The sequence below is a fragment of the Nicotiana tomentosiformis genome, chromosome 1 (assembly GCF_000390325.3).
Source record: "Nicotiana tomentosiformis chromosome 1, ASM39032v3, whole genome shotgun sequence".
In the NCBI taxonomy this organism is placed as follows: domain Eukaryota; kingdom Viridiplantae; phylum Streptophyta; class Magnoliopsida; order Solanales; family Solanaceae; genus Nicotiana; species Nicotiana tomentosiformis.
The window spans coordinates 17,660,996-17,733,084 of NC_090812.1; the positions used below are offsets into that span (position 1 = coordinate 17,660,996).

At 37.1% G+C, this 72,089-nt stretch overlaps 2 protein-coding genes across 4 annotated transcripts in view; both read left to right on the plus strand.

The window, feature by feature from the left end:
• Positions 1 to 21,039: 21,039 nt before the first annotated feature.
• LOC104111299 (UDP-glucose:glycoprotein glucosyltransferase) lies at positions 21,040 to 43,610 on the plus strand. 2 transcript variants are annotated; one of them, XM_009620974.4, is made up of 37 exons: positions 21,040 to 21,390; positions 22,228 to 22,677; positions 22,800 to 22,950; positions 23,124 to 23,295; positions 23,981 to 24,054; positions 24,290 to 24,386; positions 24,503 to 24,615; positions 24,728 to 24,843; positions 26,389 to 26,446; positions 27,114 to 27,266; positions 27,358 to 27,456; positions 27,584 to 27,748; positions 29,193 to 29,261; positions 30,343 to 30,425; positions 30,585 to 30,747; positions 31,343 to 31,477; positions 31,572 to 31,677; positions 31,764 to 31,858; positions 31,984 to 32,096; positions 32,211 to 32,421; positions 33,394 to 33,462; positions 33,669 to 33,814; positions 34,660 to 34,761; positions 38,159 to 38,306; positions 39,154 to 39,210; positions 39,297 to 39,427; positions 39,517 to 39,605; positions 39,730 to 40,082; positions 40,198 to 40,293; positions 40,396 to 40,460; positions 40,894 to 40,996; positions 41,096 to 41,254; positions 41,374 to 41,514; positions 41,625 to 41,668; positions 41,752 to 41,866; positions 42,582 to 42,734; positions 42,846 to 43,610. In XM_009620974.4, exons 1-37 carry the CDS (start codon positions 21,230 to 21,232, stop codon positions 43,020 to 43,022), a joined length of 4,932 nt encoding a protein of 1,643 aa, XP_009619269.1. In that variant the 5' UTR covers positions 21,040 to 21,229; the 3' UTR covers positions 43,023 to 43,610. The 2 variants fall into 2 exon arrangements, with proteins under 2 accessions (XP_009619269.1, XP_009619270.1); XM_009620975.4 differs by having other exon boundaries at positions 40,402 to 40,460.
• Positions 43,611 to 65,002: 21,392 nt separating this feature from the next.
• The window catches only part of LOC104107110 (potassium channel AKT2/3), a 7,642-nt gene continuing 555 nt past the window's right edge, over positions 65,003 to 72,089 (plus strand). Inside the window, exons 1-11 of one of the 2 annotated variants that reach the window (XM_009615835.4) lie at positions 65,007 to 65,377; positions 66,546 to 66,764; positions 68,917 to 69,075; positions 69,195 to 69,252; positions 69,626 to 69,943; positions 70,134 to 70,373; positions 70,444 to 70,761; positions 70,852 to 71,040; positions 71,173 to 71,248; positions 71,353 to 71,916; positions 72,044 to 72,089. The exon at positions 72,044 to 72,089 is cut by the window's right edge and continues 555 nt beyond it. In XM_009615835.4, coding sequence (XP_009614130.1) covers positions 65,172 to 65,377; positions 66,546 to 66,764; positions 68,917 to 69,075; positions 69,195 to 69,252; positions 69,626 to 69,943; positions 70,134 to 70,373; positions 70,444 to 70,761; positions 70,852 to 71,040; positions 71,173 to 71,248; positions 71,353 to 71,916; positions 72,044 to 72,089 — 2,393 coding nt within the window. In that variant the 5' untranslated portion in view covers positions 65,007 to 65,171. Of the gene's footprint in view, positions 65,378 to 66,545; positions 66,765 to 68,916; positions 69,076 to 69,194; positions 69,253 to 69,625; positions 69,944 to 70,133; positions 70,374 to 70,443; positions 70,762 to 70,851; positions 71,041 to 71,137; positions 71,249 to 71,352; positions 71,917 to 72,043 lie in introns of those variants that run through there. The other variant, XR_004509826.2, reaches the window with a different exon arrangement.

Genomic DNA, 72,089 nt, shown 5'->3' on the forward strand with positions numbered 1-72,089 from the left:
CCGGGGCTACCCCGCTTTCTTTGGTTTATGGCGCCGAAGCTTTAATACCGGTCGAGGTCGGAGAACCGAGTATCAAATTCCAATATGTGACAAAGGAATCGAATGACGAACCTATGAATACGAACTTGGAGCTATTAGATGAAAGGCGTGGGCCTGCCCTTGTCTGGTTGGCCGCCCAAGAACAGCAGATCGAAAGATATTATAATCGAAGGGCCAACCTTCGACACTTCAATACCGGGGACTTGGTATTAAGAAAGGTCACGCTAAGCACACGAAACCCGAATGAAGGGAAATTAGGGCCGAATTGGGAAGAACCGTACCAAATTATCCAGATCACCGGAAAAGGATCCTACAAGCTCGGAACAATGAACGGCAAGCAACTACCGAACAACTCGAATGTAGCTCACCTGAAACGATATTACTGCTAAGGTACGACCCCATCCATTTCCTTTTACTTATATTTCAGACTAACTCTTGCAGGTGATCGACAAGGAAAAGTACGAGATTTAAGGTTTGAAAGCACGCGTTGCACTCTTTTTTCCTTGAACCGGTTTTGTCCCAAATGGGTTTTTCGGCAAGGTTTTTAACTAGGCAACAAGTAAATCGTTCTAACTTAGAATCGAAGGTCGGAAGCAAACCAGTGACGGTGATCAAAACAGTATTCGAGGTCTCTCTTCGATCAACCTCGAACACTAGGGGGCATTACCCTCAAATATCGACTTTAGCGTGGAAAGAGACTTTAAGATTGAAGGGTCTTGATCGATAGGATTCAATGTAAAGGCCAAACGATCAAATGAACCATGCCCGCATAGACTGCTCGAACCTGACACAAAGCACATACACATACGTTACTATTATGCACAAGAATAAAGAGAAGTCTCTTCCTTGCAAACATCTTGTCTTTTAAAAAATGTTGCTTTATATTTCTTAAGGAATTCCCTGCTTTCGACCCCCTAAAGGAAACTAGCCCAAGGGCCACCTTAACCTGAGTTCAAATAATCACTCTCTTACTTGGGTACTGACATCCGGAAACAAACTCGGACGGTCCAAGCTATTAGACCTCGGGGGTATAGGGCCTATTAGGCAACCCACGAATTTTATAGGCTAAGGCCACCCCTACTCGGGGACTGCCATCTTAGGCAAACCCGGATAACTCGGGATAATGATATTAACGCGGGACAACACCCGAGCTATAAAGGCTATGACCATATAAACTCGGCTAGGAGATGTCCGAAACTTGTCATAAAAACAACAAGGCCTTAAAATTTCCTTAACCGATTCCAAAGGCTATCCTCGACAGATTGTGACTAAAAGTCTAAGTACTTTGGGGAAAGAAAACTTTCGGTCACACTGAACCCCCACGATGCCTTAAAACGAAATAGTTGAAGGCAAGGTTTCTTCGAGTCTCTAAACAAAAACCAATTGTTTTATGCCAAGGCATGTAGATCTTTGCAAGTAAAAATAAACAAGGCAAAGAGAATATTTGAAAGTTGTTGAAGGGAAAAGCCTTATATTCATAATCAAATTTTTTTTTACAAGGGCCGAACTGCCCAATGAAACTTTTAACAAGGGCCAAAAATGACCTTAACACACAAAAAAAAAACAAAGACATCTAAAAAAGCCTAAGTACCCTAGTCTTCGTCGGGGGCCGTGTCATCACCTTCGGGGTCTCTGCTATCTTTGAGCTCACCCGAATCTTCAGACTCCTCGGAATCCTCCTTATCGGGGTAAGCCAACTTCTTGGCCCGGGCTTCGGATACCTTGGCTTTCTCGATCTCAACGAGCAGGTCAAAACCCTCAGCTCGAACTCCCTTGAGGGCCTCCCTTCAGGATTGTCACTTCATATGCTCTACCAAGTTTCTCACTTGGTCATGAGTCGCCTCGGCATCGTCCTTATGCTGGTCCACCCGCTCATCAGCCTCATCCTTAACCACAACAACCTCCGACTTGGCCACCTCAAGTTCCTTGGCTAGATTTTCTTGGCCGAAGACCGCCGAGCTCAATTGAGACTGGAGCTCCTCGATCTTTTTGGCATGTACCAAGGCCTTTTCTTTTACAACCCGGAGCTGGACCTCAGTCGAAGCCAGTTGTTCTTAGGTAGTCTCCTTTTCCGAGGCCAGGCGGTCCATATTTTTCTTCCATTCTTCGGCCTCAGCTTTCACCGTGTCCACTTCCGCCTGGAGCTGCTCGATCTGGTCAAGTCTCTTTTAAACCTGCAGGTTCGGGTCGTTAGCCACTGTGTCTGAATCTTCATCACTAAGTTCAAATACTTGTCTTACCTGCTCGACCAGGTCGGCATGCTCCTTCCGAGCTGCTTCTAACTCGTCCTAAAGCTTCTCACTGAGGAGCTTGTAAACATCCCTTTTCCCAGTGAGCCCCTGAGCCTCGGCCTCATGTTGGTTTAACTCCTCCCGATATCGGAGAAAAGTTTCATGATGAAGAACCGAGGCCTGCAAATACAAAGAAGAATGTTATGATTGTTCGCAACTTAATTTAAATACATAATAGAAAGGCTTTTGAAGTTATCCGATTCTATGCACGTTTGTCACGCCCCAAACCTGGGGAGGCGTGGCTGGCACCCGGTGCCATGTTGGCCCGAGGGAACCATTCTCTAACTCATTTGTTTTTTTCTTCTTCTGTAACTATCAAGGGCCAACATGGCCACAACTCATAATGTATAACTATAAGTGGGAAAACGTTGTATCAATAAACCATCTTTCATAAAATATGAATACATATGGGTCGTCAAGGCCTCTGACATACTGTACAAAATGAACCTCTGTCTACAAAGCCTCTAAGATTATTTGACATCAAATGTGACAGGGTACCAGCCTACCCATAAGTCTGTAGAAAAACTCTAACACGATGACTCATAGACTCGGCTGCACTCCGAATGAGGTGGAGTCTTACCGACCCTTTGCTGAATACCAATCTCGTCTACTATGAGGGCTCGTCAAACTGATTATATATACCTGCATGCATGAATGCAGCGTCCCCAATAAAAGGACATCAGTACGAATAATGTACTTAGTATGTAAGGCAGAACTGAAACATAACAGTAAGTCAACATTAATTAAAGACATATAAGAATTAACCTGAATCTATGAAGTGCCACCATATATGCATACTTATTATACTTACATATATACAATGCTTCTCTTTGAGACTATTATCCATATCGTATGATAAATGACTGCCCAACTGATCAGTGGTAACTGCCCGACCGACCGTAACACGGTGGTAAATGCATGACTGCCCGACCGACCGTAGCTCGGTGGTAAATGTGTAACTGCCCAACCGGCCGTAGCTCTGTGGTAATGCATGACTGCCCGACCGGCCGTAGCTCTGTGGTAAATATGTAACTGCCCGACCGGTCATAGCTCGGTGGTAAATAAAAATGCATATCTGCCCAACTAGTGGTAAATAATGATACATAACTGCCCAACCAGTGGTAACTGCTCGACCGGCCTTAGCACGGTGGCAAGTGCATGAAGATGCATGTATCACTATATTAAAAATATTAACATCTTTATCAATTACCTTAATAGGGAACTAGATACATATTTAGACATGCTTGAATATCACTTTACGGGAATGAATAACATAGACATCTTTAACTGCTAAGAGTAGAACCACTTATGGAATATCATTACGTTTACGTATCGTTTCTTGGATCATGCCAAAAAGGAAAGGAGTGATAGCCTTAACATACCTGGAGTAGGGAAAAATCCATATGATATTCTTGGAAAAGGTTGCACCGTACTCCTTTATAATCGCAAAATCTCACGTTGCTAATGTGCTAATAATTCTCGTTGGAATTATTTGGTTGCAAGGAGTTTTGTTGAAAATTTGTAGGAAGTGATAAATTGCTAACGTTCTGATCTAATCACAAATGACCTATAAGACTTATAAGAATCACAAATCACGTTCTCACCTAATCACAAACTTATGAGAATTGCTAACTTCTCGCTTCTGATTGTAGGGTGTATAAGAAATTGTAGGAGTTTTGGTTATAGTGTCTTGTATTCAAGATATATAGAAAATGAAGTGTTTTGTAGTCATTTTGCCACCTAACCAAAATGACTAAGAGTCGTTGTCTAAGAATTTACTTGCTGCCACGTGGGGGTGGTGGTGGGAAATGTAGCAACCCCTTTGGGAGGGTGCTACTTACGAAACAAATCTAATTTACTACTTACAACATTAAGAAGATATTAATTAAAAAAATATTCAGAATAATTTAGTAGCGGAAATAGGCCCATGCGATGAGGTCCAAAGTGCAATATTTTTATTTTCGAAAATACTCTTCATAATTTTTATTTTATTTTTTTAAAAATGGAATACAATATCAAAATTTCAACATAAGGTGATATAACCCTTCTTGAATAATCAAAACGTTAAAGCAACTTCCTAACAAAATTATACTTTCATTCGACATTACTTCGAGTTTGTATTGTACATAAATTTCAAACTATCATAGATAAAAAGGAAAACTAGTTTTCTCCTTTGTACATATATATAAGACAAAGTGTAAAATTTAACATATTACAAGACTTGAGTTATTAACACACCTTAAAACAGCAAAATAAGTTACCAAATTCAAGTTACAAGATTTTGGTCTTAATATCCAAGCCTCCTAATAACATACATAAGTGTGACATATATATCATGTACAAGTCCCAAAATTATACAAAACCATGACGCATATGCAAATGTGATCTCCATAAGTGCTCCCAAAAAGACTACTTCATAAGGCCGTCTTCAAATTCCATCCCGTACATTACCTACGATAGAAAACAACTATCGCTAAGCATAAAGCTTAGTGGCGTATAAACTTTGGGGGCTTGGAGCCATTAAATTCTCCAATTCTCATTTTTAGTCATAGGTAGCTCAAATGAAATATAATTTAAAACAAGTGCACAAATATATCAAAAGTATCAAATATCATCCCTTGAAGTATTTCCAATTATCAATAACTATGTTCAAGATTCAAGAGTTGAGAAAGCGTATACTATCAATCCAAGAAAGCTTGTCAAATATCTATTTTTCGCCCAATATGTACGTCATGCCATCACACTAAGCAAAATCAGATATCAAGATGGACCGAAGCCCAAAATCAAGTAGGGTCAAAACTCAATAGTCAAGAGAATCAAGAACCATATTAAAAATGGCTTCCTAGTTCGTACTTAACACGGACAAGTTCTATAATTTAAGACGAACTATAAATCCAAAGTCAATATGGCAAAAGATCCAAATCAAGAGGCATGCCAAGATAAGTGACAAAGTCACTGCCACAAGAAGGACAAAGTCCCAACAAGAATGCAAAATGATCAAACAATCCGTACTAGTGGGAGATTTAGCAAATATCTTGCAATACTTGATATAACACGAATACAATGCTATTAATTAAAGAGAAGAAAAACAAAATATCAGGTTATTTGAAAATATTCCAACAAGTAAAAAGGGTACAAAGTTTATACACAAATCTTGGTGTTTTACCACAAAATAGTTCAACCACAACTTGAGGACGTTCGAATCGTCTACGCCCTAGACAAACAAAATCCGTCCACTTCCTCAAACACTCCCCCTTAGCTTTTATAAGGATATATATACCTTAAATACATAATAAAATATCTATATAAGTTCAGTGATTTAACATGTCAAACTAAACATGATATTGGTGAAAATTACCCAAAATATTTGAAACAGAAATTCTGGACAATATCACTGCCTCGTGTTGTGACTCAGATTTGAAGATGAAAAAGGACAAACTAGACTGTGTGGTCTTCTTTACAGTTGTAGATATGTGTCTTAGCGTTGCAAAACATTTTGAATCACCCCAGATCAATTTTATACAAAAGGTTATGCTAAACTTACTAACAGTAGTACATGGAGGGTTTGTAAAACAGAAAATCTGGACAGCACCTGCCCTGTACTTCATCACCTATTTTCGGGTAAATAAAAGACAAATCAGGTTTTGGTTCCTTCATAAGAGTTATAGATATATGAAATAAATTTCCAGAAAGCCTTAGATCACTTAAAACAGAGCTTTATACAAGAACCATACGAAGAAAACACTAATAGTTGTCTAGCGTAAAAACGGGTGTAGTAACTTACCACAAAAGAGAGGAGCAACTTGAGTTTCACCAAGAACGAATTTTGTTGGTTGGTTTAGTAAATATTTATGGTGGTTTTCATGAAGTTTTCAGGTGATAAGAAGGAGAGAGGGTAGGGGTGTTTTTTTCTTTTGCTTGAAAGAATGGAAATGGGGAGTTTATGGAAGACTAAGTCAATCAAAGTTGTCTTTAAGAATTTTGGATAAATATGAAATACAAATGGCTGCCCAACTATTAAATATCCTTAGATAAATACAAAAGAGTGACAGCCCAAAAACTTAATTATAATGTATTTAACAACAATTCATCAAAATAATATTAAGTGTTACGCATAGCAACACCATGGAACTTCTTTGTCAGTGTTAACACAACCTAGAGTAAGAAATTTTCATGTATTGTAAATTTCACGTTTAGGAAGTGCAAAGTAAAAATATTTTCTCATTATAAAGATGCTCAATCGAAAATGCAAATATTAGTAAAATTTTGGAGTGTTACAACTCTCTCCCCCTTAAATAAATTTCGTCCCGAAATTTACCTGGTACTAGTCTCTAAACAAATGTGGCTATTGAATTCGCATATCCTCTTCTCTCTCCCGGGTAGCTTCTTCGCCAGAATGATTTTTCCAAAGAACTTTCACTAAGGGGATGCTCTTGTTTCTAAGCTCCTTTAACTCACGCGCTAAGATTTGGATTGGTTCTTCTCCATATGTCAAATCAGGATTGACCTCTATAGATTCAATAGGAAGAACATGAGATGGATTTGAGAGGTATCTTCTAAGCATATTAACATGGAAGACGTTGTGGATCTTGTCTAACTCTGGTGGAAGAGCTAGTTTATAAGCAACTGGGCCAACTCTCTCAAGCACTTCATAAGGTCCAATAAATCGTGGACTAAGTTTACCTTTTTGGCCAAATCTCATAATCTTCTTCCATGGAGAAACCTTTAAAAATACCTTATCACCCGCTTTATACTCAATTTCATGCCTCTTAAGATCAGCATAAGACTTTTGTCTGTCTGAGGCAATTTTTAAGCGATCCTTGATGATTTTTACCTTATCTTCAGTTTGTTGAACAATCTCAGGACCCACCAATTTTCTTTCTCCAACCTCGTTCTAACAAAGAGGCGTTCTGCATTTTCTCCCATACAAAGCTTCATAAGGAGGCATGCCTATACTTGATTGGTAGCTATTATTGTAAGCAAATTCTATCAGGGCTAAGTATTTGTCCCAACTACTCTCAAACTCAATAATGTAGGCTCGAAGCATATCCTCCAAGATTTGTATTACCCTCTCAGACTGGCCGTCTGTTTGTGGATGGAAAGCGGTACTAAAATTCAACCTAGAACCCAAGGTTTCTTGCAAGCTAGTCCAAAATCTGGATGTAAACCTTGGATCTCTATCAGACACAATAGAAATAGGGATTTCATGCAGCCTCACATAATTAATGTATAATTCTGCCAAACGTTCCAGTGAGTAGTCCATTCTGATTTCCAAGAAATGAGCACTCTTAGTTAGTCTATCTACAATGACCCAAATTGCATCATGATTCCTTTGAGTGCGTGGAAGTCCAGAAACAAAGTCCATCGTTATCCTTTCCTATTTCCACTCAGGTATTGATAAGGGTTGCAGTAGACCAGCTAGGACTTGATGTTCAGCTTTTATTTGTTGATATACCAAGCATTTAGAAATGAAATCTGCAATGTCTTTCTTCATACCACTCCACTAGTAGTGCTCCTCGATAGTCTGATACATTTTAGTACCTTCGGGATGCATTGCATAAGGCAAACTATGTGCTTCAATCAAGATATGCTTTCTCAATTCATCATCATTAGGAACACATAACCTATTTTTATAAAATAAGGTATCATCTTTCTTCAGTGTAAAATCTGATTCGCTTCCATTTTGGACTTCTTCAACCCGTTTCACAAGCTTCTCATCTAACTTCTGCACTTCTTGGACCTGTTCAAGTAAGACTGGCTTGACTTGAAAATTAGCAATGATAGAACCATTAGAAATAAATGAAAGACAAACATTCATGGCTCTTAATTCAAGAAGCAAGGGCAAAGGACTTAGAGTTAAACTTGCAAGGGAATTGTGACTCAACGCATCTGCAACCACATTAGCTTTACCAGGATGATAACCAATCGTGCAATCATAATCTTTGATGAGTTCAAGCCATCTACGTTGTCTCGAGTTTAACTCTTTTTGTGTACCCAAGTACTTCAAACTCCGGTGATCAGTAAATATGTGACATTTCTCCCCGTACAAGTAATGCCTCCAAATTTTTAAGGCAAAAACAATGGCAGCAAGTTCGAGATCGTGAGTGGGATAATTCAACTCATGCGATTTCAACTTTCGAGAGGCATAAGCAATTACTTTCTCTTCTTACATCAAAACACAACCAAGCCACGGTGAGATACATCATTGTATTCCACATAATCTTTCCCTTCAGCTGGCAAAGAAAGTATTGGAGCTTGTGTCAACAAGAATTTGAGCTTTTCAAAGCTCTCTTGACACTTATCATCCCACACAAACTTGGCGTCTTTCCCCAAAAGTTTGGTCAAATGAGAAGCTATAATAGAGAAGCCCTTCACGAACCTCCTATAATATCACACTAAACCCAACAAACTTCCGATCTCAATTGGAGTTTTAAGAGGTTTCCAATCAACAATAGCTTGAATCTTACTAGGATCAACCTTCACACCTTCATCTAATACAATATGCCCCAAAAATGCCACTTCACTCAGCCAAAATTCACATTTGGAAAGCTTCGCGTAGAGTTGCCTCTCTTTCAGAATTTGCATGACAATCCGGAGATGCTTATCATAATCTTCTCTATTCCTGGAATAGACTAAAATTTCATCAATAAACACCACCACAATTTGATCAAGATAAGGCTTGAATACACGGTTCATTAGATCCATAAATGCAGCAGGAGCATTTGTCAAACCAAATGGCATTACCAAAAATTCATAATGTCCATACCTGGTCCTAAAAGCAGTTTTAGGAACATCTTGCTCCCTCACACGCAATTGATAATATCCATACCTCAAGTCAATTTTTGAGAACAAGCTGGCACCCTTAAGTTGGTCAAACAAGTCATCGATTCTAGGCAGCGGATATTTGTTCTTGATTGTTACTTTGTTCAGTTGCCGGTAATCAATGCAAAGCCTAAGAGTGCCATGTTTCTTTTTCACAAATAAAACAGGAGCTCCCCAAGGCAAAATACTGGGACGGATAAAACCTTTCTCAAGAAGCTCTTGCAATTGATCCTTCAACTCTTTTAATTCAGTTGGAACCATTCTATAAGGAGCGATAGAAATAGGAGTAGTTCCAGGGACAAGCTCTATAGGAAATTCAATCTCCCTTCCTGGAGGCAACCGAGGAAGATCATCAGAAAATACAACAGGAAAGTCGCACATGGTTGGTATGTCCTTAAGACTTGGACTCCCCAATCGTGTATCGACTATATGAGCAAGATAGGCATCACAACCTTGACAAATCATCTTCCTTGCCAAGACCGCAGAAATAATATTAGTTGTCAATGATCTTTCTCCTTGAACTACTATGTGTGAGTATGCAGGAGTTCTAAAAGTCACTTGATTCAACCTACAGTCAACCAATGCATGGTGCCTATGGAGCCAATCCATACCAACAATAACATCATAGTCTTGGAAGGGCATTTTAAGCAAGTATGCAGGGAAGACCAGATTTTGAATCATGAATGGACAATCTCGGTAAATCCTGTTAACAACAGCCTGATAACCTAATGGACTCGTGACCAGCACATCAAAGTCAAGTCTTACAAATTTAACAGTATCAGGAAATGCAAGTGATGAGCAAACATAAGAGTGCGAAGATCCAGGATCAAATAATGTAACAACAGATATGCCAAATAAGTGAAATTTACCAACAACCACGTCCGAGCCATCTTGGTCATTCTTCTGTCTCATAGCATAGACTCGTGCAGTAGATCTCGACCCACTAGCCTGATTAGCTCCACCCGAACCCCCCGCTTGTATATTTCTAGGTCTTGCACCGCTATTAGCTTGAGAGTGAGTAGTGATAGGCTTTTGAACTGAGCCCTCTGTATGCGTATAAGAAAGAGGATTAGGATTAGGACAATCCTTCACTTTATGATCCATACTTCCACAATTAAAACAAGCACCAGAAGCTCTTTTGCAGTCACCATAGTGATTCTTTCCGCACTGTGCACAAGTAGGTGTATAAGTTTTGCCTTGGCCATAACATGAAGTACTAGCAGTAGAGAAATTTGGCTTATTTTGCTTATGATATGATGACTTATGTGCACTTTCAGTCTTGGAATAGTCAAACTTTCCCTTCTTGGATGGACCGTCATAATCTGAATTACCCTTCCTAAACTTGTTTTCTCTCTTACTAGCTTCTTCCTTGTCAATTTTTTCCCAAGTAAGAGTAGCTGAAATTAGCTTGGAAAAATCCTCAAGTTGCAAGATTGCCACAGATTTTCGAATGTAACCATTCAAACCTTCTGCACTTGTCTCTTTCACCATCAATAATACCTCCAGCATAGCGAGAAAGCCTAAAAATTTTTTGTTGATACTCTGCAATAGACATACTCCCTTGTCTTAAATTCAGAAACTCTTTTTTCTTTGCATCACAGTAGACAAGAGGGACATATTTCGCACGAAATTCTTTCACAAAGTCATCCCAAGTCAGCACCGGAGGTTTTTCTTTTGCATTTGGCACACTTACCCACCAATCATAGGCATCTTTTTGTAAAAGAGAGATATCATATTAAATTTGGCAGCATTAGTACACTCTAGTTGTTCAAAGATTCTCTCTATGCGCTTGAGCCATTGTTCAGCTACCGTGGGATCAATATTGCCTTCAAATTCAACTCCACCAATTTTTCTCATCTTCTCAAAATTCATTTCACTAGGTTCTGACATTGTCCCAGCCAAGTGACGAAAGAACTCGCCCATCTGCTGAAATGGAAGAGTCATAATAGGAGTACTATGACCCATTGCTCTTGGATTATTATCCACTTCATTTTCACTAATACGATGATGATTTAGGTTAGGCAGGGGTAACTCATCTCCTTCTTGGAGGTGAGGTGGAGCAGTATAATGGGCCTGACTTTCATCAACGGATTCAATAGCTCTATTCGAATAAGAGGCCATATTAAATTTCTATAAAAGATAAGATCACACTGCATTAGGGACATGTACATGATGCATATGCACAAGTAATACATCAAATTACGTTAAACAAGTATGCAAAAATTTATAATCTCCAAGTCATTTTAAAAAAAGAAAAATAACAAAAATATTAGGTACGATCACAACAAAAATCCTAGAATCACAAACCTAGGCTCTGATACCAAAACTTGTAGCAACCCCTTTGGGAGGATGCTACTTACGAAACAAATCTAATTTACTACTTACAACATTAAGAAGATATTAATTAAAAAAATATTCAGAATAATTTAGTAACGAAAATAGGCCCATGCGATGAGGTCCAAAGTGCAATATTTTTATTTTCGGTAAAATGAAATACAATGTCAAAATTTCAACATAAGATGATATAACCCTTCTTGAATAATCAACACGTTAAAGCAACTTCCTAACAAAATTATACTTTCATTCGATATCACTTCAAGTTTGTATTGTACATAAATTTCAAACTATCAAGTATAAAAAGGAAAACTAGTTTTCTCCTTTGTACATATATATAAGACAAAGTGTAAAGTTAACATATTATAAAATTTGAGTTATTAACACACCTTAGAACAGCAAAATAAGTTATCAAATTCAAGTTACAAGATTTTGGTCTTAATATCCAAGCCTCCTAATAACATACATAAGTGTGACATATATATCATGTACAAGTCCCAAAATTATACAAAACCATGACGCATATGCAAATGTGATCTCCATAAGTGCTCCCAAAAAGACTACTTCATAAGGCCGTCTTCAAATTCCATCCCGTACATTACCTACGATAGAAAACAACTATCGCTAAGCATAAAGCTTAGTGGCGTATAAACTTTGGGGGCTTGGAGCCATTAAATTCTCCAATTCTTATTTTTAGTCATAGGTAGCTCAAATGAAATATAATTTAAAACAAGTGCACAAATATATCAAAAGTATCAAATATCATCCCTTGAAGTATTTCCAATTATCAATAACTATGTTCAAGATTCAAGAGTTGAGAAAGCGTATACTATCAATCCAAGAAAGCTTGTCAAATATCTATTTTTCGCCCAATATGTACATCATGCCATCACACTAAGCAAAATCAGATATCAAGATGGACCGAAGCCCAAAATCAAGTAGGGTCAAAACTCAATAGTCAAGAGAATCAAGAACCATATTAAAAATGGCTTCCTAGTTCGTACTTAACACGGACAAGTTCTATAATTTAAGACGAACTATAAATCCAAAGTCAATATGGCAAAAGATCCAAATCAAGAGGCATGCCAAGATAAGTGACAAAGTCACTGCCACAAGAAGGACAAAGTCCCAACAAGAATGCAAAATGATCAAACAATCCGTACTAGTGGGAGATTTAGCAAATATCTTGCAATACTTGATATAACACGAATACAATGCTATTAATTAAAGAGAAGAAAAACAAAATATCAGGTTATTTGAAAATATTCCAACAAGTAAAAAGGGTACAAAGTTTATACACAAATCTTGGTGTTTTACCACAAAATAGTTCAACCACAACTTGAGGACGTTCGAATCGTCTACGCCCTAGACAAACAAAATCCGTCCACTTCCTCAAACACTCCCCTTAGCTTTTACAAGGATATATATACCTTAAATACATAATAAAATATCTATATAAGTTCAGTGATTTAACATGTCAAACTAAACATGATATTGGTGAAAATTACCCAAAATATTTGAAACAGAAATTCTGGACAATATCACTGCCTCGTGTTGTGACTCAGATTTGAAGATGAAAAAGGACAAACTAGACTGTGTGGTCTTCTTTACAGTTGTAGATATGTGTCTTAGCGTTGCAAAACATTTTGAATCACCCCAGATCAATTTTGTATAAAAGGTTATGCTAAACTTACTAACAGTAGTACATGGAGGGTTTGTAAAATAGAAAATCTGGGCAGCACTCGCCCTGTACTTCATCACCTATTTTTGGATAAATAAAAGAAAAATCAGGTTTTGGTTCCTTCATAAGAGTTATAGATATATGAAATAGATTTCCAGAAATTCTTAGATCACTTAAAAAAGAGCTGTATACAAAAGGATATGAAGAAAACACTAATAGTTGTCTAGTGTAAAAATGGGTTTAGTAACTTACCACAAAAGAGAGGAGCAACTTGAGCTTCACCAAGAACAAATTTTGCTGGTTGGTTTAGTGAAGTTTTCAGGTGATAAGAAGGAGAGAGGGTAGGGGTATTTTTTCTTTTTCTTGAAAGAATGAAAATTGGGAGTTTATGGAAGACTAAGTCAATCAAAGTTGTTTTTAAGAATTTTGGATAAATATGAAATACAAATGGCTGCCCAACTACTAAATATCCTTAGATAAATACAAAGGAGTGACATCCCAAAAACTTAATTATAATGTATTTAATAACAATTCATCAAAATAATATTAAGTGTTACGCATAGCAACATCATGGAACTTCTTTGTCAGTATTAACACAACCTAGAGTAAGGAATTTTCATGTATTGTAAATTTCACGTTTAGGAAGTGCAAAATAAAAATATTTCCTCATTATAAAGATGCTCAATCGAAAATGCAAATATTAGTAAAAATTTGGGGTGTTACAGGAAATATTAATCTTTATCCACTTATTAGGTAATTAGGTAGTGTCATGTTACCCAATAATTAACCAATTACCCGCATAATTAAGAATTATCTCAAATTACTTAAAATTCTACTTATTTTTTATATACTTTATACATCATACTATCATGGTCATATGGTACCATATAAAATAAATACATACACTATTATTTTTATTAAAACATCCATGTAAATATATATATATTTTCTCAACTTATAATTTTCCTAATCTCATATAAAGAGTAAAAATTCTCGTACGCTTAATTCTTAAAATGGTAAAAAGATAATCTTCTTTTCTTGTGAGAAAATAATTTATATTTTTACAATAAAGAAAATCTCATAAACGTTCTTATATTATGAGTATAATAATTTACCATATTCGAAAACAGTAATAATGGTAACTATCCAAAATTATACTTATAAAACTTTTACTAAAATACTCCACTTAAAAGAAAATACCACATTAACATAATATCTAACGGTATCAATGTAGTTAAACTTACGGAGTCTTATAATAACATAGTCGCAAATCTTCTATAATCTCATGAATGGTCTTAATCCCTTCTAGCTCGTATGGATTACTATGACTAATTCTAATATTAAATTACGGGATGTAACATCCTTCCCCCTTTAAAACATTCGTCCTCGAATGTTAACTCTTAGAGATTTACAAAAAAAAAAAAATCTAGGGTCTCCTTTGTAAACTAAACTAAAATCCAACCTCTATCTGAAGTCTCGACTATTCACAATCTCTTGTACTTGAATATCTCTATCTTCTTCACCTTTACCTTACTTACCTTTCAATCTCGCATCGTATCTTCTGTTTCTTTCATAACCTCCCTTCCACATAAGTAGAAATTACATCTACGCATTAAAGCTCTATTGTTATAGCACCTCTGGTGCATGCCAAATTCAGTGAAATCTTTATACTGACTTCTTACGGCTTAGCTATATGGCACGATATGGAAACAAAAGAAGGGTAACATTTCCTAAATGCTCTATAGCCTCTCAATTATAAATGTGGCATGCAACACACCCATAAGTAAGATTCTACTAGGCACGACTTTGTAGACTCCCTAGGACATGACCTGCTCTGATACCACTTTGTCACACCCCAAACCTGGGGAGGCATGACTGGCACCCGGTGCCGTGCTGGCCCGAGCGAACCACTCTGTAACTCATTTATTTATTTTTTCTTCTGTAACTATCAAGGGCCAACATGGCCACAACTCATAATGTATAACTATAAGTGGGCAAACACTGTATCAATGAACCATCTTTCATAAAATATGAATACATATGGGCCGTCAAGGCCTCTGACATACTGTACAAAATGAACCTCTGTCTACAAAGCCTCTAAGATTATTTGACATCAAATGAGACAGGGTACCGGCCTACCCATAAGTCTGTAGAAAAACTCTAACACGATGACTCATAGACTCGGCTGCACTCCGAATGAGGTGGAGTCTTACCGATCCTTTGTTGAATGCCAATCTCGTCTACTATGAGGGCTCATCAAATTGATTATCTATATCTGCAGGCATGAATGCAGCGTCCCCAATGAAAGGATGTCAGTACGAATAATGTACTGAGTATGTAAGGCGGAACTGAAACATAACAGTAAGTCAACATTAATTAAAGACATATAAGAATCAACCTGAATCTCTGAAGTGCCACCGTATATGCATACTTATTATACTTACATATATACAATGCTTCTCTTTGAGACTATTATCCATATCGTATGATACATGACTGCCTAACTGATAAGTGGTAACTGTCCGACCGGTCGTAGCGCGGTGGTAAATGTATGACTGCCTGATCGGCCGTAGCTCGGTGGTAAATGTGTAACTGCCCAACCGGCCGTAGCTCGGTAGTAAATGCATGACTGCCCGACCGGCCATAGCTCGGTAGTAAATATGTAACTGCCCGATCGGCCGTAGCTCAGTGATAAATAAATATGCATGTCTGCCCAACCGGTGGTAAATAATGGTACATAACTGCCCAACCAGTGGTAACTGCCCGACCGACCTTAGCACGGTGGTAAGTGCATGAAGATGCATGTATCGCTATATTAAAAACATTAACATCTTTATCAAATACCTCAATAGGAAACTAGATACATATTTAGACATGCTTGAATATCACTTTACGGGAATGAATAACATAGACATCCTTAACTGCTAAGAGTAGAACCACTTATGAAATATCATTACGTTTACGTATCGTTTCTTGGATCATGCCAAAAAGAAAATGAGTGATAGACTTAACATATCTGGAGTAGGGAGAAATACGTATGATATTCTTGGAAAATGTTGCACCGTACTCCTTTAGAATCGCAAAATCTCACGTTGCTAATGTGCTAATAATTCTCGTTGGAATTATTTGGTTGTAAGGAGTTTTGTTGAAAATTTGTAGGAAGTGATAAATTGCTAACGTTCTGATCTAATCACAAATGACCTATAAGACTTATAAGAATCACAAATCACGTTCTCACCTAATCACAAACTTATGAGAATTGCTAACTTCTCGCTTCTGATTGTGGGGTGTGTAAGAAATTGTAGGAATTTTGGTTATAGTGTCTTGTATTCAAGATATATAGAAAATGAAGTGTTTTGTAGTCATTTTGCCACCTAACCAAAATGACTAAGAGTCATTGTCCAAGAATTTGCTTGCTGCCACGTGGGGGTGGGGTGGAAAATGTTTATCTTTATCCACTTATTAGGTAATTATGTAGTGTCCCGTTACCCGGTAATTAACCAATTACCCGCATAATTAAGAATTATTTCAAATTACTTAAAATTCTACTTATTTTTGATATACTTTATACATCATACTATCATGGTCATATGTTACCATATAAAATAAATACATACACTATTATTTTTATTAAAACATCCATGTAAAAATATATATATTTTCTCAACTTATAATTTTTCTAATCTCATATAAAGAGTAAAAAATTTCGTACGCTTAATTCTTAAAATGGTAAAAAGATAATCTTCTTTTCTTGTGAGAAAATAATTTATATTTTTACAATAAAGAAAATCTCATAAACTTTCTTATATTATGAGTATAATTTACCATATTCAAAAACAGTAACAATGGTAACTATCCAAAATTATACTTATAAAACTTTTACTAAAATATTCCACTTAAAAGAAAATACCACATTAACATAATATCTAACGGTATCAATGTTGTTAAACTTACGGAGTCTTACAATAACATAATCGCAAATCCTCTATAATCTCATGAATGGTCTTAATCTCTTCTAGCTCATATGGATTACTACGACTAATTCTAATATTAAATTACGGGATGTAACACTGTTAAGCTTCGTTGAAAAGACAGGGGGCGTCCATCCACCGCGTCTATTTTGGCCTGATACTCTTTGGTCACCAGGCATCGAAAATAGCTGGCAACCCCCACGGGGGCAAAGAGAAGTCGGGCATCCTCCGGTACGGATATGATGATTGATCGCTTCCGGCCAGGATCTGCACTCGGGGTTGGGAACTGGTCAATCAATCTCGGACTCAAAGAATATCCGTTGGTTCCCGAAGATGGCATCTTCTTTGGTACCGGTAAGTCACCTAACCCGGTAACATCTTCCGAATCGGTAGAATCCATACCGTCGAAGAAGTTGTTGAAGGAATCTGCCACCCCTTGAGGCCCCTCACTTAGTCGTCATTTCAGCGTCTGAGCCTCGTTTATCATAGAATCAGTAAACGAAGGCGATCCAGAGAGATCTATCACCCCAAGGACATCCTTCGGTACATTATCTTCTGCCCGAGAAGCACCGGCCACGGTCTTTCTGTTGACCTCCTTAGCTCGGGGCAAAATGGGCTCGACCCTCCCAAGTTAGGAGGCCTCGGCCACTGCCTCTCCATCGACCTCCCTAGTTTGAGGCACTTCGGTACCGCTCCTCACGTGGGTCATCAATTCAGAGTCTTCTTCTTCTTCTTCTTCGGACTCATCCCTCAACTGATGGAGCGAGTGCGATGGGAGTTCTCGGGCGCTGGTATTTTTTTTAGATTTTCGCACCAGTTGCCTCCTCGGTTTCTTCTTTTCGGGGTCCGAAAAACTCTGAGCTTTTCTTCTTTTCTTCTCTTTATCCTTCTTCGGAGCAGGGGGCTCGGTGAATGTGTCATCATCACCAGACGAAGGCCTCATCTCAACATCTTTTGATAAACCTACAAAGGGAAAGTAAAACAAGTTAGAAATCAACGGCGTAAAAATAAGGTCGAATGCAACTTAAAGAAAAAATATCACCATGAGAACGGGCCTCCCACTGGCCCTTCGAAAGTTCGCGCCACGCACGCTCGGAGTAGGGCTTTTGCGACACGATGCCCTCGACCTACTCCTTGAGTCAAGGTACTGCATCCGACATCTGAGCAATAGCTGCATCACAAGGAGGCGATAAGAAGAAGGGCAAAAGAAAAATAATGAACAAAACATTAAAGGCAAAGTTGTACTTACGCTTCATGTTCTATTTCTCGGGAAATGGCATGTCCTCGGCCGGGATTAAGTCCGAGGTCTTCACTCGAACGAATCGGCCCAACCAACCTCGGTCCCTATCCTCGTCGATGCTCAAGAATGGGGCCTTGTTGGCCTGACGGGCAAGTTTTATTAGCTCCCCTCGATAGAGTCGGGGACTATACAGGCGCATAAGGTGGTCGATGGTAAAGGGACACCCCTCGAATTTACTCACAAAGAAGCGAAGAAGAATTACAATCCTCCAAAACGAAGGATGAATCTGCCCGAGAGTTACCTCGTACCTTTTGCAAAAGGCTATAATAACTGGATCTAGAGGACCCATCGTAAAAGGGTAAGTGTAAATACTTAAAAAACCCTCCACGTGGGTGGTGATCGATTCCTCTGGGGTAGGGACCACTACGGGCTTATCGGCCCAGTTGCAGTCATCCTTGACCTTCTCGAGGATACCGTTGGAGATCGAACATATGTATCTCGAGACCGACTCGCACCGACCCGGTACCGAGGAGGTTTTCTCAACCTTGAAATCGGCTCCGGTTGGACACCCCGCAGGGACGAACACATTTAGAGGGGGTTCTGGTGTTGGCTCCTCAGTGGCAACATGCAAAACGTTCTCAGACGGTCCCGAGGAAGAATAGTTTTCTTTTTGAGGAATGGATTTTGAAGTCTGCTATTGCTTCTAAATAGAGGAAAAAAGAAGGCGCCGATGAAAGAGGAGGTGCAATTAGCGGATAACTTATGAAAGCTTTCAAAAAACCAGAAGGGAAGAGGTTTTAAACCTAAGCTAGAAAACCAGAAGATGAAAGTGATGAAGTTTTCTTAAAGCACAAGAGCAAAAGTTTGAATGTAAAAGTTCTAATGAATGGAAGGAGGAAGTATTTATAGTTTGCAAACGGCGGTTCAAAACCTGCAGTGGCCGACCAGCAATTGACGAACATTTAACGCCATTAAGATGTGACTGACGAGACGTTTTTCTCATTTTGTCATTTCTGGCGTAAGGTATCGGGACAAGGATCGAGGGCTCATATAGTTTCTCGTCGTTTACTCTTCGAAAAACTAGGGGACTATCTGTATATGGTAGAAACCGAGCTCATCTATTGCATGACAGATCGAGGATGAAACATAATGGATTGAAGATCGACCATGGGTTTCATCGAGCTTAGGTACGAGGTTAGAACATGCGCCTTCAAGATTATCGAGCCTGTGACCCCGGAACTAACTCTGGCTCTGAATTAGCTCGAGAGAACATCATCGAACCAAAATAACGAAAGGCCGAAATATCCGTAATCGGTCAGACATCACGGCGAAAATCTCGGCACGTATCAATAAAACCGATTAATTAGCGAATCATGAGATTTTTTACCTTATATAAAATTGTACCTAAAGTATGACTCCTCTACTATATAAAAGGGGTCTACTTATTTGTAAAGCACATGGTAACTGACATTCAAAGGCAATATACTGTTCTTTCTAGTTATTATTAACTTATTACTCTGTTCCGGCACCGATTGCAATATTTTTTGGCTTAAGGGCGATCAACCTTTAAGGCCAAAACTGCTTAACTTGTGTGGTTTGCATTTACCTTTTACCATTAATTTTAATTTTAATCGAATTTCTCATTTTTGTATCAAGTTAAACCACGTATTCTTAAAACCGCGTATAAATTCAATTGTTATCCTATTTTGAGGGTAAACAAACATCATAAGAACCATAAAATAGATGAAAAGCAATGACAATAACTAATAAGTAAGGTCCGAAAATAAAATACTATATATAACAACAACCCAATATAATCTCACTAGTGGGGTTTGAGGAGGATAGTGTGTACGCAGACCTTACCCCTACCTTGGGGTAGAGAGGTTGTTTCCGATAGACCCTTAGCTCCCTCCCTCTAATAACTCCCCACTTTGCTCTTGAGGTGACTCGAACTCACAACCTTTTGGTTGGAAGGAGAGGGTGCTCACCACTAGAGCAACCCACTCTTGTCAAATTATATTAAATTAAAAACGGAGAAGAACAAAAATTCAGTCAAATATGAGAACACACTATTGTAGGGAAACTTTTAGAAAACTAAATTTTCCTTCGAAAATCCGGCCAAATCTAAGATCCTTCATTGTAGCTAAATATTGGCCAGTAATGGCCGTTCGCTGAAGAGGAAGAAGCTTTGCTGGCAGAGTAGCGGTGACGACGGAGCAACAGTGACAGAGCAACGATGATGCAGGTAATAAAAAAAGTAGCGCTTGTGATTTGGTGTGGTGCAAAGAGGCGTTGTAATTGAGATAGAGTTTGAAAGTAGGTATTTCCTATAAAACTCAAAATGTAGCTATGTATTATAATTATTTTAAAGTGTATTTATTTATGATAAATATAGTGTATGAGTTACTTATGGGGTGTAAATTTTCCACGAAAAAATAGTACAGAAATTTTATGATCCAAATTTGAAAGAAACGAATCGGGTCAAAAGCGGTTATTACCCGACCCACGGGAAAGTAATTTATTTACTTAGCGCCTCACCAATGAACACCTGCCATATCAGAAAATGAACGTGGAAATATTATGAATTGACTAAACTACCCTTGTTTCGTTCGGTCAAGACCCGGAAAGTCCATGCACTATAAAGCTGTCCCTTTCCAATCGCAGGTACAGATTTGAGCAACGTAGGAGGACTTCACTGAGCCCTAACATACTCCTCTCACACTGTACTTAGCACAAAAGTCTTGATCTGCAGTCCAACTAATGTTTCAATCTTGATTGTTGGATTTTACTGAATGGCTTAATTCTTCTAAAGAATCCGAAAAAGCCTGATATTCTTCATCAAGATTCAGGAATGGAGACCCGTTTCAGATTTGGGTTTTCGGTTGTGATCGCAGTAGCTTTCTGTATTTGCCTTTCTGGGCATTCAATTTCTGCTGTAAATAATAAACCCAAGAACGTTCAAGTTGCTCTCAGGGCTAAGTGGTCTGGTACCCCCGTACTCTTGGAAGCTGGGTATGTTTTTCTTTACCATTATAACTGATTTTTACATAGCATCTTTGGATGTATATCATTCTAATTCTTTTTTAGACTTGATAAATTAAGACTAGTTTAATCATCACAAACTATGGTGACATAATATTTCTTGCTAGAGTTTAGGATTCTTAAATTTCAGTAGAAGACAGTGTTCTGCTTACTTCACTGCTTTTATGGGTACTCCTTGTCGTCTAGTTTGGTGTGTGGAAAAGTAGAGTTATGTAATATTCGTTTTTCTTATGGAGTGGTAGGCCACACGAGTGTGTGTAATGAGAGATATTTGATATTTACATTGTTCTGCCATTGGGAAACCTGAGTCATTATAGGGTTTAAGAACAAGGTCCCATGAAAGTAATGCCAAATCAACGTCATGTGTTTAAAGAAAAGTAGTAAACAAATTTGGGTGATAAAATTGCAGAAGGAAAGCTAAGCAGTTGTAGGTAAGTTTAAATAAGGATACTTGCAACAATTAACATATCGTAAAGAAGCATGTCTAGAAGATCAGGTAGTAATAAATAAAGGAGGAATTTGACAGCAAAATTAAGAGATGCAGAGAAGTCAAAATATCATGGTTACTTATATCATGCATGCTCAAGTGCTTTCAGTCACATGAAGGAAATTTATTTACACATTAAGGATATCCCTTTGGGGACATCTAATAAAATTGGAATGATATAACGAAGATATAAACCACACTGAAGATTCTTTCTAGTGCCAAAACGTCCTCAAAACAGTCTTCTAATAGGTTTCCTTGTAGTAGGAGCAAACCGTGCCTTATCCTTTTATATTTTGTGATGTTCTGCTCATGATGGACAGGGAATTGCTATCAAAGGAATCTAAGGACCTCTACTGGGATTTTACTGAGTTCTGGCTTCAATCTGCAGATGAAAATTCTGATTGCCGTACTGCCAAAGATTGCTTAAAGAGAATTGTAAAATATGGGAGGTCTCAATTAAGTGAATCTTTGGCATCAATTTTTGAATTTTCTCTCACTCTTCGATCAGCGTCTCCTAGAATAGTGCTGTATCGTCAATTGGCAGAGGAATCTCTTTCTTCTTTTCCACTTGCCGACGATAACAGCTCAAGCTCTCCTGAAGGAGAAGTATTTCAGCAAAATGATAATGCAAAGAACAAAAAGATTAATCCTCTGCTTGTTGGTGAGAATCCAAGAAGTCATGAAGGAAACTGTTGTTGGATAGACACTGGCGGAAGACTATTTTTTGATGTTGCCGAGTTGCTAGTGTGGCTGCAGAACGCCAAAGAAGTGTAAGTCTGTCTGGCTTTCTTTTCTCTCTATGGAACATAAGTAGATATTGTTGATTTATGCCCAAAAACGTTTGAGCTCTGCTGATCTTTAATAACTGACGTGTATATAATTTTGTATGCAGATCTCTCGACACATTTCACCCCGAGCTTTTTGAATTTGATCATATCCATCCAGATTCAAATGTAGGAAGTCCAGTAGCTATTTTATATGGTGCTCTGGGGACCTATTGCTTTGAACAATTTCATCGTACCTTGGCGAATGCTGCCAGAGAGGTCAGCTACCATGATTCTATGTCTATGCTCCTCTTTACTTTCTATTTATGTTGCTTCTTAACTAAACAGTGGAAATAACCCCTATCTCTATTTTTGTACTGTCTTTCCTATTACCAGAACCAAAAATAGTTTCAGAATTTATTCTATTACTGACTATCCAATAACTAGCACAGGGGAAAATCTATTATGTGGTTCGGCCTGTGTTACCTTCTGGGTGTGAATCAAAAAGTGGTCCCTGTGGAGCTCTTGGTACCAGAGACTCCTTGAATTTGGGTGGTTATGGTGTGGAACTAGCACTGAAAAACATGGAATACAAGGCCATGGATGACAGCACTGTGAAAAAAGGTAAGTCCTGTTATGCACTCATCTGCATTGTGCTACTTGATGCAAACAGTGGTATTGATGCGATAATTTCCGACAGTGTCTCAGTAATTTTGTCGGCTTAGGATGTTTTACTGCTTGATATGGGATAATATTGACTTTTCTAAGATGAGAAGCTTGACACTATCTTGTTTCAGGATTTTTTTCGCTTTTTCATTACCATTTTTCATGGTTAAGCTGAAATTGCTTGGATCAATGATAATAGTGATTGCATCTTCAGATCTCATGATTTTCTCAATAGAACTTCAACATAAAGAAACTTCCTTTATTTTTATGATGTTAAGGCTAAACTTGTATGAATTTCGGAGACTCAATTTTCTGTATACTTTTTTTTCCTGCTGATAGTGTATATACTTATGTTAAAAAGCTGTTTGTGTATTTGTTTTCCAAATCCTGTTAAAATGTTTTTTGAAAAGCTGAAATTTAGGAGTTCAAACATACTCTTTATCAGTTGAGCAAAACTTTAGGTTTAATAAGATCCACCCACTTTACTTCTTGAAGAAATCCAGATTTTACTTAATAGTGGTATTGATCTAACATTTAAAATTACTGCTTTATTTGCATCATATATCAAGTTTTTTAATGACCCAAGTCCTTAGTTCATTATCTTTTGTTTAGCAAAAAGTATCTAATTTTATCATTGTTGCAGGGGTCACTCTCGAAGATCCTCACACTGAAGACCTTAGCCAAGAAGTCAGAGGATTTATATTCTCTAGGATTCTGGTTTGTATTATCAACTTTTTATAGTCCCATGTACATGTTGATGAATTTTGGACACATGTTGATGAATTTTGGACGTACTGTTCGGCCAAAAAAAGAAAAAAAAAAGAAAGAGAAAAAGGATATTGCCAAGGATGGTGAAGATAACGATGTCGACAAACTTTACTGACAGTTGCATGCAATCCACCTTGCCAAAGCTGTAGATTGGAGAACTGATTCCGTCTTCCCATATCTGTAGGAGCGCAAACCGGAGTTGACATCTGAAATCATGGCTTTCAGGGATTATCTTCTATCGTCGGCAGTATCTGATACACTTGATGTCTGGGAATTAAAAGGTGATGATAACTTTACTGTTATGAGCCAGTACTTATCATTATTAGAAATGAGAGCTTCTTTTTGATTAAGCTAACCTTATGCCACTCCATTGGTGGTGCCAAATATTTATAAACAGATTTAGGGCATCAAACTGCGCAGAGGATTGTTCATGCTGCTGATCCTTTGCAGTTAATGCAAGATATTAATCAAAACTTCCCTAGTGTTGTCTCTTCTTTATCTCGGATGAAGGTAAAATATTTTGCGGTTACCATATTTGGTGTTCCACCTGTAAAACTTTTTTCCAAATAATGTGACATTTATTATGAATCTGATTGTTTGATATGTATTTAATTTTATGCAGCTCAATGAATCTATCAAAGAGGAAATTGTTGAAAATCAGCGAATGATCCCACCTGGAAAGTCGTTAATGGCCTTGAATGGTGCCTTAGTCAATATTGAAGATATTGACCTTTATCTGTAATACTTCCACTTGCTGCTAGGCTATCTTCCTCTAATTCCTCCGCCTCCCACCATTTATTTTCCATCTGTGTAATTCATTTATTATAATATCTGTTAATATGTGCTATTGTTAAACTGTCAAGATATGTGATGAAGAAAAATAGAAATGAATTTCAGAGAGATGATTCTATAGAAACAAGGAAGTGAATACTGGAACTAAAACTGTCAAAATTGCCCTTAGGAAGTGAGCAACAGATATTGTCTCATCCTTCCGATGGTTTTGTGTCTTTTGACTTCGTTTGTTATGTTGATCCCTCATGAGAGATAGGAAAATAAGCTCTAGAAAAAATGATTCCTGTAGGGACAATTTCAGATAGACCTGCGTTGTGCTTAGGAAGTCAATATAGCAATGCATTCTGATTAGAATCTAAAACACTGCAGCTGGCAATTTGATAGTGTTTTTGTGTAGAATGGTTATCATATATAATCCTTGCCTTGGTTACTTTGGACATCACTATTTAATACAACTTTGGTTGGCTAGATGAAGGATTGCATGGGTAGCATTGCCATATTGCACTGTTTACATCTCCTGTAAACTTATATCCACATTTCACCAGAATCCTATGTGATTGGAGGACTTATGCTCTAACTGTTCTTATCATACCTGAATATATTCTTGCAAAACTAACGAAGATGTGGGAGTTCTTGAACAAAACGCAAGCAAGTGCAGTTCAGCAATACTATCTCAAAATATTGCATTCTTTTTAGAATTGAGAACATTTAGAGATAGGGAATGGAAATTGCAATATTGAGTAATAAGAGATGGATCAGCCACCCCTTTACCGTTATTGTATTCCCTCTTTTTAATCCTAGAATTCTGAATTCGCACAAGCTTCAACTTCCCTAGATGCATAACCACAGCTGTTTTTCATAATTTGACCCTTGAGAGGCAAAATAAACTGACAACGGAAATGATGGCATTTTTTTTCCTTAATTCATCATTTTTATTTTTTCTTCTCCCTCAGGCTTACTGGATTTTTTGTTTTACTGTTTTCTTCAAGGCTAATGTATTCTTATTTCTTGGTGTATTGTGGTTCTCGTACTTGAATTCAACAGTAGTGGAATTTTGTGCTCTACAATGTCAATATACAGCCGTAGTTTGATTCGAGCTAGCTGGAAAGAAGTGATAATGGCATATCAGATTGCCTGACAATATAACTCACTCTGTGTACTGTTTTAAGACAATTTATGTCTCTGCTGTATTGCGCAGACCATCCCTACACTTTGCATGCCTTCAATGCAGCACTGTGAAACATCCGTCAACTCTTAATAATGGCCATCCTTTGTTACTAGTATATGTGCTTCGATGAAGGTCTCCGAGTGTTTGGTTATACCATTCCTAAGACTGATAACTTCAATAAAGAGTATTGCTTGTCGGTGGTTCAATATATTGGTTTCACCTGGTTTTACTTTTAGGATGTGTCTTATCATCACCAAGGTGTTTCACTGGGAGAACTGGAGATCGTCCTATTTACTGTTTTAATTCTGAACTTTGTTTTCCAGGCTGGTTGATATGGTCCATAAGGAGTTATCATTAGCTGATCAATACTCTAAAATGAAGGTGCGAAGCTCTAGAACCTTCTCAAGAAAGCTGACTAACTCTCTTTGGGCTAGCATGTGAGCATGTCTAATACAACTTCCCTGGGTTTTAACATCTTTTTTACTTATCTGAGATTTTCTTCTGATGCTTCCGGCGAACAATTACCTAATTTACTGGGGTGTTATCCAAGGATATGCTGCAGAAACATCTTGCTGCAGAGACTAAAAATGCTTCATGTATTTATACAGCATACAATATACTGTATTTTCCATCATTAAAAAATGAAGTCTATAGTGCTTGAACCTTAACTATGATTTAGCTCATTATTTTGATTACCAAAGCTAGCTACTAAGATGGCCATTATGACAGTTGCCTCAGCTTCTACTCATGGAGAGTAAGTTCAGGACTTAGAACGTCGATTGGAACTTTTTCATCAATTGTGCATAAAAAATACTATGATTGCAAGTTTTAGGAAATAGATCATTTAAACATGAGACTGAACATGGGAGATGAAGTTTCTTCATACCTCAAAATTTTACACTTCTCTTTTGTCTGTGCATTCATCCATATCGATATTATGTTTCTACCATTTTTATTTTTATCCCAAACGTCTTGGGTGTTAATTTTTTTCATGAGCATTCTGTTAAGCAATATGCTGATGCAGTAACCTGTTGCTTGAGAATTTCAGATTCCTGTTAGCACCGTGAGGAAGCTCCTTTCAGCACTGCCCCCTTCTGAGTCCAGTAATTTCCGTGTCGATTTTCGCTCAGATCATGTTCATTATCTCAATAACTTGGAGGTGGATGTGATGTATAAACGTTGGCGGAGCAATTTGAATGAGGTACCGTGTTCCTCTGATCTTTGGGCTGTGCTTTTTGGGATCATCTTCATTAGCTTTTCATTTTCTAACTGTTTGCATCTTTCTGCTTTAGATCTTGATGCCAGTCTTCCCTGGACAATTGCGTTACATCCGGAAGAACCTCTTCCATGCAGTTTATGTTTTGGACCCCGCTTCCATTTGTGGGCTTGAGGCAAGCTCTATCATCTTGTGAACTGAAACAGATTGTTTTTGTGCTCATTTGTGTTTGAATTGGTTTTGTGTTGTTTTCACCCAATCAAAGGCGATTTGTGGGTTAAAAGTTTTTCTAAAATTTGCAGACAATTGACTCAATTGTTTCATTGTTTGAGAATCATATTCCAATGAGATTTGGTGTGATATTGTACTCTGCAAAGTTAATTGAGGAGATCGAGTCGAGTGGTGGTGAACTTCCCCTTTCTTATAGGGAGAAGGATAGTCCAAGTCAGGAAGACCTCTCCAGTTTGGTAACTACCCGAATCTTTTCCTAATAAATAGTAAATGATTGCATAAGATGATTTGTACTTTGTAACACATTTTTTTGTTCTTGGTATAAGCTGGGTAACTCAATGTTTACAAGTAATTACTAGTTTCTTTTGCATGACGTATGGTAGAGTGGAAAGAAAATGCTTTCAGATTAACATGCGTATAGTCAGGTTACAATTACTAGATTTCTATGCCTAATTTTGCCCTACATATAGCGCAGAAGTACCAGGAGAATGTTTATTTTGATCAATTACTTATTAGTGTATATAGCCATGTAAAACAAACATGCTTTCTGTGCCTTTTCCATCACTCCTTTTTTTTACGTAAATTAGTTGATAAGCCGGTTATTGCAAATTTTTTTATCTTCAACATACTTCTATAAGGCGCTTGTCATATGCAACAACTACAACAAACCCAGTGAATTCTCACAAGTGGGGTTTGGGAAGGGTAGTGTATGCAGACCTTACCCCCTACCCCTACCCCTACCCTGGGAGGGTAGATAGGCCGTTTCTGATAGACCCTCGGCTAAAGAAAAAATGAAAAGAAGTAGTTGCAACAAGCAGTAACAACAACAAGATATTACGAAAACCGAAGCGAAAGATAGCAATCAAACAGTGAGTAGTAATAGCAATCTAAGAATAAAGAGATGTCATATGAACTTATTATATTCTACAACATGCTATGTTATTGGTATCATGCAATTAAAAGCACAACCGGCTAGCCACTTATAGAAGTATTTAATTGGACCCTATTTGGATCTTACACTTATAGCTTAGATAAAATTACATGCATGCATCTAGTTTTTCTTTTTTGGTAGGTAAATAGCAATGCATGCATCAAGATGTTGAAACTTCTTATTACAAGCAGGAGAAACACTTTTACACTCATTCACATATTTGAGGATTTCAGTCGGAATAGGAAATGTTTGATACCAAGTGATTCGGATCCATAACCATGTATTCAGATGTACCTGATCTTGTAGCACTTACCTATGAGGATTTGACCCTGTTTCTGAGATGGCAAATTCTTCCATTATTGAAAACTCAAATTGATTATCATGTTGCTTTTCCTTGAGCCATTGATGTGACGTAATAACTGTAAATGCAAATTATCTTACTTCTGCTTGTTCCAACTTTTATTTAAACATCTCTCTCTACTTTGATATAGATAACGAATCAAAATTTTTGCTGTTTCATATCCACAATCTGTTATTCTTGAGTATTCATGGTTGGTGTGTTGCTGTAGAGGCAACTACACCGTAACATTAGCCTTTGATGATATTGTTCTTTTAGAACATAATTTATTAAAAGAACTCTTGTAACCGACCCTATTTTGGTCATTAAGTTAACATTTTATTTCCAGTGAAGTTCCTATTTTTGTTCATGATGCACGTGAACTGTTGAAAACTGTAATGTTTCTTTGCAGATTATTCGTCTTTTCATCTACATCAAGGAAAACCAAGGAATTGCAACAGCTTTCCAGTTCTTGAGCAATGTATGATTTGAACACTTTCAGCTGTTTACAATGCCCGTTAAAGAATATGTTAGCTTGCAGGGATGCCAAATGTGTGATTACCATGTTAGTGTGTGGATAGCTGCGCCTGAAGGTTAAAAACTTGATGCATAAAGGAGTCCGTTTAAAAAGCCCCAAAAAGAAAAATTGTTTGCCCTCTGAGAGGAGCCATATTGTCTTGCCTAGAATTTCCAAGTACTCCCTCTGTTTCAAAATCCATGAGGCATAATTTGAATGGACACAGAGTTGAGAAACTTTTGGAACTTCTAATCTTAAACATGCCATGGGATTTCTGTGGTTATAAAAGGATACCATTAAGGGTGAAATGGGAAGTTTAAAGTCAAATTGTTATCAAGTATAGAAATCTGCCATTCTTTTTGGGAAGGACTAATAACAATATAGTGCCACATAAAATGAGACGGAGGGAGTACTATTTCTAATCTGCTATGTAATTCTGCATGTTCCTGATCTGTTTGTGTTTCCAGATCTAATATTTAGTGTTCTGTGAAATCTGTTGCTGGTGCCCTCGTTTTTAAAGGAAAAAAATGTATTTACTTATCAAAGTGATTAAATTTTACTTTAACATGACCTGCCATAGCTTCGGGTCCTGTTGAGCTGTGAACCTAATCAGTTCCACTGCTTCTCGCGCCTCATAGGTGTTTTATTCTAGTCAGTCATATTAATCTTTTTTTCTTTTCACCATTCGTTTGCGTGTAGATGATTGGTTGTCTTTTGTAGAGACCCATATTTTGTGCGTGTTCTCTACTTTCTGTTATACTTCTCGTATATGGAGCTTTCCCCACAACATCGCTCCCCTAGAAAACTGCCTTTGCTAGTGTAAATTTGAGGACAATTATGTCTAGGGTATCTCTGATGGGGTGTAAATTCGAAGAGTAATGGTGGCTAGCTCTTTTTATTTTTCCTGTTGATGCTTTGTTCTTCTGAAAAATGGTGGCGGGTCATTACAAATATACACAGTTAATAATTTTCCCTGTCACTGTGGTAGTGTTGTGGTTCATTACAAATATGCACAGTTAATAATAGTTTTTACCTTGAAATGTAGGTAAACAAATTGCGAGTCGAGTCAGCTACTGACGATCCTCTTGAAGTACACCATGTTGAAGCGGCATTTGTGGAAACACTGCTGTAAGTCTACTATTTTCCAAACATCCAGTTATATGTTTCTGCTTGTTCATGAGAGCTACATGCATTACAAGGGCTTTTCATTCTTCTTTGTTGGAGCTGATGGATTGTCTCTTTCTTGATTTGTGTTCCAAAACATTTACAGCTAGTGTCTTTTTGTAGACCTCAGGCCAAAACACCACCTCAAGATACTTTACTGAAACTGGAGAAAGAACATACTTTCAAAGAACTCTCCGAGGAAAGCTCTCTGTTTGTATTTAAGCTAGGGTTGGCTAAGAGGCGTTGTTGCCTCTTATTCAATGGGCTTGTCCATGACCCTACTGAGGTATTACCCTATTTATGATCACAGATTCAAAATATTGCAAAGAAAAGCTTGGCATCTGAGATTTTAACTTTAAGTTAGCATCTCTACTAGTAGTTGTGCAACCAATTTGCCAAGTACATAATTGGTCTCAATAATTGGCGCTTTTACTCTTTGCTGAAGTTTGGTTGATTGAGAAGGGGGAAGGAAAAATATCCTGCAGAAGTATGACATATAATTCTAGGAAATTGATTATGTTGGGTTGTTAAATTGTCCTATATTCAGATTTTCTGAGTAATGTCATTGTCTCACGAACTGGCCTCTTTTCCATCTGCTTTGGTTGCTCTAAGAAAGACATGTTTCCTATAATATGGAATTTGCTTTTGGAAAAAGGTTTAGGGAATGAGAGTTTTTTCTTTGGAGACCTGATATACGTAATTGGCAGCTCATGTAATTTTGTATCTAATTTTTCTTGTTACTGGACTTCAAAGCTATGTTAACTATATCAGGTAGAAATATTCATTCCTATGGCGTTTGTTATCTGTCATTGAAATTTATTTCTTGGAGGATGAAATCATCGTATAGCATGATATAATATGCCTGGAACTGCTACTGGCAGGACGCTCTTATGAATGCAATGAACGATGAGCTTCCTAGAATACAGGAACAAGTTTATTTTGGGCACATAAACTCTCACACAGACATCCTGGAAAAGTTCCTATCAGAGAGTGGCGTGCAGCGCTATAACCCACAGGTACAGTTCTTTATCTTCTCTAAATATGTTGTATTGACTTTAGTGCTTAGTGCTTGAAATAATTGATTACATTGCTGTCCCTTTGTCGACTTAGATTATAGCTGAAGGGAAAGTCAAACCAAGATTCATATCGCTTTCTGCTATAATTCTAGCAGAGGACTCATTTCTTAATGATGTCAGCTACTTGCATTCTACAGAAAGTAAGCTATACTCGGCCTAACACTATTATTTTTTATGGAACATGTTTGAGTATGTCTGTGATTTGTGTTTCCGTAATTTCTTCCAGCAATAGATGATTTGAAGCCAGTGACTCATCTTCTTGCTGTCAATATGGCTTCAAAGAAAGGGATGAGATTGCTTCGTGAAGGAATACATTATCTGGTAGTTCTCCTTCTCTTCTCTTTTTCTTAATAAAGATTTTGTGGCATTAGTATTTCATTCGTCATCATTTATCGCTTATAAATACTTTTCTGTTATGGGACTTAAGTGCTTGGTTTCTTCTGCAGATGGCAGGCACAACAACTGGACGCTTGGGAGTGCTGTTTAACTCCATTCTAGATCCTCATTCCCCGAGTTTTCTTTTCATGAAAGTTTTTCAAATCACAGCCTCATCATATAGGTCTCTACTGATTCTTTTGACATGATTTCTTTCGGCACTGTTTCTTTTCTAAATTGCTTCATTAAACTGCATTTCTTCTCTTTTTTTATCTTGCTTTATAATGATGACTTGCAGTCACAAGAAAGGCGTTCTGCAGTTCCTGGACCAAATTTGCTCGTTTTACGAACATAATCATATGCATGCATCTTCTGCTGGTACTGAAAGCAGCGAGGCATTTTTGGATAAGGTCTTTGAACTGGCTAATTCAAATGGATTGTCCTCAAAAGGACTCAAGTCTGCTCTTTCTGGACTTTCTGACGAGAAGTTGAGGATGCACTTGAATAAGGTACCTGACTGTTCCTGCCTTTAGCTAGTCTGTTCATCAATGCATCCAAGGCCTTGAGTTTTATATTTTAATCAGGTGTCCAATATGTGGGACTGTCCAAAATATATGGGAGCAAATTCCATGAGATAGAAGTTGCAAATGCTTAGGATGTCATTTGTATCTCCTATTTCTGATAGTACCTTAGCTATGCTTAGTGAAGTTCTTGGAACATTTGATAGTAATTTTGTAGACAACATAGCAGAGTTCTGCTTTGTCCCACTTCATGGCTTAGCTGTGTCAATAGCTAAACCCTTCTATCAATTAGAGTGCTTAAGTTTACCAGTGAAACGAACATTTATCATTAGAACCCAGTTTCTCAGATGAAAGAACAAAATTACAAAATTACCTACTGAATTGGTGAACTCTATGGTCAAAGTGTTCAGAGAGACTCCATTATTTTTCTTAGTATTTTTGGTCTACACTGGACTATGTCATTCTCTACCAGAGATGCATATGTGAGCTGGACCTCAAGGGAAGTTGACAGAACCATCAAAAAAGTCTGGAATATGGTACCTGCAAGCATTTTTTGGTGTATTTGGGTCGAAAGGAATAGTAGATATTTTGATGGATTATCAACTTCAATAGGTTGCTTAAAGGCTAGATGTTTGGTTAATTTGTTTCACTGGGCTAACCTTACTACTATAAAAACCTCTGATGTTTTCTTGGACTTTGTCAGCTCTCTAGTTTTGTAGCGCTTAATTGTAAATGAGCTGTCAAACTCACTTCTTTTGTAACTTTTGCATCTTCTTGATGCCTTTAATGATATATTCCACTTACTTCATCCAAAAAAAAAAAAAAAAGTGTTCAGAGAGACTCCAATTTGCCAATATGAACTCTTTGTTTTGGAAAGGTGCTATGAGGCTAAGGTATTGATGAGATGCATGCTTGCCGGGTAGGTTCTCCACTTATCTTTTATTTTGAATACGTTTGCAGGTGGGAACATTTTTGTTTGGACAAGTTGGCCTGGAATATGGTGCCAATGCAGTTATTACAAATGGGAGAGTAAGTTTGACTTCTGTCAATTGCATTTAATTTGAAATGCTGATTTCTTATTGAAATTATTGTCCTCCAATACTATTTTGATTTTGAGATCCCATCCTCATGTTTTTCTGAGTACTGGGGTGCTTTGAAGAGGCATTGTTTAATCCGTTTTTGATGAGCGTTATATTATTCTTTGGTTACATAATGTTCTTTGACCTATTTGATAGGTGATTGGCCTGGTTGACGGCACAACATTCTTGAGCCATGATTTGCAACTTTTGGAGTCTCTGGAATTTAAGCAAAGAATAAAGCATATAGTGGAAATCATAGAAGAAGTAAAGTGGGCGGAGATCGACCCTGATATGCTAACAAGGTTTGTGCTCTTTCGCTCTTCAATGTGTTCTCCTCTCGCTTCTCAAATGCTGCTGATTGTGAACACCTGCTTACTGCTTTTAGAAAGCATGAAAAGTGGTTTTTCGAGTTTGATACTCCTGTTTCCTTCCATGAAACAAGCTGCTCTTCCCTTCATAAATAAGCTACTTTTGTTACATATCTACACTATATATGATCCTATTCTATGGAGCTAACAGATATGAATATTATCTTCAACTTCTGCAAATATCTGCTTTAAAAGCAGGTTCCCCCTAAGTCAGATGATGGCATCACAATCAACCACTGTTATTGAATTATCACAGTCTGTTATCCCAGCATTGCTGTCTTTTAATGCTACCACATATTCCTGTTGCTGCTTTCTAGAAACTGGGCCATCTTTGTCGATTTATACATGACAGGATATTGCTGTTTTTATAGAGACCTACCCATGTATCTATTCTCCATTACCCTTCTTAATGACTTTGTCCTTTGGGTCATATTAGCACAATTGGTTTTTCCATCTAAAGATTTGTTCTCATCGACTGTTAGATTGGTATTATTCCACTGGGTGAGAATTTTCATGAACCATTGTGGTACTTCCGCTTAATTTACTTTTAAGTTTTGACGAAGTGCTTGACCAACTACCAGCATAAGAAGTAATACAAACCTTTGGTTTCTTGGAATAATTTCTGTTCTTTATTATATTTTCTGCTTCTGTTATGAACCCAGTTACTATCTTTCAACAATTTAAGCTAATGGGGTGCTTTAGTTATTTCTTCAATTTCAGGTTTTCCAAACTATTTTTCTTCATTTTGCTAAAAAAATTTGTGATTTTTCACATTGTAGTAAATTCATCAGTGACATTGTCATGTCCGTCTCATCTTCAATTTCTATGAGGGATCGGAGTTCTGAAGGTGCTCGCTTTGAACTTCTGTCTGCAAAATACAGGTAACACATTTCAAAACTCATAATTTTGTGAACGCACATTTGATTGAAGATGTGGATCAACTTTTTCACTTAAAGAGTTATAAATAAGGGATTGTTTATGTGTTTGACAATGCTGTCATAGATTAGGCTCTCACTTATTACTTACTTATAATTTTTGTAAATAAGGATATGTATATAAAGGAAACAGAACACACCAAAAGCGTGTATGGATAAATACATAGAAGAAAGCAAAAAGGTATCCTTGAAGAGACTACAGGTCAGATAAAAAGAGTTAATGCTAAGCTCTTTAATCCCATAGATTGGACTAATGTTCTAAAAGAACAAGGCCACTAGGTCAGTTTACTTGTCAGAGGATAGGCATGGCCTTAAGCCCCATGAGTTTTTTGTTTAGTTGTTGAAAGATTCTTGGTTGTCAAGACGATCATTATGAATGCTATTTAAAATATTTGTAGTTATAATGTCATAATAATAAAGAATTCCAAATCAATGTTATTAAAAGCCATTGGCTTTGTTGCTTAAAGCGAGGGTTTGTCTTTTTTGTTTTTTTTTGTGTGCGTGTGTGTGTGTGTGGGGGGGGGGGGGGGGGGGATTATTCTAGCTCTTTCAAGTGATTGAGTAATTCCTTTTCTATGTGCTGCATAGAGTACTTCTCGCTTTGTAATTATTTTCGAGGGCAGAATTATGACAGCACTTTTTTTGATAACGTAAATAATATTTTTAATGAGGGACATCCCGTATATAAACAAATATACAAAAAATAGAGAACCTACACATTTATGGCACCACTTCCTTTCGAAAAATTGTGCACTATTCCGGCTGATGTTTACTATTTCGATGATTTCCACAAATATTTTTTCAATTTAAGTATTAAGTATTCTTTTTTTTTTAAAGGGACCAGGCGTCTGCTTAGTATTTCTTATTTTTAGGATAAGAAAACCAAGATGTGTTCTCCCACCTTGAGTTGGGCCGGAGTGTAGAAAGTCAGAAAAAGTTATTAAGAATTTTTTAGAATAGTATCATAATAATTAGGAATATTGAGAATTGAGAAAGTTCCGGGGATTATTCTAGCTCTTTCAAGTGATTGAGTAATTCCTTTTCTATGTGCTGCATAGAGTACTTCTCGCTTTGTAATTATTTTCGAGGGCAGAATTATGACAGCACTTTTTTTGATAACGTAAATAATATTTTTAATGAGGGACATCCCGTATATAAACAAATATACAAAAAATAGAGAACCTACACATTTATGGCACCACTTCCTTTCGAAAAATTGTGCACTATTCCGGCTGATGTTTACTATTTCGATGATTTCCACAAATATTTTTTCAATTTAAGTATTAAGTATTCTTTTTTTTTTAAAGGGACCAGGCGTCTGCTTAGTATTTCTTATTTTTAGGATAAGAAAACCAAGATGTGTTCTCCCACCTTGAGTTGGGCCGGAGTGTAGAAAGTCAGAAAAAGTTATTAAGAATTTTTTAGAATAGTATCATAATAATTAGGAATATTGAGAATTGAGAAAGTTCCTCTGTTACACGTGACTCAAAACTCTTATATAAGGAGTCTTCTTATATGTACTTGACTCTCAATTCAATATGAGTTTTCTTTCTCACGTTTTCTCTTTTTACGTTGCTATTCTAAAATAACAATGATATGAAAAATTAAACAAAATGCATTAAACATCGTATATAATTCAAAAAATAGAAACTTAAAAATTAAAATAAACTATTTAAAACATAATAACATATGTGCATAAAAGTTCTGAGTCGCTAAAGGTTAAATACACGTAGACCAAAAAGAGATAATAACACAGCCAGTATATTAGAGGTTCAACTCGTGGGTATCATATATACTAGGATTGTCGAAGAAAGATGTTGTGATGGTTGTGGTTAAAACGAAAATAAAATTTTGGATAGAATCCCATAAAATATACTGAATTGAATGAGCCGAAAAATATATTTCTTCAACGTGGATAAGCAGATAGTATATTTGGCAAAGTTGTAAACTTACAAGATAGTCTATCCCATTTAAAAAAAAAAAGGATGAAAGGAAAACAAAATATTCAAAACAGCACTAACATTTCATTTTCTTCACATTGAATGGAACTAATTGCGTCCATTCTCATGAGATTTGAGTAATCCAAGTTAATCAGTTTTAACTTCCAAACCTCTCTACACAGACCCCTCCCTCCCCCAAAAGAAAAAAAAAGGAAAAAGAAACAAAGAAAAAAGAGAACACAGTATTTCCCTATTCGGCACCTTTGACGGCGTGAAAAGAATTGCACTACTAAATAGCAGAAACTTTGCAGGCAATTCACGATGAAATTAAAGCAATATGGTCGGTATTCTACCTTAAATTTAGGAGACTTTATTGGACTCAAGTTGCACTCTCCATGGCTATGATCATCTACTGGTTTACATTGTAATTTTAAATAAATTACTGCATTTTCGCCGACACTTTGACCTCTATTCGCATTGTAACTAACTACACGTAGGTGATATTGTTATATTGGTCAAGTACATTGACAGCCTCATAAATTTGACAACCAACATTATATATACAAAGAAAACATTTTATGAAAGTTATTTCCAAATGCTTAAAGAAAGTGTGTAAGAAATAAAATGTTCCAGGGCACATAGGGCGAACAACCAAAGCCAGAAAGCCATTGAGACTTTTGCTCTTCATGGTCACTCGAGAGCTTTTAGTCTTCCTCACACTGGGGCAAGCCGTGAGATGAGTCCCAGCTTTGCCTTTTAAAGCATTAGATTACAAGGACATATGAATTCGATAGCAGCCTTTCATTGTGGTGGTTTACGTTATATGTTTCTCGAAATTTGAAATCATAGGAAGCGAGAAGGTTGGTTAAAGATTTAAAGTAGGGACTGGAAGAAACGGAAACTCTAAGCAGAAAGATACTCTTCTGCTTGATTTTAAAAAAAAAGGATGTACTCCATATCTTTGGATATATTGATAAACTTCTGTGAAGAAATACCTAGCACTGCTCAAGTAGGTACGCCTTAGGCTATTCTATTGTCTCACTAACCAAAGATGCTGCACCAACTGTCATGTAACACCACTTTCTTTAGTTTTCTCTCGTTTTTTTGGGGTTTGAGAAGGAGATGACTGGGCTCTCATTGTTTTGTCTTGCATAAGGTTCTTGCTTAAGGGTTTTATAAGATATGAAGCTAGAGTCTACATAAAACATTCTTGATGTGCAATGTGCTCAAAGTTCAGTCATGTTGTAAACATACATCTATAAGTAGAAGATGCTTTATCAAACAACAATGTTCTGCATGTAAATCAGCCATCAACTTTATGCTGTGAACTAGATTTGCTGATTTGACTTTTCTTGATTTCGGAATTTCCATTGTACTGAAAGCAATTAATGTGTTTGTGGCAGTGCTGTTGTTTTAGAAAATGAAAGTTCCAGCATACATGTTGATGCTGTCATCGATCCCTTGAGCTCATCTGGTCAAAAGTTGTCTTCTCTTCTTCGGCTTTTGTCAAAGTCCATTCGGCCAAGCATGAGGCTTGTACTTAACCCAATGGTGAGTTGATCTCTTTAAGTAGTATATGACAACCATGAAAATGATCACTACTTTTTTTCCATGATTGGGGACTGGCAGGGGAACTGCCTCTGTATTGTGTTCTGCAGTGGTAAAGGTGATTTGCAGATACTCTTAGTGAGAGTCGTGGGCAGGCCTAATGGTTCTTTTAGGGTTTCAAGACAGGCTTGTCCTTGGGCTTTGTCACATGAAAGATGCATGGCCTCGGTGAAGAAGGAAAATTAGCCAACATCAGTGCGAGGTTTTATAGTCATGTGATTGGCGCAAGATAAGAACGAATGATAGGATTCAAAATGAACAAACAATTTAGGAACCATTTCAGCAATTTATTAATTGTAAGCTTTTGCCGTGTAAATATTTCAAGCAGAGGTTTGAAAGGAAAGGAAGTCAGATACATTCCCCTTGCTTGTGATAGGAGATGAAACCTAGTTTGAAACAACTGAAGCTTAAGCAGTTAAATTTTGAAGTGTCAGAAATGGCTGAACTTAGAAGATAGTGTTTCAAAAATTTTCATGTCCCTTTTGTTATTAGGATGCTCCAGATATGAAATGTTAATATTGACTATCTTGCTCTTGTTCATTTAGCAGACTAAACAAATTGTACAAATTTCTACTTACTTTAGCTTTTAACATACAATTTGCATTTTCTGTCTCCAAAATATCTGATGTCCTAAGGTATATTGCCTCAGTATTAATAATATGGAACATCCTCAATGTGTGCATGTCCTATAGTATATTGCCTCTTTATTAATCATATGAAACATCTCAAAATAAAGGCTTTGTCAGTAAACCCCAGGCTTAAGAAATTAGCATTATCTTTTTACTTGCAGAGTTCACTGGTTGATCTTCCGTTGAAGAACTACTACAGATATGTTATACCAACATTGGTATGCCAGTCATTCCTCTTTTTTTGTTGATAAATTAAGCCCTTTAGACATATCATGCTCCCTGTCTCATTTTGCTAATTTTGCAGGATGACTTTAGTAGTACAGATTACACCATTTATGGTCCCAAAGCATTTTTCGCTAATATGCCACCTTCTAAGACGCTGACTATGAATCTTGATGTTCCTGAGCCTTGGCTTGTTGAGCCTGTTGTTGCCATGTAAGTATTTAAAACAATTGTGGAGCTAATTACCAATGACATATATGGCAGGCTACCTAGTCATGTCTAATATTTGCATAAACTTGCAGCCATGACCTAGATAATATATTGCTTGAAAACCTAGGAGAGACTAGGACACTTCAAGCAGTGTATGAACTAGAAGCACTTGTCCTAACAGGTACTTGATTCTCCTCCATTTGATGTGATCGCTTTAGTAACCTGAAATATTGACTAGAGAAGAATAATGCCATGGTTCCGCTGCGAATGAGTTAATTTCTCTTGTTTCTAAACAATTTGACCAGGTCACTGCTCTGAGAAGGATCATGAGCCTCCTCGAGGCCTTCAGCTGATCCTTGGCACTAAGAGTACACCGCACTTGGTTGACACACTTGTCATGGCCAATTTGGGTTATTGGCAAATGAAAGCGTTTCCTGGAGTTTGGTACCTGCAGCTTGCTCCAGGGAGAAGCTCGGAGCTTTATGCTTTAAAGGAAGATGGTGATGGTGGTCAGGAGACAACTTTGTCAAAACGGATCACTATAGATGATTTGCGTGGTAAACTTGTTCACATGGAGGTGATGAAAAAAAAGGGCAAGGAACATGAGAAACTCTTGGTTTCTGCTGACGACAATAGCTATTCACAAGAGAAGAAAAAGGTGATAAGTTCCCTTTCTTTTATACTGTAAAACATTTCCCTTTACAGAAAATTTTATTATGTATCTGTAACTCTGAAACATTATGCCGTTGGAATACTAATTTTCTTGTATGCAGGGAAACCAAAACAGTTGGAATTCTAATATTCTTAAATGGGCTTCTGGATTTATCGGTGGTGGTGATCAGTCAAAGAAGAGTAAAAGCACTCCAGTGGTAATTCCTCAAGTTTCACTCATCAAATATAATAATCATATCATGGGGTAATCTAAAGGAAGAGAACCATGATGGCTAAACAGTTTTCTATTCCTTGTCAAGAAGCAGGGAACCAGTGGTCGTCATGGGAAGACGATTAACATATTCTCTGTTGCTTCCGGACACTTGTGAGTTTTCTGGTTTGGATTCATCTTTTTTCTTCCCTGCATTTATATGGTCCGTATGTGGCCCCAATTTCTTTTGTGTAGTATGATGTCCACTCCCTGCCCCATCCCCTTCCCTTTGTCTCTTCTATATCTTTTTTTTTTTTCTAACAAGAAAAAGAACCGAAGAAAGAAACAAAATCTTATTGCCATTGTTAATAAATTCTCATATTTTTTTTTTACTTCTAATGTCATCTTATATGTCTATTCTTTTATAAGGATCTTACATGTCTATTCTTCTAATAATATATTTGGGTAGTTATATAGTTCTGGTCACACTTATCTTTTAGTTGTTAAAAAGATGAAGGTTTAGGTCAGACTTGAATAAGCTCGCCCTACTTCTATGCTTCTTTTGTAGCATATTTTTCCTCGGCTAACAGCAAGATGTACTCTGCAGATATGAACGCTTCCTAAAAATTATGATACTAAGTGTTCTGAAGAATACTCAACGGCCAGTGAAGTTCTGGTTTATAAAAAACTATCTCTCTCCTCAGTTCAAGGTTCTCTAACTTGTGTTTTTCACCTTTAATTCTTTCTAGCAGCTTGTTTTAATGTATAAATTTTAGATGTTGTACTTACGAGATATTTTGTTCTTTTAGGATGTAATTCCGCATATGGCTCGGGAATATGGTTTTGACTATGAATTAATTACATACAAATGGCCTACATGGCTGCACAAACAAAAGGAGAAACAGAGAATCATTTGGGCATATAAAATTCTATTTCTTGATGTCATCTTCCCCCTGGCGTTGGAGAAGGTATTCAACTTTTTTTTTTTTTTTTTTTTAAGAATTCAATAGATTATGCTACTAGATCATGGTTTTTCTTAGTTGTCTGGTTATAGTCGATTGAAGTTCTGTGATGTGTTATCTTGCAGGTTATCTTTGTAGATGCAGACCAAATTATCAGAACTGACATGGGAGAACTTTATGACATGGATTTGAAGGGACGGCCCCTTGCATACACACCTTTCTGTGACAACAACAGAGAGATGGATGGCTATCGTTTTTGGAAACAAGTACTGGCATTTCGTTCTAATATTTCATCACTTCTTTACTTTCTGCTTTCACTTTTTTGTCCATTTACTGACTCAACTATTCGCTAATGTTCTTTGTATTTATTTAATAGGGCTTCTGGAAGGAACATTTACGAGGAAGACCATATCATATTAGGTACCATTAAATGAAACTGGCATAAATAATACTTGTATTTTTTGAAAAATAAACAAGCTTTCCATGATGAATGCAACCTGCAGTGCTTTATATGTTGTTGATTTGCTCAAATTCCGGGAGACTGCTGCTGGAGATAATTTACGAGTGTTTTATGAGACCCTGAGCAAGGATCCAAACAGTCTTTCCAATCTGGATCAGGTGAGTGAAAGCTCTTATGTGCAATCATCATATCATTCTACACTATTGGCTCATCATAAATTATCTCATTTTTTGTTGTAACTTACTTTTGAAACAAGCCAATAGTGTTTTGACTTAGGCTGCAAGGTTTCTTTGCATTCTACTAATGCTTTCTGCAAGTACAGGCAATAAAAGTAATATGGTCTCATGTAATCGGATATCTTTTTATTTTGAATTTGTGCTTCTTTTCAGATTGGATAACTTAAGAAGGTATAGAAATCATTATACAGTTTACCGGAGATAGTTTGACAGTATTATCCTGTTAGACCTGCGGAGGCCCAACATGCCTATTTTCCTCCTGATTCTTTTTTTTTTGGTTGAACAACTTGAAATTAGTAATTCACACACTTCTGTTTTTATACGTGCTCTTACACGGTGATTACAGTGGTGATATTCAGGACATATTGTAAGCTAGATGGACAACCAAGCAGACCTAATATAAGTAAAATATCAATGGCAAGTTACACCAATCATAGTATGTTAGTGTAAAATTAGGAATCTGCCCGAGTTTTTCCTCAAAATTTTAGGCTTTCGTGGCAAATTTCTTTGCTTCTATATTTCAATATAAGTGGTCGAGACATTCCGACCAGGCTGAGGTTTAAGATAATTATATTGCTCTTTATTTATTTGTTTATTTATTGTGTGATTACTGACCATTATCCTTGTTGTATATCAGGATCTTCCAAACTACGCTCAGCATACTGTACCCATATTTTCACTCCCACAAGAATGGCTTTGGTGTGAGTCATGGTGTGGTAATGCGACAAAGCCCAAGGCAAAAACAATAGACCTCTGCAATAATCCCATGACAAAGGAACCCAAGCTCCAGGTATGCCTCACCTAGAATGTCTCATTGGCTTCTTATTATCGACAACCTCATATCTTTTCTTGCACTTTGTCCTTTGTGTCATTTGCTCCACTTTTTCTTGTTATCTTGTAGGGCGCCAAGAGGATAGTGGCAGAGTGGCCAGAACTCGATTATGAAGCAAGACGCTTTACTGCAAAGATCTTGGGCGAAGACTTTGATCCCCCAGAACAGGCAGCACCTTCTGCTGAAACACAACAAATCATTAGTGATACTCCATTAGAAGACGAGGAATCAAAGTCCGAACTGTGAATTTGCAAGGCAAGTTCTCCTGATTCTTTGACACCTTCACATCAGATAGATGTTATTTGGTCACGTTGTGGTGCATCTTAGCTTCAAAGTAGAAGACTAAGAACAGAGTTTCTTGGAGCGTCTATTGAGGCAGTGATTCTGAAAAAAATGAGTTCAAGATTTAGATGGATTATGAGATGCCAAAAGAATACCAACTATTAGCGAGGTGTACTTGACATCTCATATGGATAGTTACATTACAGAAGATACTTTATAAGGACTTGGTAATATCTCAAATTTTTTCTCTCTCTTCACAGGCCCATAGGGCAGTTAGGGAAACATACAACTTTTGTTGTTAAAAGCCAGAACATTCTGCAATTTTGATAGATAATATTGAGGTAAACTACATTGCAGTAACTTGAAAGGCATGAGCAGTTAAATAACTCTGAGCCCTCCCCCGAAAGCCCCAACCACAATGTCCGTGGAATCAATAAGCCCTAACAAAAGTTATTTTGGCTTTTGTAGAGAAGTGCTCTAGTGTGAGTGTATCAGGTTGTAATTCTCTATGAATTTAACTATCTTTGTTATTATTATTCTTGAATTTAACTACTCCAAGGCCGGCGACTGATAAACTTGATAACAAAAAGACTGATTATTGCTTTATGGATGCAATACAAAACGAGTGCAATTGGCATCATATTCATTGACTGCGACTTTGTGTAATCTATCGTTCCAAAAGATGTAAAAATTACAGTACCCGAAACAACATTCAGGTACTGTATTGCTACAAGTTGTTCGAATGAAATAGCTAGCAAATAACCAAATTAGAAAAATATAAATAGCCAATATTTAAGAATTTTTTTCAAAGACCTAGCAGCAATAGGTATTTTACATACATGGCAATTAAATAATTATATTACCTACCAGAAAAATCACTCAGTCCTATTTAAATAGGGATGCTAGTTAATAATTCCTAAATTTAAGCAAAAATAAAAGGAAAGATGAGGACTTCCATCCAAAGCTAAACGCTCTTCCAATTTTCACTAAAATAGGCATACTAATTAATGATACATAAATCCTACCAATCCACAAATAAGTTATTCAACTTTCATGAATTACTATAATATTAAAGCGATTGTTACTCTTCTTGAATTGAAATATACATTCACTCAACGTGTTCTATTTTTTTTATATTGATTTTAAAGTTATACCCCACTAATAGTTATTTAACTTATACAATGTTGTTCATTTATTTCAATAAAAATCCCTTGTATATTATTATTTTATACATCATATAAAACTAGTATATGTATATTATATAATCTTATTCTATTTTCAATGTATCTTGTTCATTCATTCAAGTTATATATATATATCCCTTGTATATTATTCTTTTATACATCATATAAAACTATATATGTATATTATATAATCTTATTCTATTTTCAATGTATCTTGTTCATTCATTCAAGTTATATATATATATCCCTTGTATATTATTCTTTTATACATCATATAAAACTATATATGTATATTATATAATCTTATTCTATTTTCAATGTATCTTGTTCATTCATTCAAGATTTCATTATTTTCACTTCTTAAATTTTTTAAAGTACTCGTATCTTATAAAAATTAATTTTGAATATTAATATTCCAATATATCCATTCTTATTTCAACGAAAAATTATATGCATACAAATATAAATCATATAATTTATAATATGGTATAACATTAAAATAAATCATGTATATCTAACAAAGATATTAATGGTATATATGTGATAGCTTTCATAGTTTGATGGTATATATAATTTTTCGTTATCATGACAACTACAACATTGGTTAAGAAGTGCTCTTTTTAGGGATGTGGTGGAGTTGTTGAAGGGCAACAGTTAGATGATTGTTGTACAGAGATGGAGGTTCACGGTAGAGAGGTGACTATGAAGCTTTTGGGTACGATACAGAAGAAGGAGAATCAATGGGGTTTTGAAATGAAAAAAGTTATACTTATTATTTATGAATAAGAGAGAGAAATAAGATATCAAGAATTTAGACATAATCCCTTGTTTTCAGGAACAGTTAGAAAATGAATGAGTTACTATTAAATTCTAGTATTTCATTTAAATATGCTACATTTGTAATAAAATCTTCTATTATTGGAATAATCCATATATAGTAACATTAATATAAATACTATTTTTTAAGAGTCTTATCGCGTAAAAATCTGAATTATTTCTATTACCGCCCCGTTCCTAAATATTGTTGTATTTGGTATGACTGGAAGTCATTTTTTAAGAAAATATTTTTCGCGGGGCAGTCATTTTTCGGTATTTGATTATATGGAAATATTTTTCATCAAAATGAGCTTTCCTCCGTAAAGATGCTAATTGATTTTGGCGTTTCTTCTTAGAAATGCCCACTTAAATTAAAAGGCCGATGAGTGCATACCAATTTTCCAATCACTAAGCTAACGTCACGCAGCTATAGTTGTAATAACTTTTACACCATAATATTTACCATCTACCGTTTTTTATTTTATTTTAAATCAACGATGGAATTAGTAAAATTTAGTACTAAATCACACCATTTAGTACATCTGAAAATGACGCAACAAGTCGAAATTTCTGTGTGACATATTTTCTTTTACATAGTTAACAGGCGAGTAAGAAATATTTAACTAGAAGGCGCAGTCTTAAAATTTACTAGAATCATAACCTATTGGTCATAAGGACAGCCCTTTGGATTATGATAAATAGAATCACAAAATTGTTTGGGTGTGTATATATATATCAAAGTATTATAAAATTATAGTAATATAAGCCAAGAAATATAGATAAAACTTTTCTTCTATCAAGTCGTATTCAAGTCTATCTTATTGATATCTTTTGTAGAATTAGAAATACCGTATATATAATGTACAATTTACTTGAGAGTTACAAGATATTAAATGAATGTAATAAACATATTCATGTATATCCAAAATGGTTCATAAATGAGTTGTTAGACATTCACAAATTTAATGCATTCATAACACTCCCCATTGAATATCCATAGATAATGTGCCTCGTTAAAACTTTACTAGAAAAATCCAGTGGGAAAAAGCCTAGTGAAGGAAAAAGAGTACACATATCTTGTAATACGCATTGAGTGTTGCCTCATTAAAAACCTTACCAGGAAAACTCAATTGGGACAAAACCTTGGTTAAGGAAAAAAGAGTACAACGCGTATTATACTCCCCCCGATGAAAGCTTTATTTGATATCTCGGAGATGACGCATTCCAATCTTGTGTCTCAGCTTCTAAAATGTTGATGTTGGCAATACCTTAGTGAATAAATCTACTAGATTGTCACTTGAACAGATTTGTTGAACATCTATCTCATCATTTTGCTGAAGATCGTGTGTGAAAAAGAACTTTGGTGAAATGTGCTTTGTTCTGTCTCCTTTGATATATCCTCCTTTAAGTTGAGCTATGCAAGCAGCATTGTCTTCATACAATATCGTTGGAATCTTCGTTTTTAAAGAAAGACTACACAATTGTTGAATATGTTGAGTCATTGATCTCAACCATACACATTCTCGTCTAGCTTCATGAATAGCTATTATCTCTGCATGATTGGAAGATGTAGCAGCTAAAGTTTGTTTTGTTGAACGCCATGAAATAGCTATACCCCCACAAGTAAATAGATAGCCTATTTGAGATAGGACTTTATGTGGGTAAGACAAATAACCTGCATCTGCATAACCAATCAACTGTGAATCAGATTTATAAGAATAAAATAATCCCATATCAATAGTCCCTCGGAGGTATCTAAAAATATGCTTAACACCATTCCAGTATCTTGTTGTTGGAAAGGAACTAAATCTTGCTAATAAACTTACTACAAAAGTTATATCTGGTCGAGTATTATTTGCAAGATATATTAGTTCCCCAATTGCACTAAGATATGAAGTTTCATCACCAAAAAGCTCTCCATCATTTTCATGAGATCAAAATGGATCTTTATTTATATCAAGTGATCTCACAACCATCGGGGTACTCAATGGATGTGCTTTATCCATATAAAAACGTTTTAGGATCTTTTCGGTATAAGTTGATTGATGGACAAAAATTCCATCTTTCATATGCTCAATTTGTAGACCAGGACAAAATTTTGTCTTTCCAAGATCTTTCATTTCAAACTCTTTCTTCAAATAGTCTATTGCTTTTGGAAGTTCCCCAGGAGTTCCAATAATATTTAGATTATCAACATACACAACAATTATAACAAATTCAGATCCAGACTTTCTTATAAATACACAAGCACAAATTGAATTATTCTTATACCCTTCTTTCAGCAAATACTCACTCAGGTGATTATACACGCCCTGATTGTTTATATCAATATAAGGATTTTTGAAGCTTTATTGAACAAGTTTCCCGAAAACTTTTATTAGTTTCAGGAACTTTGAGCCTTTCAGGGATTTTTATATAAATTTTGTTGTCTAATGTGACATACAAATAGGTTGTGATAACATCCATTAGACGCATATCAAGTTTTTCATGGACTGCCAAATTTATAAGATATCTGAAAGTGATTGCATCCACCACAGGAGAATATGTCTCCATATAATCAATGCCATGTCTTTGCGAAAATCCTTGTACCACAAGTCGTGCTTTATATCTAACGACTTCATTTTTATCATTTTATTTTCGCACAAAAATCCATTTTGTATCCCACTGGCTTTATTCCTTCAGGTGTTCGGACTATACGTCCGAATACTTCACATTTTTCAAGTGATGCTAATTCTGCCTCGATAGCGTCTTTCTATTTTTGCCAATCATTTCTCTGTTTACATTCATCGACAAATCTTGGTTCAAGATTCTCATCTTGTTGCATTATTTCAACAGCAACATTATAAGCAAAAATGTTGTCGACAATAATATTATTTCGGTTCCACCTTTTTGCCGTAGAGACATAACTTATTGAGATCTCTTCATTCTTATTATTTTCAGGTACATGGACCTCCTCTGATGTCTTATCATTTGTTATGTCACAAGGCTCTTTTTGAGCAATTACCTCCATATTATGATCTCCTAGATCATTTGTTCCTTTTCGCTTTCGAGGATTTTTATCTTTGGAATCAATTGGTCTACCACATTTCAAGCGTGGCTTAGACTCATTTGCATTTATAGGTTGTCCAACCGGGACATCAATTTGAATAGGAGCATTAGCAGCTGGGATATGTGACTTAGTCACCCTTGGTAGGTTAGTGAATGCATAAAGTAGTTGATTTGTAATATTTTATAAATAAATTATCTTTTGAACCTCGTGTTCACATTGATTTGTTCGAGGATCTAAATGAGATAGTGATAATGCATTCCGATCTATCTCCTTTTGCAGCTGCTTATTTTCTCTTCCTAATATTGGTTATACTGATTCATCAAAATAATAATAAATAAATCTTGCCGTAAATAAATCTCCAGTTATAGGTTCCAAATATTTTATAATAGAAGGAGATTCATACTCAACATATATCCCCAATCTTCTTTGGGGTCCCATCTTTGTGCGTTGTGGTGGAGCAATTGGAACATATACTGCACATCCAAATATTCTAAGATGGAAAATATTTGGCTCCTGACCAAAACCCAATTGTATTGGAGAAACTTTATGATAACTTGTGGGTCTGATCCGCACAAGAGCTGCTGCATGCAAAATAACATGGCCCCATGCCGAAATGGGAAGTTTTGTTCTCATAAGCATTGGTCTAGCAATTAATTGGAGGCGTTTGATCAATGATTCCGCTAGACCATTTTGAGTATGAACATGAGCAACTGAATGCTCAATTGTTATCCAGTTGATATGCAATAATCATTAAAGGCATGTGACGTAAATTCACCAGCATTATCAAGACGAAGTGTCTTAATTTCATAATCTGAAAACTGTGTTCTTAATCTTATCAATTGAGCTAGTAACCTCACAAAGGCCAAATTGCGGGTTGATAACAAGCACACATGTGACCATCTTGTAGATGCATCTATCAAAACTATATAATATCTAAATGGTCCACATGGAGGGTGTATGTGCCCACATATATCATCCTGTATACGTTCCAAAAATGCAGAAGATTCAACTCAAACTTTAATTACAGATGGTTTAATAATCAATTTTCCTTGAGAACATACAGCACAAGAGAATTCTTTAGTTTGATAAATCTTCTGGTTCTTCAATGAATGACCATGTGAATTCTCAATTATTTTTCACATCATATTATAACCGGGATGGCCTAACCGGTCATGCCAAATAATAAAATCATTAGTAAACTCCTTGTTTACTATAGCATGTGATTCAACTACACTAATATTAGTGTAGTATAATCCGGAGGAAAATGCGGGAAGCTTTTCAAGCATATACTTCTTTTCCGCTTTTATTGTAGTAATATAAAGATATTCAACTTTTCCTTCATTGGTGGTCTCAATATGATAGCCATTTTGGCGAATATCTTTGAAACTCAATAAGTTTCTTTGAGACCTACTACAATATAATGCATCATTAACAACCAATATAGTTCCTCATGGTAGCAATACAGTCGCTCTTCCAGAGCCCTCAATTAATTTTGTACTACCAGATATTGTTATGATATTGGCTTCTTTCATAATTAAATAAGAGAAATATCTCTTATCTTTTAATATGGTGTGCATCGTAGAACTATCCAGAAGACATATTTCTTCTTTATTATTCATACGCCCAACTGAAGAATGGGAAGTTTTCATATTCTTCAAGAAGAAAAAAAAAATACATCATAAGTAATATTGAAAAAGTTAAGAATAAAAGAAACTACATTTATGAAATTAAATACTGACAACATAAAAAGTTTTATTCAAAATATGAACTTCATAAAAATAAATACATTTATTCTTATAAGTTTTCCCAATAATAAGTCTTCAGTTATGATGCTCAAAGAAGTCTCCAGCTTCTAAATGAGTAATATCTGCAAGACCTTCAAATATATCATTTTTATAGGCAAGGTTTGCTTCAACTTTATCATGATTATTCATAGGGCCCGCCTCAACATCATTTTGAAAAGTCAAGTGAGTCTCAACTTTATTTTGTTTCCCTTTTATAGATTCTTGATAAAGTTTGACAAAATATTCAGGTGTCTGACAAATTCGTGCCCAATAATTTTTCATACTACATCAGTGACAAACATTACCTTTACCTTTTGAAGGATTATTCTGAGAACCCTTATTGTTCTCTTGTTTATAACGACCACCACCATGGCGATTATTATTTCGCCCATTGCCACGCCCACGTATATTTATACGGCCACGATAATTATTTTGTTTTTTTCCAGACTTTGGATCTATCGTTCCCAGATTCGCTTCTGGAAATGGAGCTGATCCAGTGCGGCGGACTTCATAATTTTTCATTAAAAGGGCATTATGTTGTTCAACCACCAAAATGCATGAAATTAACTCAGAATATTTCTTAAAGCCCTTTTCACGGTATTGCTGCTGTAAAACCATATTGAGGTATGAAAAGTGGAAAAAGTCTTTTCCAGCATGTCCTCATCATTCATAGGTTCCCCACATAATTTTAGTTGGGAAATTATTCTATATACAATAGAATTATATTCACTTATGGTCTTATAATCTTGTAGCCGTAAGTGCATCCACTCACGACGAGCTCTTGGCAATACTGTGGCCTTTAGGTGGTCATATCGTTCCTTCAAACTAGTCCATAATTGAAATGGATCTTTCAAGGTTAAATCTTCACTTTTTAACCCTTCATCGATATGATGGCGAAGGAAAATCACGGCTTTCGCCTTATCCTGACTTGATGCTTCATTTCCTTCTTTAATAGTGTCACCAAGACCTTTAGCGTCAAGGTGAATTTCAGCATCAAGTACCCATGGCAAATAGTTATTCCCAAAGATGTCAAGTGCCATAAATTCAAGCTTTGACAAATTCGACATAGTGAAAACTATCACAGAAATAAATGAATTAGAATGACAAGAATTATTATCAATTCAGTGCAGTACATAATCGTGTACTAATATCGTGTATACAAGCTTGTAAAAATAAAAAGTAATTACATGCAATGCAATGTTACTATATCATGCCTGACTGTAAATTATCACACAATCATTATCCTATGTATACATGAGAAGCCAAATACGTTTACTCAATAGACAATAATCAGAGAGTTATAAAATTAAAGTAAGTATATCATGTTCCGACACTTATTATATCTCTCAATAGTGTAGTTAGGCATAAATCTTAATGATATCACTATTTCTAATTTCCAGCAAAAGACACGTCAATATCTAATTGATAGTTTTCAAAGTTCATATTTCTAACCAAATAATAGCTCTAACATAGACAAGAAATATTCCTTACTCTATATGATTATCTACTATATTAAATGGAACTCGTTCAAAAGCATAATATCACAAGGTTCTTTTAATATCATGGCAAAGAATTGATAGCATACTGTTCTATTTCATAAAAGTAAACTTAGAACTAGACATACCGGCATGACAATGTAAAATTAAAGCTTACTCTTTAGGAAGAAGATAAAACCCGGACGAAGCAGATAACTTCAATTGGTTAGAGACTCGTGCTGATAACGTATTATAAAATTATAGTAATATAAGCCAAGAAATATAAATAAAACTTTTCTTCTATCAAGTTGTATTCAAGTCTATCTTATTAATATGTTTTGTAGAATTAGAAATACCGTATATATAGTGTACAATTTACTTAAGAGTTACAAGATATTAAATGAATGTAATAAACATATTCATGTATATCTAAAATGGTTCATGAATGAGTTGTTGGACATTCACAAATTCAATGTATTCATAACACAAACAAAAGTCTAACTGTTGGAATCATTTTTTTCATTGTTATTTGATACATTTCGATCATTCACATTAGTGAGTTAGGTGAAAGTGCGGAGAGAGAGGGAGCTGGGGGGAGGAAGAGGGGAGAGGTAAATAGGAGTTGTGGATTGAGACTGTTCATCAGAATAGACCATAATTAATGCAACAATTTCTAAAATGACGGTTAATGGGGCCTTAGGATTTTGAGATTGCATCTAATGCAACACTTTCTCGTTATACATATGGCCTTTGATTTGTATGTCCAAAGAGATAAAAGTAAAGCATCAGAGATGTAGATTTAACATCTATGGACTTGATTAGAATCTTTTTGTGCAGGGATCACAATTTCCACTTCTTCCTATACTTTGCACTTAATATTCTTCAAATTATCCATAACCTTAATTTAACTCCTTTTAAAAAAAAATTTCAAGCGAGAAGAAAAAGGCGCATCTAAATTTTTTAAAATGAGTATGATCGTAGTATCCAATATTTAACTTTTTTATATGTATGCATAGTTTGACCCAGTGGCGGAGCCACCTTATAAGAAGGGGTGTCAAATGACACACTTTTGTGAAAAAAATATACTGTGTAGGTATATAAAAAATAAATTATATGTATGTATTGACTCCCCTTAATTTTTTGATATGTTTACTTTTATATATTTTGATACCCCTTAACCAAAATTCTGACTCCGCCAATAATTTGACCCAAAATAATAAGTTCATTTAAACCTGCAAAAACTCTCGCCCTAGATCAATATCTGTTTGCCAGGTGTGGATAAGATGGGCCACTCCTTTTCTTTTAGGGATGCTTGAGAAATTTATCTCTATTTATTGTTTTTTTTGGCTAATAGAATATTAGGTTTGACATATATTAGCCAAATGCTTATTCTCAACGTAACATCGTCCTCTTAGTAAAAAGAACTAATCATAAGAGTTCTGGAAATAAAATGTTACGTTGTCTGGTGAATACAAATTGGAGCTAATGAGAATGTCGTGCCTTGATTGGAGAATATGGTCTGCTATTGTATTCCATTCTGGATTTGGATTGTATGGTTTATAGAATTGTATACGATCGAAATAGGTTTCGGCCTTAGCACGTCCGATCGAGTTCAAACGATAATTTATCAAAGTGAGATCCCGAAGGTGGAGCAAACTATCCTCGAACCTGGGGAGGCCGATCCGTGTCAAGTTCGATATCATTACCAAGCTCGAATAAAAATCTACCATGCTGACAATCCAAAGACCAACCGACATTGACCTTGAATCAATTCGAGGGCTCGAGCCAGGATCGGGCTCGAGCCAGGATCGGGCTCGAACCAAGATCATGAGTTCGAGCCGAAATCAAGCTCAAACCAAAATCGAGGGTTTTAAGCAAGATCGAGCTCACAGACAAAAGCCGTTGCAATCCCACTAGAGAGAATCTTGGCAGAAATTATGAAAAAGCTGACTTATCATGGGTCTCCCACTGAATGTTTATTTTATTATGCTTAGAGCCAAATCCCTCAACTATAAAAGGGATTGGCTACTATTTCTGGAAGACAAGTTTTTCCAAGGCTTACATTGTAATAAAAAGGGCTATATTCTTCTACAGAAAAGAACCGTTCTTTCAGATTTCTTAGATTGATTATATTTATTGAATCCTGAGATTCATTGTTCTTGATAACCTTATCTATTATAGCATTCTCCCCAGTCTATATTTACAGTTTTTATTTATCCTTGCATTTTGTGTTAAGTTATGCCACATATCCTCGGAACTACGTATAAATTTAACTCTATCTATTTTTTGGGTAAACAGTTTGACGCCCACCGTGGGGCCGAGGATAACAGTGGTCATTTGATACAAATCTGAAATAACACGCCATTGTGCTTTGCACTTATTTCCGAAAACATCTTGAATTTCGGATCAGCTACGAATAACCACTAGTCAAATGGCTTCACCGATCGATTACGAAGCCGGCCTTCAAGATGAAACCAACAACTTGGCACCCGGGGCCGGAAGGCCAATTAACGATAGCTTGGCACCCGAGGCTCGAATCGAAGTACTCGAAATTCGAGCCGGAATACCATTGGATGCCAATTCACAAATAGCTTTGGAGGCGAATCAGCGTTCTGAACCGGAAAGAAGTATTCAAGGCGGTACTCGATCCGTAGCCCGAGACACCCAAAATGCGGGAGAAATCGGGGCCAGCTTACGTATGATCTTCGAGATACTACAAGCCCAACAAGTAGCGATAGCTCAGCTACAGAGCCAAACTCGCGCACAAAGCAGGCCGGATTCCAATCCACTTCGAGAAGTCATCCCCAGAACAGAGCCCGCCATAGTGAAATCTAATGAGCAAGAATCGGGGACTACTCCCGAAATTACTAAATTGCTCGAGGAACTCACAAAACGAGTCGAAGCCAACGACAAGAGGGTGGAAACGTACAATGCCAGGGTCGATCAAATCTCGGGGGCTCCGCCAATGATAAAGGGGCTTGATTCGAAAAAATTCATAATCCCAAATATAACGGTACGACCAATCCTAACGAACATGTCACCCCTTACACATGTGCTATAAAAGGAAATGATTTGGAGGACGATGAGATCGAATTCGTGTTGTTGAAAAAATTCGGGGAGACCCTCTCGAAGGGAGTGATGATCTGGTACCATAACTTACCGCCGAATTCCATTGATTCTTTTGCCATGTTAGTAGATTCGTTTGTAAAAGCACATGCTGGTGCCATAAAGGTTGCAACAAGGAAATCAGACCTCTTCAAAGTAAGGCAAAGCAGGATGAAATGCTGAGGGAATTCGTATCCCGATTTCAAACGGAACACATGGAATTACCTCCGGTCGCGGATGATTGGGCCGTACAAGCTTTCCCCCAAGGGTTGAACGAGCTAAGTTCGACAGCATCACATCGGCTGAAACAAAATTTGATCGAGTATCCAGCGATAACTTGGGCAGACATACACAACCGATATCAATCAAAAATTAGGGTCGAGGATGATCAGTTGGGAGCTTCGTACGGAGCCGTTCATCAGAACAGAACAGTTACTAAAAACCAAAAGGAGATCGACAGAGAACGAAGGTCGAACAAAGACCGATATCGACCATACATCGCGGATCGGGTGAACAACGGTTCAGCACGTAATGCAGTTCGTAACAATCGAAGGATTGATCGAGGACAAAGTTCTCGGGGGCTTATGAGTAAGAGTGGCTTCGATAAATATGTCGATCCTATAGAAGCACCTCGATTATCGGAATATAACTTCAGCGTTAGTGCATCCGCTCTCGTGTCAGCCATCGGATGCATCAAAGACACTAAATGGCCTCGACCCATGCAGACCGATCCTGCCCGAAGAAATCCCAATCAAACGTGTGAATATCATGATACCCATGGCCACAGAACGGAAGATTGTAAGCAACTAAGGGAGGAAATAACTCGCTTGTTTAACAAAGGGCACCTTTGGGAATTTCTAAGTGATAGGGCGAAGAACCATTTTAAAAGCAGGGATTTCAGCAAGCAAAACGAGCAAGAAGAACCGCAACACGTCATCCACATGATCATCGGAGGCATCGATACCCCTCAGGGATGAGTACTTAAACGCACTAAAACATCGACAGTGAGGGAAAAACGATCTCGGACTCAAGATTACGCACCCATGGGGACTTTGTCCTTTGACGATGAAGATGCAGAGGGGGTCATCCAACCTCATAACGACGCACTGGTAATATCCGTACTCATGAATAAAACTAAAATTAAGCGTGTGTTAATCGATCCAGGTAGCTCAGCCAACATCATCTGATTAAAGGTAGTAGAGCAGCTCGCCCTACAGGATCAGATCGTACCCACAACTCTGGTCCTGAACGGGTTCAACATGGCATGTGAAACCACCAAGGGTGAGATAATCCTACCAATAAACATGGCCGGGACCATCCAGGAAACAAAGTTTCACGTGATCGAAGGAGATATGAGATATAACGCCCTTTTCGGAAGGCCATGGATCCACAACATGAGAGCTGTGCCTTCGACCCTACACCATGCCCTCAAATTCCCGACATCGGGAGGTGTCAAAACGGTGTACGGAGAACAGCCAGCCGCAAAGGAAATGTTCGTCGTCGACAAAGCTAAACCAATGTCCTCACTTTCGCCGATAAAAGGATCGATCTCGGAAGGAGAACGAGACACCAAATAACAATCACAGACATCGGCTTCGACCCAGCCAGATAACCAGAAAATCGAAGAGGATGATGACCAAAGGGTCCCTCGATCTTTCGTGATGCCCGATGACTCCGACGCCACCAAATCAACAATCGAGGGGCTAGAGCAAGTCATATTGATCGAGCACTGGCCCGAGCAAAAGGTATACTTGGGAACGTGATTGAGCCCCGAACTCAGGAAGAAACTCATTCAATTTCTTATCGATAACATCGATTGTTTTGCATGGTCCCATTTAGATATAACAGGGATCCCGCCGAACATAACGACGCATCGGCTAAGTTTGGACCCAGTTTCAGACCGGTGAAGCAAAAGAGAAGACCCCAGTCAGAGAGAAAGCACACATTCATAAAGGAAGAGGTAACCAAGCTTCTCAAAATAGGGTCCATTCGGGAGGTGAAATATCCTGAATGGCTAGCCAACGTAGTTGTAGTCCCTAAAAAAGGGAACAAACTTAGAATGTGTGTGGACTATAAGGATTTGAACAAAGCATTCCCCAAAGATTCCTTTCCGCTATCTAACATCGATCGCATGATTGATGCTACAGCCGGCCACGAGACCCTCACTTTTCTCGATGCCTATTCCGGGTATAATCAAATCCAGATGAACCCGGAGGACCAGGAAAAGACTTCGTTTGTCAACAAATATGGAACGTATTGTTATAATGTGATGCCCTTCGGGCTAAAAAACGCAGGGGCTACTTACCAATGCCTAGTAAATAAAATGTTCGAAGAACAAATAGGAAAATCAATGAAAGTTTATATTGATGACATGTTAGTTAAATCCCTACGCGCAGAGGACCATTTGACCCATTTGTAGGAAACGTTCGAGATTTTAAGGAAATACAACATGAAGCTCAACCTCGAGAAATGTGCTTTCGGGGTCGGTTCAGACAAGTTCCTCGGCTTCATGGTATCACATCGGGAAATAGAGATTAACCCCGATAAAATCAAGGCCATCGAAGACATCATCGTTGTGGACAGCGTGAAGGCCGTACAAAGGCTAACAGGTCGGATTGCAGCCTTAAGCCGTTTCATCTCAAGATCATCTGACCAAATTCACAAATTTTTCTCTCTACTAAAAAAGAAGAACGATTTTGCTTGGACTCCGGAGTGCCAACAAGCATTAGAGGAACTAAAGCGATATCTATCAAGCCCACCAGTACTTCACACTCCAAAAACAGACGAAAAACCTTTTTTGTACTTGGCGGTATCAGGAGTCGCCGTAAGCGGTGTCCTAGTTCGGGAAGAGCAAGGTACGCAATTCCCCGTTTATTATACGAGTCGAACCTTAGGAGAAGCGGAAACTAGATATCCGCTCTTAGAAAAATTATCGCTTGCATTGATAAGCGCCTCAAGAAAGTTAAGGCCGTACTTTCAATGTCATCCCATATGTGTGTTAACCACTTACTCGCTTCGTAATATTTTTCACAAACCCGAGTTATCAGGCTGACTGGCCAAATGGGCCATCGATCTCAGCGGGTACGATATTGAATATCAACCCCGCACGGCCATCAAGTCTCAAATTTTAGCAGACTTTGTGACCGATTTCACGCCAACACTCGTACCCAAAGTCGAAAAAGAATTGTTGAAATCAGATACATCATCGGGGGTATGGATCCTTTTTACGGACGGGGCTTCGAACGTAAAAGGGTCCGGGCTAGGCATAGTTTTGAAACCACCCACGGGTAGCACTATTAGGCAATCTATTAAAACTGTCAGGTTGACTAACAACGAGGCCGAGTATGAAGCCATGATTGCAGGTCTCGAGCTAGCTAGAAACTTGGGAGCAGAAGTCATTGAAGCCAATTGCGACTCCTTGCTGGTGGTAAGTCAAGTAAACAAAACCTTCGAAGTTCGAGAAGGTAGGATGCAAAGGTATTTAGATAAACTGCTTGTCACTTTGCACCATTTCAAACAATGGACTTTACGGCATGTACCACGGGAACAGAATAATGAGGCCGATGTGCTTGCGAATTTGGGGTCATCGGTCGAGGTAGATGATTCGGGGAATATTGTTCAACTTTCGAGATCGGTAATCGAAGAAGGTCACGCCGAAATAAATTCTACAAACTTAACCTGGGATTGGAGAAACAAGTATATTGAATACTTGGAGAGCGGAAAACTCCCGTCGGACCCTAAGGATTCCAGAACCCTATGGACTAAAGCTGCTCGATTCACATTGGCTCCGGACGGAACACTGTACTGAAGAATGTTCAATGGACCCTTGGCAATGTGCTTGGGTCCGGGAGATACCGATTATATCCTACGGGAAGTGCATGAGTGTACTTGCGGGAATCACTCTGGAGCCGATACATTAGTTCGAAAAATAATCAGATCAGGGTATTATTGGGTGGATACGGGCTATTTTTATTTCGAGTTCGAGCAAACACTCACTCGACCATTAAGCCTAAGGGCTACATTACTTCGAGTTCGAATCATTCACTCGATTAATCCTATGGGCTATGTTTATTTCGAGTTCGACTAAACACTCACTCGACCATTAAACCTATGGGCTGCATTACTTCGAGTTCGAATCATTCACTCGACTAAGCCTACGGGCTATTTTTATTTCGAGTTCGAGCAAACACTCACTCGACCATTAAGCCTATGGGCTACATTACTTCGAGTTCGAATCATTCACTCGACTAAGCCTACGGGCTATTTTTATTTCGAGTTCGAGCAAACACTCACTCGACCATTAAGCCTACGGGCTACATTACTTCGAGTTCGAATCATTCACTCGATTAAGCCTATGGGCTATTTTTATTTCGAGTTCGAGCAAACACTCACTCGACCATTAAGCCTATAGGCTACATTACTTCAAGTTCGAATCATTCACTCGACTAAGCCTACGAGCTATTTTTATTTCGAGTTCGAGCAAATACTCACTCGACCATTAAGCCTACGGGCTACATTACTTTGAGTTCGAATCATTCACTCGATTAAGCCTACGGGCTATTTTTATTTCGAGTTCGAGCAAACACTCACTCGACCATTAAGCCTACGGGCTACATTACTTTGAATTCGAATCATTCACTCGATTAAGCCTATGGGCTATTTTTATTTCGAGTTCGAGCAAACACTCACTCGACCATTAAAGCCTACGGGCTACATTACTTCGAGTTCGGATCATTCACTCGACTAAGCCTACGGATTACATTACTTCGAGTTCGAATCATTCACTCGATTAAGCCTACGGGCTATTTTTATTTCGAGTTCGAGCAAACACTCACTCGACCATTAAGCCTACGAGCTACATTACTTCGAGTTCGAATCATTCACTCGATTAAGCCTACGGGCTATTTTTTTTTGAGTTCGAGCAAACACTCACTCGACCATTAAGCCTACGGGCTACATTACTTCAAGTTCGAATCATTCACTCGATTAAGCCTACGGGCTATTTTTATTTCGAGTTCGAACAAATACTCACTCGACCATTAAAGCCTATGGGCTATATTACTTCGAGTTCGGATCATTCACTCGACTAAGCCTACGGGCTATTTTTATTTCGAGTTCGAGCAAATACTCACTCGACCATTAAGCCTACGGGCTACATTACTTCGAGTTCGAGCTAACACTCACTCGACCATTGCGCCTACGAGCTATATTTCTTCAAGATCAAATCCTTGACAACTAATAAGCCTAAAGGGCTACATTGCCCCAAGTTTTGAGTAAGCGCTCGCTCGATAACAGAAGCTACGAAGTCCAAACTTGATTAAATTGTTTAAATCATTGTGAAAACATTCATAAGGTATGAATATAGTCCTCGCCAGATGGGAAACAAAAACAGAAGCAAGTCGGCAAAAAGGGAGATATGTCTATATACAAATTTATCTGCCTTGGAGATTAAAACGTAAAAACTAAGAACTAAACTTCTCGACCAGGAGCGGTCTCTTCTTTATCAGGCTCCCCCCATTTTCGGATCCACTCTTGCTCTCATCGTCATCGTCATCGCCATTTGAAACTAGAGCTTCAACATCGACTTCGAGTTCTTTGGCCCTTTTTATCTCTTTAGCAAGATCAAAGCCACGGGCATGGATCTCCTCGAGAGTTTCCTATCTGGATCGACACTTAGAAAGTTCGGCGACCCAATGCGCTCGAATATCGGTGAACTCGGCTGCCTCTCTTGCCTGGACTTGGGCAGCTTCAGCATCGGCCCGATAGATGGCCACGAGCGCATCCGCATTGGCCTTTGCCTTTTCGGCATCGGATTCGGCCTTGGCAAGTACAGAGGCCAACCGAGCCTCAAGCTCCTCAATTCTCCTTGCTTGAACCATGCATTTTTCCTTCATCTTCTGAAGTTGGGTATCAGACGATAATAACTGGGCTCGAGCAGCCTCTTTTTCGGTAGCAAAGCGGTCCATACCTTCTTTCCACCGCAAAGACTCCGTTCTTATCACGTCGACCTCCTCACGAAGCTTCCTGATCTTCTCGATTTTTTGCTGCAGCTGTGAGACCGAAATGTTAGCTATCGTTCTGGTATCAAGCCCATAGGCTTTCAAAAGCATCATTACCTGCTCAGACAAATCGGTCTGATCTCGATAAGCCTTAGCCAGCTCAGCACGGAGGTCTTTTATTTCCTCATCTCTCTGCCCTAAGGAAAGTCCAAGGGAGTTCCTCTTGTCAGTAGCCCGTTGTAGGTCGGCCGCGTATCGATGCAGCTCATTCTGGGACCGAGAACATTGTTCTCGATGAACTGCCACTGCCTACAAAGAAACAAGAAGTGAAGTTAACGAAAAACGAACATGAAGATAGTACTAACAAAATAGTTTTAAAAGCTCACCTGATTCAAAGCCTGCCGCACTCCGTGAAAAAGATCCGATTCATCACTAGCACCGGCAACGTCCTCAATGCCGGTAAATAGGTCACGAAAGGGATCTTCTTCATCGTGAGGCCTGTCTAGATCAAGGGCTCCCAGAGCTTGAGCTTCCCGAATCACCCCTGCAGAAAAAGCGGGAAAGGTAGGCGAATCCTCGACTGCTGCTGCCCCAAATGGCTCGTCTGGAGCGTTCCCCTCGGTTCGAAGGGGTTCGAGGGGCTCTTCGATCATATCCCCTTCCGGTTGACTCCGGTGAGATGCGTCTTCGATATCCGATAGTTCGGGGACTTTACCCGGCGATGAGGAATCAATGGTTCTCTTCGTTCGGACCGCGAGAGCGTACTCATCGTTCTCTTCTTCTTCTTCATCATCTTTATCCCTTAGACGCAGAACAGATTCCACGGTCAAATGAATGACATTCTTGTTTGGCTTACGAGCCGTCCACTTCTTCGGTTTTGGATATTCGGGAACCGAGGCTCTCTTCCTTTTATTTTCCTTCACCGGCTTGGGGACAGAGGCCGAAATTCCCTCATCATTGGGCAAGGGCCTCAAAACCACGTCTTTACCCAAACCTGCATATGGGAAGCCTTAATAAAATATTTTAAAAACCACCTCGTTCGGATCATCAAAGAGTCCGAGAAATGGGCTTACCGTAATTTTTGGCCTCTTACCGACCCTTTAACAAATCATGCCATGAGCGCTTGACGTATGTGGAGGTCGAAACAAGGGCTCATACCAGTTCTTAAGATCGGGGATTGCTCCGGGCATCCAGGGAACCGCTACATCAAGAAGAAGGGGGAGTGTCGATGAGAGAATAAATGAAAGAAGAAAATAGAAGTAACAGCAAGATCACACTTACGTTTCATATTCCACTCCTCGGGAAAGGGCATATTTTCAGTTGGGATCAGGTCCTAAGTCCTTACTCGAACCAACCTGCCCATCCAACCCCGGTCCCTGTCCTCGTCAATACTCGAGAACAGAGCCTTGGTAGCCCGACGCTAGAGTTTTATTAACCCCCCTCGAAAAAGTCGAGGACGGTACAATCGGAAAAGATGATCGAGGGTGAACGACATCCCCTCGATCTTTCTCACAAAATATCGGATTAGGATAACGATCCGCCACAAAGAAGGATGGACCTGGCCTAGGGTTACTTGGTATTGTCGATAGAAGTCAATAATAACAGAATCAAAGGGACCCAAAGTGAAAGGGTAAGTATACACCTTCAAAAACCTTTTCACGTAAGAAGTGATATCTTCATCGGGCGTAGGAATTATTATTTCTTTCTCACCCCAATTGTAATCTTTCTTTAGCTGTTCGAGGTACTTTTCGGTTATCGAACACATGTACCTCGATACATGCTCACACCGGCCAGGGACCGATGAACCTTTATCGACCTTAAAATATGAAGTAAGGACACACGCCCCGGGAACACACTCCTCAGGCCGTGGTTCTGCCGGTGTCTCATCGGCGGCACATTGTGAAGATGAAGCTTTCTCTTTCTGAGGAATGGTTTGCGATGTTTTCGCCATTTTAGAATTCAAAGGTGGGGAGTAGAAGAAAGGGACAAATATCTGGTAGAATTGAAGAGGGATTTTTTGCGGAAAGAAATCATAGATTTACTGGTAAGATGGAGAGTACGAAGAAGAACTTGGAAAATTTGGAAGATAGAAGATGTAAAAATGGTAAAAGATAAAAGAAAGGGTTATTTATAGGTCCAAGCGATGGCGGTTCAATATCAACAGTGGCCGACCACCGCCTGACATGCGTTAAATGCCTTGAAAGACTAAACCGACGGGACAACTACCAGATGCATCATGGTCGAACCCGATGGAAACGACAAGATACAATCCGATCGAGCTGTTAAAAAATTATATCGTTTCTCGCCACATTCTTTCTGAGAAACGAGGGGACTATCTGTATACGGTCGAAATAGGTTTCGGCCTTAGCACGTCCTATCGAGTTCAAACGATGATTTATCAAAGTGAGATCCCGAAGGTGGAGCAAACTATCCTCGACCCTGGGGAGGGCGATCCGTGTCAAATTCGATATCATTACCAAGCTCGAATAAAAATCTACCATGTTGACAATCCAGAGACCAACCAACATTGACCTCGAATCAATTCGAGGGCTCGAGCCAGGATCGGACTCGAACCAAGATCATGAGTTCGAGCCGAAATCAAGCTCAAACCAAAATCGAGGGTTCTAAGCAAGATCGAGCTCACAGACAAAAGCCGTTGCAATCCCACTAGAGAGAATCTTGGTAGAAATTATGGAAAAACTGACTTATCATGGGTCTCCCACTGAATGTTTATTTTATTATGCTTAGAGCTAAATCCCTCCACTATAAAAGGGCTTGGTTACTATTTCTGGAAGACAAGTTTTTTCAAGGCTTACATTGTGATAAAATGGTTATATTCTTCTACAGAAAAGAACCGTTCTTTCAGATTTCTTAGATTGATTCTATTTATTGAATCCTAAGATTCATTGTTCCTGATAACCTTATCTATTATAGCATTCTCCCCCGTCTATATTTACACTTTTTATTTATCCTTGCATTTTGTGTAAAGTTATGCCACATATCCTCGAAACTACGTATAAATTCAACTCTATCCATTTTTCGGATAAACAAGTACATCTAATCATTTTTCCAAAAAGAAGTCTAGAAAAAAGAGTCTTACTCAAATTCATACATCGTGATTCGTGTGTAGTAGACTCATTAATATCGTTAAACTGAATGTTTGGTTGTGGTTATATGTAAGTCACTTGACAATCGGACATAAGCCTCTGGAGCAACAACAACAAAGTTAAATAAACAGCAAATTTCTTGTTTGTCTAGAACGTGGAAGACAATCGTATAAAAGCCAATTTGCATACTAAAGATATCATGCAATATATTGTTGATAACAACATATCGAAATTGGAAGACCACTATGTGCGTTTTAGAAGTAAATATAAAGCCAAAATTATAAATCTAATCTTTTTCGCCAAATAGTTAATAAAACGCCTACTCTATGGCCGACCATCCCCCTACCACAAAATAAGAAAAAAAGGGTCTATTTCCTCACATGAGGGAGCTATTTTTAAAATTAAGTCTAGAGCATCTGTTTAAATCATCTTATTAACATATTAAGACTACCATTTCCGGAAACTTCATTGTTTTATAGTAGCCAACGAAGAGATCTATTAAATCCAATCAATATACCTGGTTAAAGCAAAAGAAAATGTTAAGCTCGCAGTGAAATGTCATTTAATTGATCTAATTAATGGCTATTACCGTCAAGTTATAATTTAACTTGTTATAAATAACAGATCAGTTATTATTGAATTTAAATTGGATGGTATTCATAAGTGCCACCTTAAGGAATCATGGACATAGGATTGAGTATAAGCATTATTATACCTATAAATTCATCTCATCCTAAAACATATACCAATATTTGTCTTGTACAAAGACAAAGTCCTTACATGTCAACATGAAATGCATTTGCGTACATAAAATAATGTTAAAAACATTTCAGTACAATATGTGTGTGGGGTGCGTGTTGAAGAGGACAGGGCCCTCATTGCACTAATTTACGTATAGGACATAATATCACATCTCTCCAACCATCTGATTATATTGGTAAAATTATCATAAGTAAAAATCAATCAAATAACACTACCTAGCAGGTGCAGTTAATTAATTTCTCACTAAGGCAATTTTCTGTATCATCATCTTTCAAAGGGTCCAATTTCACACTAAGGCAATTTAGGACCAATTTGTTCATAGATAATTTTTTTTTTTTTTCGATTTTTTTTAATAACGTGTTTGTCCATGAAATTTTGTAAGTTTTTGGAAAAACATTTTTTTCAAAATTTTTTAGAAGAACTTTTTTCCCCACTCACAAAACTACAACATTTTTATAAGTAAAATGCATGTCCAAACATAATTTCAAATTTCAAATACTTTTTTTCAAACTTAACTCAAAAAATTATTTTTTTCAAAAATCATCTTTCAAAGGTCACTTCTGACATGAATATTATAGGACCACAAACAACAGGTCCACATTCCATTTTTTCCTCAACACACCTCAATTTTATCAGTTTAAATGATCACCTACACCATTTACACCAACCAAAATAGTACTTCTCTTCCTACTCTTCCTTTGCAATTATTCATCTAACTTTATCAACCCCACAAGTACGTTTTTAGCTTTCTTTTGCTCATATATCTCTTTGCAATTATGCAAATATAATGAGTCATTCATCTTAAGGTGTATACAATAGCTCCACAAAAAACATGATAATTGAAGATAGCCAAATTAAAGACCAACATGTGCAAGATAATAACCATGGGAGTAACAATAGTTCAGGTACGAATTCAGATGAACTCAGTTTTCGAAACCTGTCAAAGCTCATTCTACCTCCTCTTGGTTCCAATGATTACAACCAGAATCAAACTCAGCAGAAAGGCAAGATCATCACCCCTATGGATTCTAGATACAGGTTAGTACAAGTAACGAGTTTAACTTCTATACATCGAGTATAGTGAATAAAATATTTACTCTTTCAGATCACCTACCAACAATGGTGCAGCTAGAAAATTTAAAAAGGGTATTCAAATTTTGAAGACCCTTTGCTAGTGGGCTATGTAAGGGCGTTCAAAATCTATTTTTTTTTATCAATGACAAATATTATTTTATCCTATATATAGTATAATTTTTCGGGAAGGGTATTCAGTTGACCATCTTTGGCCACACATAGCTTCGCCCCTCCCTACCAAGTGGACAAAACTCATTTCTACCCATTGTAGACCGATATATTTTTTTAAAAAAGGGAGTGGCAAGCTAAGAAGAAAGAAAAGAGAAGGGAATTGAAGTTGTATAGATGTATTAAACGTCTAGTCTCACTTCTTGCAAAAATAGCACGTACCAACTATATTAAAATTTAACTTTTCTAGAGCAATAACTTAATTTAATCCTAATAAAAACTTCTTATTTCCCCCTCTGGAAAAGCCTCTATTCCCAAGCCGCTTTATTAATTAAGATTGGGCAAGTCGCTTTTTATGCAACACTACTATGGTGAAGAATGAATCAATTGAGAATCTTTTCATTGAGATTTATTACTTGAATCAACTTGGCGACTTTTTAAATTTAGGTGCTACTAATTATTTCAAGAATCTCGTTATAAGATTCAAAGGTACTTATAGCCTGTTTGGCAAAACTTCTAAAATCTGCTTATTTTGAGAAACGCTTTTTTTAAAAGTGCTTTTCAAAAAAGTACTTTTGGTGAGAATCGGTTTGTGTTTGGCTAATTAATTTGAAAAATACTTTTGAGCAGTAAATAATGTCTGGCCAAGATTTTGAAAACTGCTTCTAAGTGTATTTTTCTCAAAAGTACTTCTTAGAAAAGTGGGAGAGAAGTTTTATTTTTCTGCTTTTCAAAATCTGCTTATGCTTCTCCTCAAAAATACTTTTTTTTCTTCTAAAAACATGGTCAAACAGGCTATTGATGTTAAATATCATGTCAGACATCATTAGTTACATTGATTAAAATGACCGTGATCCTAAGGTATATTAATTTTACCGTGCATCCAACAATATAGTGGAGATATAAATTCCGTAAGGACAATGATTATACTATTAAAATTTATATTGTTTTTGTATATATGCAGGTGTTGGGAGACGCTAATGGTAGTAATGGTGGCGTATTCTGCATGGGTATGTCCATTTGAGATAGCATTCATGCACTCCAACCCAAACAGAGCGCTCTATTTCGCAGATAACGTTGTTGATCTCTTCTTTGCTGTTGATATCATCTTGACATTCTTTGTTGCCTATATTGATACTACTACTCAGCTTCTCGTACGTGACAGGAGAAGAATTGCTACAAGGTATGTATTCTTACACGATTTAAGTGATATATACTTACAAAATATAAATATTTTTTTATACTATCAACAACATAATGTAACATGTGATAGCAGAATAAAAGTTTAAATTTCTTAAGGTGACAGTGCATAGACTTTTTATGCCATCAGATAAAGTTGACATGCGATATCAGACAACTTCTTTTAGCAAATTTGATATAGTAACCTGAAGAATACAGTATTAACGTAACATGGGATTAAGTTATACTGATAACAACTTTTTTATAAAGTTGTTTGTTAAGCATTTTTCATGCCATTTTGTTTGTCAAACGGCAAAACGTCGGTTGGCTACATAACAAAAGTCTTAACCTAGCTAGCTACCGAGTATCACCCACAAAGAAAAAGCACTTAATTAAGGATAACTCAATCATTAGGAAAATAATTGCTTTTTTTATATTAACCGCATTAAGCAAATCTAAAGGCTTTGTGGGTCCAAGTATACCTCTAGAATGCATTTTTAACTTCGTGGGATTAAAATGACCAATCATATACAGATTCGTTGCTATATATTATGATCACACATATCTATCATTGTCGTGTACTCAAATGATGCACACAGAGAATCCTCTTATCCTCAGGTTTTATTTTCTCCTTTGGGTTAACTCTATAGAATCAGAAAACTAGATTATTCGAATATATTCAAGAACAGAAAGAAAGGTTATTTTGTCTTGCACAATTTAAATAATTAATTGACCCGTCTTCTTTTTCTTTCTTTTTTTTAAGGTAAAAAAAAACGTATAAAGCAACGTGAATTTTTAATTCTACAAAGATAGATATTATTCCTTATCACACAAATGAAACTTGAGATGGCAAGCAGATTTGGTCCCCTTACCTTTTTTCTTCATTTGCCAACATTTGGTTGTTCAATGATCACAAGATATAAAAATCTATATATATATATATATATATATATATTCCTTTGTTCTCTAACAATTTGACTCGATATTTTAATTTAGTTAGATCCTCCCCCACCACACGCCCACCCCAACACAGACTAAATATACAAAAAGAGTTAACAATAAACAATTCACAACCCACTTTTGTTTCCACTTTGAAAATTTAGAATAATCTTGTGGCTATACAAGAAGAAAGGTGGTATGAAATAATTTCAAAAATAATCTTCCAGCAATATAGCAAGCACCAATATGAGCCATATGGCATATGCCAATTGCCAAAGCCTCTACTTTTTGGCCAAAGTTTGACCTTACAAATAGTCCACTAATAACGCTTTAGAGCATTTTACGATTTTTAAATTTCACTTTATATGTATATATATTCAGTTTAGATTGAAGAACAGAGTTGAAGAGTCGAAAGATCTTGATATTAAAGTTCCCCATTTTAAATTCATAAGTTATTTTGCCATAAAGTGACATAATAATTTAAAGAAAAAATGTAAAAGAAGGGAAAAAACACGCAGTTTATTGTTTTACAAAAAAAATAAAAACTTTAACTTCGCACTACTTTTAGTTTTACTCAAATGTAATCGAACAATTCGTTTAATCACTCAATTATGAAGGAAGTATTCTTCCTTTTACTTGAATTGCCTTATCTAAGAATAATGATAAAACAATAGAGCATATATTGTTGGTGATATTAAAATCTACGGTTTAGTGATAACCATTTTTGTAAGACATACGTGTAGAAATGACACCCGGTAGCACTTTATAGAGCTGTATTTAGGAATTAGCCAGTGCGTCCTGCATTTTAGTTTTCTAGTTCAAATTTTCAGGACAAAAATATTCCGAATTGTCTTGAAGTTAAGATTTTTAATTTAAAATTTCAGGACAAAATAAGTATTGACTAATCTCTAAATAGCATCCCTCAGAATGACTATCTGTGCACTTGTCCCGATATACGTTATCTATTTATTGGATAATTGGATTGATGTTATATATTCGTACAGGTAAATATTTACCATTTTACGGAGTGACTACGTGTGGTTCGAATTTTAATACTATCCCTTTTCATTTTCTCTTTTCATGGTCCTCCTATGTTAAAAAAAGAAGTGTAAAGTAGTATTGCTATAAGTTTTGCATTATAGCATGTAGTTAGAGTTTTTCTTTTACAAGCAAGTGGATTGTCAATTATATGATTGATAATGATGATAATAATACAGATATATATCTACATGGTTTATGATGGATGTTGCCTCAACCATACCATTCGACCTTCTTGCCTTGATTTTCACTGGCAAACACCAAATTGGTATTTCTTACTCAGTTCTAGGAATGCTCAGGTTTTGGCGTCTTCGCAGGGTTAAACAGTTTTTTACCAGGTCTGTTTTCTTTCATTTCTCATTGTTATTATAATGTATTATTTAGATGGCACTTGACATATTAAGACTCATATAACTATTTTAAAACAATTAAACTCTCTTTTATTTATTGCTGACAGACTTGAAAAGGACATGAGATTCAGCTATTTTTGGGTCAGATGTGCCAGGCTTCTATTTGTAAGTACTAAAAGAAAAAGGATTTAACTTATATAAAGTGACAATGTAAATTCTTTTTTTAACACTATTAGTATGGTTATTTGTGTGTGACCTATAAGTCAGGGACTCGAGCTGTGGAAGCAGCCACTGATCCTTGCATTAGGGTAGACTATCTACATCACACTCCTTGGGGTGTGGTCCTTCCCGGGCCATGCGTGAATGCGAGAGCTTTGTGCACCGGGCTGCCTTTTTTTCATTTTTTTTTGCTATCAGTATGTTAAACATGTTATAGCAAGTTACTGCCTTAAGATCTCTAATCACACTTATTACTGACATTGTCTTTAGTTATCTTTTAAGTGACCTGAATTTCTTAATTGTCACTTGCATGTAACAGGTTACACTATTGACAGTGCACTGTGCTGGTTGCCTCTACTATTTGCTAGCTGACAGATATCCACACCAAGGAGATACTTGGTTAGGAGCTATGAATCCAAATTACAAGGAGACAAGTCTTCTTATTAGGTACATTGCAGCTTTATATTGGTCTATTACTACCATGACAACAGTTGGCTATGGTGATCTCCATGCTGTCAACACTTTGGAAATGGTTTTCATCATTTTCTACATGCTCTTCAATCTTGGCCTCACTGCTTATATTATTGGTAATATGACCAATTTAGTCGTTGAAGGAACTCGTCGTACCATGGAATTCGTAAGCTCTCAGTTTTTCTTTGCATTGTCAGTGTATATACAAATGTTTCATCATTAGAGGTGGATCCAGTACTTTATATTTATGCATATATTAGACCGTGTATCCAATGTTTTTCAAATTCTGGATCTGCCTCTATCAGAATCATCACTAAATAAATGAGATGTGAGTGATTTCTTATGGTATGTTGCAGAGAAATAGCATCGAAGCTGCATCAAATTTCGTGTGTCGAAATAGGTTGCCTCCAAGATTGAAAGAGCAAATATTGGCTTATATGTGTTTAAGATTCAGGGCAGAGAGCCTAAACCAGCAGCAATTGATTGAACAACTTCCCAAGACAATCTGCAAAAGCATTAGGCACCATTTGTTTTTGCCAACAGTGGAGAAGGTTTATCTTTTCAAGGGTGTCTCAAGGGAAATTCTGTTACTTTTGGTAAGATATAACTTTTGTTTTTGAAAAATTGTTATATACTTTTTTTGTGGCCTAACTGTTGAATATGCAGGTTGCAGATATGAAGGCTGAGTACATACCCCCAAGAGAGGATGTAATAATGCAAAACGAATCGCCAGATGAGGTATACATCATAGTGTCAGGGGAGGTGGAAATGATTGAGTGTGAGATGGAAAATGAGCAGGTTGTTTGGACATTCAAATCTGGAGATATGTTAGGAGAAGTTGGGGCATTTTGTTGTAGGCCTCAGAGCTACACGTATCGAACCAAGACACTTTCACAACTCTTGAAGATAAGAACAACTTCTTTGATTGAAGCAATGAAAACTAGACAAGAAGATAATATCATAATGATCAAGAACTTCCTTCAGGTTAGTGTAAATACTAAATACTCTGTGATCTTCCCAACGGCCGATTTAGAGCTGAATCCTAATATTGTACCTATGGTATGGTAATTGCAGCATCACAAGAAGCTCAGGGATTTAAAGCTTGGAGATTTATTTCATGAAGTTGGGGCAGAAAATGGTGATCCAAACATGTCTGTTAATTTGCTAACTGTTGCTAGTACAGGTAATGCTACTTTTCTTGAGGAACTTCTCAAGGCAAGATTAGATCCTGATATCGGAGACGCCCAAGGAAGAACTCCACTGGTATGTTCCCTCATGGCCTACATGTACTCGAAAAAGAAGATTTTGTGTTCAGTTTACCTGTTTTTTGCTGCCAATAACATTAGTTTCTCCTTCACAGTTTATGACTTTGTATTTCTCTTTCTGATGCATTAGCACATAGCAGCATCGAAAGGGCACGAAGAGTGTGTAATGGTTCTTCTTAGACATGGATGTAACATACACCTCCGAGGTAAGTCATCCTCGATATATACTATTGTAAACTTCAACAAGCTAGAATGTTTGACAAGGCTAGTTGTTGGCTAAGTAATGTCTTGAAAATACCATAAAATGCAGATGTAAATGGTAACACCGCGTTGTGGGAAGCTATAGCAGAAAAACAACATCCAACATTTCGGATATTATACCATTGGGCTTCTGTCTCCGATCCCTATGTTGCTGGTGAACTCTTATGCACAGCAGCTAAGAGAAATGACTTAACAGTGATGAAAGAACTCCTAAAACATGGATTAATAGTTGACTCAAAAGATCGCCACGGATCAACTGCTATCCATGTTGCATTGGAAGAAAATCATGAAGACATGGTAAAGCTACTTCTAATGAATGGAGCCGAGATTAATGATAAATTTAAGCACAAGCTTTCTTCGATGAACCTAAGCGAGATGCTGCAAAAACGAGAAGTAGGGCACAGGGTTATAGTCTCCGACACAATGGATGAAGTTGCTCAAAAGTGGCGCGAACAAGAGCAGAAGTACAACTCGGGAAGTACTAGGGATCAATCATCTTTTAGAGTTAGCATATACAAAGGCCATCCTGTGATCAGAAAAAGAACTCATTGCAGTGAACCTGGGAAATTAATTATTCTTCCAAATTCACTTGCAGAGCTCAAGATCATTGCAGGTACTTCTGCAATGAACTATACTACTTACTACTATGCAGTTTTTCGATCATTTAAACCTAAGTACATCATCATACATGTGATAAAATGCTAAACAGATTAGTCATTGGTGATCTGTGTGTTGTACAGGTCAGAAATTTGGATTTGATGCAACAAATGCATTGGTGACAGATCA

What these genes read in the sequence shown, in the direction of transcription:
- LOC104111299 (XM_009620974.4), top strand. Translation starts at nt 21,230, where the DNA reads ATGGAGACCCGTTTCAGATTTGGGTTTTCGGTTGTGATCGCAGTAGCT. An exon ending in TGATGTCTGGGAATTAAAAG is followed by an intron (nt 24,387 to 24,502) that starts GTGATGATAACT and finishes ATTTATAAACAG; the next exon opens with ATTTAGGGCATCAAACTGCG. An exon ending in ATCACAGCCTCATCATATAG is followed by an intron (nt 32,097 to 32,210) that starts GTCTCTACTGAT and finishes GATGACTTGCAG; the next exon opens with TCACAAGAAAGGCGTTCTGC.